The 60,948-nt window shown below is 42.9% G+C and overlaps 1 protein-coding gene across 1 annotated transcript; it reads right to left on the reverse strand.

The window, feature by feature from the left end:
* Positions 1 to 33,344: 33,344 nt before the first annotated feature.
* Positions 33,345 to 60,702, reverse strand: LOC132782723 (carboxypeptidase inhibitor SmCI-like). Its single transcript, XM_060787618.2, has 8 exons — positions 60,652 to 60,702; positions 58,803 to 58,917; positions 55,055 to 55,234; positions 50,870 to 50,920; positions 42,287 to 42,463; positions 40,186 to 40,224; positions 35,390 to 35,569; positions 33,345 to 33,455 (listed from the first exon to the last, which is right to left on the reverse strand). Exons 1-8 carry the CDS (start codon positions 60,700 to 60,702, stop codon positions 33,451 to 33,453), a joined length of 798 nt encoding a protein of 265 aa, XP_060643601.2. The 3' UTR covers positions 33,345 to 33,450.
* Between the last annotated feature and the right edge of the window lie 246 nt (positions 60,703 to 60,948).

The raw sequence follows: 60,948 nt of genomic DNA on the forward strand, positions 1-60,948 counted from the left end.
AACTAGGACATCTAGAAAAGGCAGTCTTCCTTCATTTTCTTTTTCCATGGTGAATTGGATTTTTGGGTGGATGCTGTTCAGATGGTCCAGGAACCTGTTGAGTTCTTCTTCTCCATGGCTCCAAATGGTGAAGGTGTCATCCACATATCTGAACCATATCGTGGGCTTTTTGGTTGCTGTCTCCAGGGCTTGTTTTTCAAAGTGTTCCATGTAGAAGTTAGCTATGACCGGGCTGAGAGGGCTCACCATAGCTACTCCATCTTTCTGTTCGTAGAATTCATTGTCCCACTGAAAGTAACTGGTTTTTATTGATATTACATCAATAAAAAAGAAAACAGGGATGGGAGCAGGCAACAAAGTACTCTCTTATGACTAGAGCTTTCTGACTATTTTACATACACAGGCATGGACAACTGCAAAGACCCAATTTGCGTAAATTGAAAGATGTCCAAAACCATAATCAAATGTTTCATTAGCATTATGCCAACATATACAACTTTTCCAGGAATCACTTTTTTCTATTGTATAGCATTCCAGCTTGTCCACATAGTATTACATATTTCTTTTTAATTCTTTTTTTTAATTCTTTTCCTTCTCTTTTCTTTTTTCCCCTTTTCTCACTTCCTTTTCTTTTCTTGAGAACCAGGTACTCCTGGTCAGTCGCAAGGCCAAACAGGGCATAGGGTTACAGCCTGTGCTGGATGGGGTCGCACTCCCCTTGAAGGCGCAGGTTCACAGCTTGGGTGTGATCCTGGACTCATCGCTGAGCCTGGAGCCCCAGGTCTCGGCGGTGACCAGGGGAGCATTTGCACAGCTTAGGCTCGTGCGCCAGCTGCGCCCGTATCTCGGGAAGTCTGACTTGGCCACGGTAGTCCACGCTCTGGTTACATCCCGCTTAGACTACTGCAACGCTCTCTACGTGGGGTTGCCCTTAAAGACGGCCCGGAAGCTTCAACTGGTCCAGCGTACGGCAGCCATGTTACTAACAGGAGCGGGACGCAGGGAGCATACAACGTCCTTGTTGTACAGCTCCATTGGCTGCCAATTTGCTACCGGGCTCAATTCAAGGTGCTGGCGTTGGCCTATAAAGCCCTAAACGGTTCCGGCCCAAGATACCTATCTGACCGCATCTCGGCCTATGAGCCCACGAGGACTTTGAGATCGTCCGGGGAGGCCCTGCTCTCGATCCCGCCTGCCTCACAGGCACGCCTGGCGGGGACGAGAGATAGGGCCTTCTCGGTGGTGGTGCCTCAGCTGTGGAACACCCTTCCCGTGGATATCAGATTGGCCCCTTCCCTGATGACATTCCGCAGGAAATTAAAGACATGGCTGTTCAAGAAGGCGTTCGAACAATGAAATGCAATAATTGGTAATGACGACAGGAATGGAACCGGATTGTGGTTTAACAATGAGACGATGCAAATGGCTTTTTGTATTATTGATATTGATATTATTGATGTTGTTGATGACGATGTTTTTGTTATTGCCGGATTGATTTTAGATTGTGTCTTGTAATTTGCACCCTGTCCTCTCTATGTTGTACACTGCGAGTCGCCCCCGGGCTGAGAACAGCGGTATATAAGCGCAGTAAATAAATAAATAAATAAATAATACATAAACATCCACATAATATTCACATCTCAGGAGTTCCACCATAACACATATACCATCAGGGGCGGCTTGTCCATTACGCGAAGTAAGCGGTCGCAGAACGCTTTTATTTGCCAGGGGCGCAGAGGCGCCTCTGTAAATGCCCCTCGACTGCCACTTGAGGAGCGCCCCCTCAGCTCACAACAGCCCTAGCAGTCCGGGGGGAGCCTCGGCTTTCTTGCCTCGCTGCCGGGCGAGCCTCTTCCCAAAGGGGCCGGGCCCTTGAGCCTCGCCTAGCCCCTCTCGTTCCTGCTCCACCTGGCCACTGGGTGCGCGAGCAGAGCCGGCGCTCAATCGTTCTCCATGTTCAATCCCTTTACCATGACCGGCTCCCTTTCCCGATCCCCCAGCACTCCACCCACCTCCTCTCCTCTCCCCAATCTGCGGGTGGGCCAAGGGGTGGAGCTGCTGCGCCTGGCCCGCTTCGGGTCCGGAGGTGTGTCTGAAGACCCCAGCGTGCGCACAAAAGTTGCCTCTTCTTCTGACTTTCTCTTCAGCCATTGGGACCGAGAGAGAGAGAGAGAGAGAGAGAGACCCTCCGGCTGGAAGTATCTCCCACCTCCACTCCCTCCTTTGTTTTTGCACTTACCTTCAGGAAAGGTGGCCATCTCCACCTCTCTCTCTCTCTCTCTCTCTCTCTCTCTCTCTCTCTCTCTCTCTCTCTTGGTCCCAATGGCTGAGGAGAAAGTCAGGAGAAGAGATGACTTTTGGTGCACATGCCGGGGTCTTCAGGCACGCCTCCGGACCCAAAGCAGGCCAGGCAAGGGAGCAAGTGCGGCAAGTGTAGTTACTGGGATGTATAGTTTACCTACAATCAAAGAGCATTCTGAACTCCACCAATGATGGAATTGAACCAAATATGGCACACAGAACTCCCACGACAAACAGAAAATATATATCAATGATTGGTTGGGGGGGGGGGCAAAATATTGTTTGCTTACCGTTGAAAATTACCTAGGGCCACCTCTGTATACCATGGAAAAGAAAGTCACACCAAAAGAGGAACAAAGGATTCCTCATCATTTCTTTCTTCAGAAGGAAGTCAAACTATTTGATGAAAATCAGGATTTTGTATTAGTCAATTTTGGAATCCCCATGCTAAAATAGCCTTTCCTTCTAGAAACCTTTTGAAGGGTTCCCAGTCTTTCCTAAATTCTGAAGGGTCTTTTGACTGGAGATATCCCGTCAGAATGTCCATCTCTGCCACTTCTGCCACTTTCACGATCCATTCCTCCATTTCCGGTGTTTCTTCCAATTTAGAGACTGGAAGATTATTTATTTATTTGTTTGTTTGTTTATTTATTTATTTCGGGCACTTCTACCCTGCCCTTCTCAACCCCCTGGGGGGGGGGACTCAGGGCGGTTACAACCGGCACAATTAGATGCCACAATTCAACAATAAAATACATAACAACAATACATAACAATTATGGCATTTGAGGGTGCTATTCTGAGACTTACAGCATTTAAATACCTTGATGGCACCAGAACTCATTTGCTGTTGAAGACTGCCAGGGAATACCAAGTGCAGCAGCTTATATTCAGGAAGAGGGTGATGCCAACTTCCCTCCAAGTACTTCTTGCCACAGAAAACCTTATGGAATTCATAGGGTTGGCATAAATTAGAAGATAAATTGAAGGATAAATTGTCAGGGGTGCTTTGAATGCAATTTTCCTGCTTCTTGGCAGGGGATTGGACTGGATGGCCCATGAGGTCTCTTCCAACTCTATGATTCTAATATACATTTTAATATTATTTTATGATTTCAATCAATGGGTGTACTACAGTGTACAATTAATGCAATTTGACACTATTGCAACTGCCATTGCTCAATGCTATCGAGTGTGGAGAGTTTTACAGCTGTTTAACCTCAGCAGACTGAAAGCCAAAACCAAAGTTACAACAACATCTGTTATAGAACTCCAGTATGCTGATGATAATGTCGTCTGTGCGTATACAGAAGAAGATCTACAAGCCACTCTCAACACCTTTGCAGAAGCATACACGAAGCTTGGCCTGTCACTGAACATCGAGAAAACCAAAGTGCTGTTCCAGCAGTCACCAAACATCCCCTCTCCAATGCCAGAGATACAGCTCAATGGTGTAACATTAGAAAATGTTGACCATTTCCGCTACCTTGGCATCCACCTCTCCACCAAAGTCAACATCGACGCTGAAATACAACACCGCCTGAGCTCTGCAAGTGCAGCAGTTTCCCGAATGAAGCAGAGAGGCCGAACAGGGTATAGGGTTACAGCCTGTGCTGGATGGGGTTACACTCCCCCTGAAGACGCAGGTTCGCAGCTTGGGAGTGATCCTTGACTCATCGGTGAGCCTGGAACCCCAGGTCTCAGCGGTGGCCGGGAGAGCTTATGCACAATTAAAACTTGTGCACCAGTTGCGCCCGTACCTCGGGAAGTCTGATCTGGCCACGGTGGTCCACGCTCTTGTTACATCCCGAATAGACTACTGCAACGCGCTCTACGTGGGGTTGCCCTTGAAGACTGCTCGGAAACTTCAACTAGTCCAGCGAGCGGCAGCCAGACTGCTCACCAGAGCGACATACAGGGAGCATACCACCCCCCTGCTGTGCCAGCTCCACCATCCCTCCTCAGGGCATCACCATCCCTCCTCGCCTTCAGGAGGAGGGTGAAGACGTGGTTATGGGACCAGGCCTTTGGGCACTCTGGCGATTAAATCAGACAACCAGACGAGTATGTCCAACAGGATTGAAGAAGTGGAAAGTAAAACTAGATCTATGAGTTAGCGAACGCTGACCATGTAAGAGGAGAAAATGGGTTTGTATTGGTTTTATTGATTTTATTGATTTGATGGTTATAATGCATGAATTGTTGTTAACTGTGAATTGATGTAATTTTGTATATGATTGTTTTATGATGCAGGCATCGAATTGTGCCTTTACCTTTGTAAGCCGCCCTGAGTCCCCTTCGGGGTGAGAAGGGCGGGGTAAAAGAACCCCAAATAAATAAATAAATAAATAAATAAATAAATAAATAAATAAATGATAGAGACCTTTAGCCATTAACAATGAAACCTGTGGATGATTTATTTTTGCCTTACCTCCACACTTTGAAAGGCATTCATCCAGTGATAAAAAGTTATTTGCATTGCCTCCGCAGCCACCGTAAATGAAATGCTCACATTGGCCACTTTCGAAGTTAAAGTAAAAACGACGAAGGGCTGCTTGACAAAATCCAACTTTTTCTGGAAGTGTGCAGATGAAAGACTTGTCTAGAAAGGAGAGAAAGGAAAGCAACAACTTGTACAAGTTCAACTGTGGATTACAGCACTATAAAAGTACATCTCATGAGAAGAGGGAAGGGAAAGGAATAGGTCGGCACCTTCAAGTCTAAATAATTCTTTTCCATATAAATTACCATGCACTTCTGCTCATTGGAGGGAAGGATATTAGAAGCAAAGATGAAGTACTTTGGCCACATCATGAGAAGACAAGAAAGCTTAGAGAAGACAATGATGCTGGGGAAAATGGAAGGAAAAAGGAAGAGGGGCCGACCAAGGGAAAGATGGATGGATGGCATCCTTGAAGTGACTGGATTGACCCTGAAGGAGCTGGGGGTGGTGACGGCTGACAGGGAGCTCTGGCGTGGGTTGGTCCATTCGTTCAGCTGGAAGCGACTGAACGAATGAACAACAATGACCTTCTTCAGAGACTTGAAGATTATTTATTTATTTATTTATTTATTTATTTCGGGCACTTCTACCCTGCTCTTCTCAACCCCCTAGCGGGGGGACTCAGGGCAGCTTACAACCGGCACAATTCGATGCCACAATTCAACAATAAAATACATAACAACAATACATAACAATTATGGCATTTGAGGGTGCTATTCTGAGACTTACAGCATTTAAATACCTTGATGGCACCAGAACTCATTTGCTGTTGAAGACTGCCAGGGAATACCAAGTGCAGCAGCTTATATTCAGGAAGAGGGTGATGCCAAATTCCCTCCAAGTACTTCTTGCCACAGAAAACCCTATGGAATTCATAGGGTTGGCATAAATTAGAAGATAAATTGAGGGATAAATTGTCAGGGGTGCTTGATGCAATTTTCCTGCTTCTTGGCAGGGGGTTGGACTGGATGGCCCATGAGGTCTCTTCCAACTCTATGATTCTATGATTCTAATATACATTTTAATATTATTTTATGATTTCAATCAATGGGTGTACCACAGTGTACAATTAATGCAATTTGACACTATTGCAACTGCCATTGCTCAATGCTATTGAATGTGGAGAGTTTTCGCTTGACAAGGTCTTTACTCTGCCAAAGAGCCCTGGTCAGGCATGTAGCCGGGGTGGGGGCTTGAGGGGTGTGACGATGTGTATTTTTATTCCTATGGTTATGTGTTGTTTAAACAGTAGTTAATAAATGGTAAGTATGTAGGATTATATTTTCTTAGAGATGGTGGCTGGTTTGGCTTGAGCTGAGTTGCCATAGCAACGGGGATGGAGCCAACTGTCACCTAGCTGCACAGCTGTTTGAAATAGGTAGTCTGTGACCATTAGAGTTGCAGAAAGGACTGATTTCTCTAGTGGGAGAAACAGGGAAGAGTCTGTGACCGTTAGAGTTACAGGGAAGACTGAAATCTCTGGTGGGAGATTCAGGGAACTAGTCTGTGACCAAAGAGTTACAGGAGAGGTAGTTGATCCTGTGGTGTGTGGAAAACCAGCAGGAATCCTATAGTTAGAGAACTATAGGAAAGACTGATTCTTTAATATTAAGAATCAGGGTTTGGCTGTGAGCCAATATAGTTAGATAAGTCAGGTGGCTTATTTGTAGTAAAAGAATGCTTGTTGAAGAAAGATATATCTACTCAAATAAACCTTTTAAAGTCTGTACCTAAAGTTACTCATGAAACCTTACTATTGTAACCAACTAAGTTTGTGCTTCTAGTGAAGTAACAATTGAATCTGTTATACTCCTGTTAAATAAACTTGTTACTGTTCTTTTTACAAGCCTTGCCTCTGTTACTTTTACTTCTAATTCAAACAGCCTGCATAAGAAGTAAAACCAAACCAGGGACATTAAACGTTACGCTATCAAATAAATAAATCCTTCTGTAATTAATTTGTTGTTCATTCGTTCAGTCGTCTCTGACTCTTCGTGACCTCATGGACCAGTCCACGCCAGAGCTCCCTGTCGGCCGTCACCACCCCCAGCTCCTTCAAGGTCAGTCCAGTCGCTTCAAGGATGCCATCCATCCATCTTGCCCTTGGTCGGCCCCTCTTCCTTTTGCCTTCCACTTTCCCCAGCATAATTGTCTTCTCTAGGCTTTCCTGTCTCCTCATTATGTCGCCAAAGTACTTCAACTTTGTCTCTAATATCCTTCCCTCCAATGAGCAGTCGGGCTTTATTTCCTGGAGGATGGACTGGTTGGATCTTCTCGCAGTCCAAGGCACTCTCAGCACTTTCCTCCAACACCACAGCTCAAAAGCATCTATCTTCCTTCGCTCAGCCTTCCCTAAGGTCCGGCTCTCACATCCGTAGGTGACTACATGGAATACCATGGCTTTGACTAGGCGGATCTTTGTTGCCAGTCTGATGTCTCTACTCTTTACGATTTTATCGAGACTGGACATTGCTCTCCTCCCAAGAAGTAATTAATAGTCCCTTTATAAACCATACTGATACTGATCATTGCCTGGCTTTCCTCACAAATTTGGTGGCAGCAGTTTTATGCTCCTTCACAAGGGGCTTCAGCCCCCCCCCCCCCAAATTCTCAGGGTGGTCCGTGAGAAGGCCTTACTGGTACATTATTTAAACTGGTACATTATTTAAACTATGCTTATTCATATCATGATCTCATGATAATATATCCCATATGCATGGGGGTATTGGGATAACAATACAAAAGGTTTGCTAGGGTAGATCCTCTCTAACTCAGACTCACCCCCCCCTCCCCAAATCAAACTCAGCCCCCCCCCCCCCCCCGAATCAAAATCCTGGCTACGGGCCTGGCCCTGGTGCTCACCAAACTACAAATCCCAGGACTTCTGAGTACTGAGCAATGACAATCAAAGTGGCATCTATGCCATTGGTTCTCAACCTGTGAGTCCCTAGGTGTTTTTGCCTACAACTCCCAGAAATCCCAGCCAGTTTACCAGATGTTACGAATTCTGGAAGTTGAAGGCCAAAACATCTGGGGGCCCACAGGTTGAGAACCACTGGTCTATGCATTAATTCTACAGTGTAGGTGAATCTTTGAAGATGGTGTTTTCCATTTGTGCAATTCTAGCATCTGTACACTATAAACCAAATATTCCACCTAGGTTAATGATGCTCCTGCCATGGGCTTAATCTTAATATAACAACTGTCTAATATATGGGGAAAGTGGATTTGGTTTTGCAGGTCAGAGCTGAATGACAACCCGTTTTTGCCACCAACCAAGCACAATTTTCAGTTTTCCCCTTTCTATTCCATTCTCAGCTATTTTGCAAAGGGGACAAATGGCAACCACAGGCAGGGTCGGGTTGTCCATTACGCGAAGTAAGTGGTCGCAGAACACTTTTTTTGCCAGGGGCGCAGAGGCGCCTCTGTAAATGCCCCTCGACTGCCACTTGAGGAGCGCCCCCTCAGCTCACAACAGACCTCTCCTCTCCCCAATCCGCAAGTGGGCCAAGGGGCAGAGCTGCCGCGCCTGGCCCGTTTCGGGTCCGGAGGCGTGTCTGAAGACCCCAGCGTGTGCACCAAAAGTCGCCTCTTCTCCTGACTTTCTCTTCAGCCATTGGGACCGAGAGAGAGAGAGAGAGAGAGAGCCCCTCCGGCTGGAGGTATCTCCCACCTCCGCTCCCTCCTTTGTTTTTGCGCCTACCTTCAGGAAAGGTGGGCATCTCCACCTCTCTCTCTCTCTCTCTCTCTCTCTCTCTCTCTCTTGGTCCCAATGGCTGAGGAGAAAGTCAGGAGAAGAGGTGACTTTTGATGCACACACCGGGGTCTTCAGGCATGCCTCCGGACCAAAGCGAGCCAGGCAAGGGAGCAAGTACGGCAAGTGTAGTTACTGGGATGTATAGTTCACCTACAATCAAAGAGCATTCTGTACTCCACCAATGATGGAATTGAACCAAATATGGCACACAGAACTCTCACGACGAACAGAAAATATATATCAACGATAGGTTGGGGGGGAGGGCGCCAAAATACTGTTTGCTTACCGTTGAAAATTACCTAGGGCCGCCTCTGATCACAGGCATTCAAAACTAAGAAAGATGATGCTCTTACCTAAATTGTAGCCATCGACATACAGTGGTCCAAACCAGGAGAACAGAAATCCCATAGGTAGGAGGATGGAGAGGACAATATGATTATACAACATGCTGCCTGTTTGATGTGAATGCCCAGTGTTGAATAAAGCTACTTTTTAAAGGCTTACACAGGGAAATGTAGGTAGAACAATTAGTCAACAAGTAAGGACATTGTGGAGTTGGTCTGTTTACTTCAGAATAACTCACTGTTCTGCGATAAGTGCTATTCCATTCAAACTAGGGCTAAACTGGAGTCATAAAGCCAATGAGCATCATCTGGACAGAACCGGGAAGAGATTAATTCCTATGATATGGCATTGATACAAGCATTATAGTTTGTCATGCATATAGGTATCATCAGGCCTGTAGGGGTTCAAACCCCTCCCAACTTTTTCAGGTTAACATACTTGGATTACTCATGAATTTTAACTTGTTTACCAAATCCCCATGCTAAGTCTATGAGAAGCAAAAATTAAGAATCCCTCCAGAATGGCAAACACTATCTCAACCAATTTTTGACAATTTATTCACAAAGTCATTTCCTACCGTTCCACCAGTTTACATTGACAGGGTCTTTGAGTGAAATTAGCAATAGCTAAGCAAGGGGCTTTGAATGAAATTAGCAACAAAGGAGAAAAGTACCCCTTCTCTGTAGAAAAGGAGCAGCATGGAGGAAAATGTTTTAAAAACAAGAGGTGACATGTAGAGGTCATACAAAGTTCAAGCTTACATAGGAAGTTGGTTTGTGGTTAAGCGCAAAGTCTGCAGGTGCAAGAAGGTACTTTCCATCAAGAGGTCAAAGTACTTTCAATTGATGAAGGCTTGATGAAAATACATAATACACATATTGGAAAATATATTTGATGTAACCATATTAGAAATAGGAGTTAGAAAATATATATTTCACAAAGAGAAATGTAGGCATTTCCTTCAATTCACGTGGCTTCTTAAAAGCTGCAAAATTAGAAACGCCAGTATCTAGGAAAGGAATGTCTTGAGGCCTGGCATATTTCAAAAGGCTGATAAGATACCAGGCACCTTATCGTAGGACTAATGAAGTGCCCATTAAGAAGTTTCAGGAAGACCTTATCTTAGGATGGATGGAGACACTTGCTATCAGGTTCGGAAGACATTCTGGCGCTGGTGTTCATTAATAGCCACTCTTAAGATAGGAACACTAATGAAGATTGACAAGGTGTTGAGTTTGAAAATATGCTATTGAAGTCAATGTAAAAGTAGAATTTTGTGACGCACATTGTGATGTCTATATGATGCATGCATAATTATTTCAAAAGGTATATAAACCAAGCCTTTCCTTTGTTCTGTACCCTTCTTTCCTGGCTTACCAGGAGGGTCCATATCCGGTTGGCACCAACCGAGAATAAAGGCCGTGCTTTTCAGTTCTCAGGATCTCTCTTTTGTCTCTTTTCCTCAAACCTTCTCCCTGCCATTTCACAATGACAAAAATATTCTTGTTTACCTGAGGGTATATAAAAGTTTGCAAAAACAGAGGAGGGTGTGGCAGTCTGTGGGAACACTTACAAAAGTGCTGTCTGTCTGCCTCATGCTGATCAGCTTGAATAAACAGCGTCTTACCTGAACCTATTGGACTCTGTGGATTTCTTCAAAAAGGGATCCCTTACAACATTGCAATAGCAACAATAGCAGCAATAGCCAATATATGAGGGGCTGCTGATAACTCTTTGGCTTTGTGTTCTTGTTTTGTTTCTATGGTAACAAATGTTACATCACATGAAAGACTTATGTTTCTAATATATGTTTTCAATTTTTTGGGTTTGTAGCTTATGGCAACAGTGATCTAGGCACGCGAGAAAACAAAATGGTAGAGTCTAAGGCAATATTCCCAGCAAATGAGAGCACAGGAGTGAAAAAAAATCTTGTTTCTGCAAGACTGCACAATCTCTGAGGATGCTTGCAAGCTAAACGTCAGGAGAGAATGCTTCTAGAACATGGCCATATAGCCCGAAAAGCCTACAGCAACCCAAGGTTATATATTCCTGCTCAGGTTTACATGTGTTAGCCAAACTGGACTTTAAAAAATATCTCCCAGATTTGACTCCTTTCTGCAGAAAGTAAGAATAAAGGCTATGGTTGATTTCCTATGTTCGGAGGGGTTTTTTCCTCTTAGAACTAGTGATATCAGTAACATTTGTTATAATTCTATTGTGTCCACATGTGACTAGATCAGTGGTTCCCAACCTTTTTTTGACCAAGAACCACTCTCCAACATTAGTACCAAAAGGGTGACACTGTCAACTTTAGATTCAGTTTGGTTATGTGAGGTGCTGATTCAGAAAATTACATTGGATAGATTATGTGACGGCACAAGTGGCGCCACCTATGTATAGAACTGTTAGTTGTTAGACTTAAACTGTTGTATCATGCTTAATCCTGCCCCTTTTTACACTGCTTATGTATAATTGTAGGGATTGGTTGCTTGTAGCTGTCAATCGGTACTGTTTGCTCCACCTCTACCTGAAAGAGGGGAGAGCTTCCTTTTTCTCTTCATTCTGCCATCAGAGGTCCTGCCATATGGACGTGAGTAAGAGACTTGTTTCTTAAAGACCCTGATTTAAGTTACCTCTTAACACCAGTTCTGAGGTTTTTTACCCCTGGGACTCATGCTTTATGTCCAGATCGTCCTGGACAATTATTGAGGAGACCCAGGCGCCTTCAAGCTGGTTCTTTTGGCACCAGAGGAAGATTCTCAATCTTCAAGACATAGGCCATCTGAACTGGGGTTGTGGTTTGCTCCAGCATTCACAGCCATTGAGGAAGGAGGAAACTTGGTGAGGCTTCTCAGCTTCAAACCCCTTGGACCCAGGACTGATTGAGACTGTAATGTATGTTTTCCTTCACCCCTCTGAAGTCTTCCAGCTCATTGCTTTGAAGAAATGACTTTGTGATAAATAAAACTTATTTTGAGCTATTTACAGCATTTTGGGTTTTTGGGAGTTCCAGTTTCCTATAGGAGGGCAAGAAGCAATCCCCTGGGGGAAAGATGCCACGTCCATCCCTCCTTTATTGAGCATAATAGCCCCCAGGCGCGACGGCACAGATGACATGCTCTATGTTCTGATACAGAACATATGCTATCCAGTAGTTGCCATCTGCTGGTCCACAGAAAACCATATTTAATATCTAGAGCTGATGTGGTCTATCCAAGGGGTCGGGGCGGGTCAATGACAGGGAAGGAGTGGCAGGCAATACGAAAGGAGTGGAAATAAAATAAAATAAAGAGGAAGGAGGTTCCAGATTTCCGTCCTCGCGGCCCACAGGTTAAGAACCACTGAGTTGGATGAAGGCTTCTTTGCAACAATGCACCCTATGCATGGTCTGCCGCTTACTTATCAACTTTAGAGATGTTAAGGACCAGTTATACTCAGGAAGAAGACTCCACAGATGCTTCATAACAGACATGTTTATTGGAGAATATATTTCTGAATTCGAAGCGAGAAGCATGAAGGACACTCCAGCTCAATCTACTAAAGTTCCCAAAGGCCTCTTTATGCGCTGGACGTGGAAGTGGCTCAGAACTTTTTATAATCTGAAAAAAGAATGAGAGAATTGATCACAATGACATGAGAAGATGGAGCAAAGACTCAGTCTAGCAGTAACCAGATACAAGTCATTAATAATCATTTCTTATTTTTACATAATGAAGGAATAATATTTGAGGGGTATTACTTTTTTCATGTCAGAAGTACCTTGAGAAACTGCAAATCACTTCTGGTGTGAGATAATTGGCCATCTGTAAGGATGTTGCCAAGAATTGCTTGGATGTTTTACCATCTTATGGGAGGCTTCTCTCATGTCCCCACATGGGAAGCTGGAGCTGACAGATGGGAGCTCACCCCATCTTGTGGATTCAAACCGGCAACCTTCAGGTCAGCAGTGCAGCCGGCATAAGGGTTTAACCCAGGGGTCCTCAAACTAAGGCCCGGGGGCCGGATGCGGCCCTCCAAGGTCATTTACCTGGCCCTCGCTCAGGGTCAACCTAAGTCTGAAATGACTTGAAAGCACACAAAAACAACAACAATCCTATCTCACACTTCCCATTGAAATACTAATAAGTTTACATTTGTTAAAATTGTTCTTCATTTTAATTATTGTATTGTTTTTAAGTGTTTTTTCCCACTACAGATAAGATATGTGCAGTGTGCATAGGAATTCATTCATTTTTTTTCAAATTATAATCCGGCCCTCCAACAATTTGAGGGACTGTGACCTGGCCCTCTCTTTAAAAAGTTTGAGGACCCTTGGTTTAACCCATTGCACCACTGTGGCTCCTAGAGGTATTACTGAAAAGAGCATAGAATATATTCCTCAAAATATTCCTCAGGTTCTTACCTACAAAGCCCTGAACAGTTTGGGACCCGTCTACCTGCGTGACCGCATTTCTGTGTATGAACCTACATAATCTCCTTGATCATCTGGAGAGGCCCTGCTCGCACTCCCGCCTCCTTCGCAGGTGCAATTGGTGGGGACGAGGGAGAGGGCCTTCTCGGTGGTGGCCCCCCGATTTGGAACTCACTTCCCAAGGACATCAGGCATGCCCCAACATTGGCAGTCTTTAGGAGGAGCCTGAAAACGTGGTTGTTCCAGCGTGCCTTCCCAGAAGAACGAAAATTCCCAGCAATATGTCCTCAGAATGCACTTTACTATTGGTTTAGGATGGACTGTGCTCCCTCATTTCTTTTAAAACCCTATACCAGATATATCCTACCTTCCTCATGCCCAGCGTTTATTTTTTAAATTTTAAATTACTACATTTGGCCTGGCCATAGGTTTTCAAATCCTTGTGTGTTATTGTTTATTGGTTATTGTTTATATGTGATTTATATTAATTGTATTGTATTTATTGTTTTTGTTTATTGCTTTTTGTTTTTATTGATGTGTTGTTGGGCTTGGCCTCATGTAAGCTGCTCCGAGTCCCTTGGGGAGATGGTGACGGGTATAAATAAAGTTTTATTGTTATTATTATTAATAATAACTAGCTGTCCCCTGCCATGCGTTGCTGTGGCCAAGTCTGTTGATCTGGAAAATAAAGTAATGAGAAAGTGTTGGTTTCTAATATATGTAATTTCTTTCTGCTTGTGGGTAAACGTTATTTCTTTCTGTTTCTTTGTCAGTGTTGATGTGGAGAGTGTCTGGTTTGCCCATCCTGGAACATGCAACATATCATTGTCCTTCTTTAGGGGTCCCTTTCAAATCTATGATACTATATCTCTCTCTGTGTGAATCATATCTATCTATGGCTGGATGGCTCTTTGTCAGGAGGACTTTGATTATGTTTTCTTGTCCTGATGAAAGGAGTTGGACTCGATGGCCTTAAGTATTTTCTGTAGGTCATGGGGTTCTATGTGGGAAGTTTGCCCTTATTCTGTCATTTGTGGGCTTCAGAATGCTCTTTGATTGTAGGTGAACTGTGAATCCCAGTGACTACAACTCCCAAATGTCAAGGTCTATTTCCCCCAAACTCCATCTGTGTTCATATTTTTGCATATTGAGTGCTTGTGTCAAATTTGGTCCAGATCCATCATTGTTTGAGTCCACAGTGCTCTCTGGATGTAGGTGAACTACAACTCCCAAACTCAAGATCAATACCCACCAAACCCTTCCAGTATTTTCTGTTGGTCATGGGAGTTCTGTGTGCCAAGTTTGGTTCAATTCCATCATTGATGGAGTTCAGAATGCTCTTTGATTGTAGGTGAACTATAAATCCCAGCAACTACAACTCCCAAATGACAAAATCATATTTTTTTGAGTGATGGTCATTCCTTGTGTTGTGAGACATTTTGTTGTCAAATTTGATTTGATTTCGTTCATTGGTTCTTTTGTTTTTAAGGTACTCATTATGCACAGAGCATTTATATATATATATATATATTTGACATATTAGAAATGTATTTCAGAAGACACACACAGGAGATCAGTACTGGAGAAACTGACTATGTTTTGTTTCCAAAAGAAATAAAAAGTCCAGATCAATGGAATTGGATGTTAGAAGTTTTACCTTTGTAAATACAGGGATTGCATTGTGGAATTGGGCATAGAAACCAAAAATGGAAACATTGACAAATTCCTGTGCCATGCTATCATACTGAGTCCCGCTTTGCTTGTTTTGTTTTGATTTAATTTAATTTAATTCCTGAGTGTTGATTGAGCCGATTGCTTGGACTGTTGACATGAAATCTTTGGAAATCTTGTAAAATGCAAGAAAAAGCTACTCTCCCTGGAACAGCATACCTTCCAGCTTTCCCGGGTTGATCAACAACAGTTCCAGTTAGTTTAGTACTGTTCCACTTTCTTAGCTGCATTTAAAATCATAGAATCATAGAATCATAGAATCAAAGAGTTGGAAGAGACCTCCTGGGCCATCCAGTCCAACCCCATTCTGCCAAGAAGCAGGAATATTGCATTCAAATCACCCCTGATAGATGACCATCCAGCCTCTGTTTAAAAGCTTCCAAAGAAGGAGCCTCCACCACACTCCGGGGCAGAGAGTTCCACTGCTGAACGGCTCTCACAGTCAGGAAGTTCTTCCTCGTGTTCAGATGGAATCTCCTCTCTTGAAGTTTGAAGCCATTGTTCCGCGTCCGAGTCTCCAAGGAAGCAGAAAACAAGCTTGCTCCTCCTCCCAGTGGCTTCCTCTCACATATTTATACATGGCTATCATATCTCCTCTCAGCCTTCTCTTCTTCAGGCTAAACATGCCCAGCTCCATAAGCCGCTCCTCATAGGGCTTGTTCTCCAGACCCTTGATCATTTTAGTTGCCCTCCTCTGGACACATTCCAGCTTGTCAATATCTCTCTTGAATTGTGGTGCCCAGAAATGGACACAATATTCCAGGTGTGGTCTAACCAAAGCAGAATAGAGGAGTAGCATTACTTCCCTAGATCTAGACACTATGCTCCTATTGATGCAGGCCAAAATCCCATTGGCTTTTTTTGCCGCCACATCACATTGTTGGCTCATGTTTAACTTGTTGTCCATGAGGACTCCAAGATCTTTTTCACAAAATGTCCCAGTTTCTCTCTCTTCTCCCACTTTCCTCTGAGTCTTTGGCTTCTTTCAATTGCCTAGTTCAAGCTGTACAAGTAGTTTACTCAAGGAACATAATAGGAGGCAGAGGAGAGGGGAGAAATGGTGTTGGAGAAATGGATGAGAGAGTTGTCGAAATGTAGGTTATCAAAAAGAGAAAGACATCTGTATTTTAATGTTTGGGGAAGGACCTAAAGAAGAGTTTTACCTCTGCACATTTGATTGCAATCTTCCACACTTCCAAAGAGGTTACTGTTGCCCTGACAGCCGCTATACATGAGTGGCAGGCACCTCTTGCTGTTAAAGTCGAAGTAAAAATGAGGAATGGACGCAGTGCACGGGCCTGGGTCTTTCTTCAGTGTACACATTTCAGGCCAAGTTCCTTGGGTAGGTGGTATTTGAAGACAGAGGAAAAACAAATGAAAATATTTCTATAGGATATGATAACACATAACAGGGACAGGCTCAATTACCTGTATCACTATAATGTATATTTACATGCAATTAGCAGAGAGCATGCATTTGAACATTGATGGTGGAATGAGTGTATAGAACAGTGTTTCTCAACCTGGGGGTCGGGACCCCTGAGGGGGTCACAAAGGGGTGTCAGAGGGGTCACCAAAGACCATCAGAAAACACAGTTATGGGGATTCCATGTGGGAAGTTTGAGCCAATTATATCATTGGTGGAATTCAGAATGTTCTTTGATTGTAGTGAACTATAAATTCCAGCAACTACAACTCCCAAAAGTCAAGGTCTATTTTCCCCAGACTCCACCAGTGTTCACATTTGCACATATTGAGTATTTGTGCCAAGTTTGGTGCAGATCCACCATTGCCTGAGTCCATGGTGCTCTCTGGATATAGGTGAACTACAACTCCCAAACTCAAGGTCAATGCCCACCCAACCCTTCCAGTGTTTTCTGTTGGTCATGGGAGTTCTGTGTGGCAAATTAGGTTCAAATCCATCGCTGGTGGAGTTCAGAATGCTCTTTGATTATAGGTGAACTATAAATCCCAGCAACTTCAACTCCCAAATTACAAAATCAATCCTCCCCCAACTCCACTAGCATTTACATGTGGGTGCATTGGGTATTTGTGCCCAGTTTGGTCCAGTGAATGAAAATACATCTTGCATATCTGATATTTATATTATGATTCATAACAGTAGTAAAATGACTGTTATAAAGTAGCAACAAAAACAATGTTATGGTTGGGGGTCACCACAACATGAGGGACTGTATTAAGGGGTCACGGCATTAGGAAGGTTGAGAAACACTGGTATAGAATATTGTAAACACTAGAATGCAGCATTCTTCACATACTGAAATATGTGTACAATCAAAAAGGAATTATTAAGACCAGATGTAGTGAACTACTACATCTGAACTATTGTAGTGAACTATAAATTCCAGCAACTACAACTCCCAAAAGTCAAGGTCTATTTTCCCCAGACTCCACCAGTGTTCACATTTGCACATATTGAGTATTTGTGCCAAGTTTGGTGCAGATCCACCATTGCATGAGTCCATGGTGCTCTCTGGATATAGGTGAACTACAACTCCCAAACTCAAGGTCAATGCCCACCCAACCCTTCCAGTGTTTTCTGTTGGTCATGGGAGTTCTGTGTGGCAAATTAGGTTCAAATCCATCGCTGGTGGAGTTCAGAATGCTCTTTGATAGGTGAACTATAAATCCCAGCAACTTCAACTCCCAAATTACAAAATCAATCCTCCCCCAGCTCCACTAGCATTTACATGTGGGTGCATTGGGTATTTGTGCCCAGTTTGGTCCAGTGAATGAAAATACATCTTGCATATCTGATATTTATATTATGATTCATAACAGTAGTAAAATGACTGTTATAAAGTAGCAACAAAAACAATGTTATGGTTGGGGGTCACCACAACATGAGGGACTGTATTAAGGGGTCACGGCATTAGGAAGGTTGAGAAACACTGGTATAGAATATTGTAAACACTAGAATGCAGCATTCTTCACATACTGAAATATGTGTACAATCAAAAAGGAATTATTAAGACCCGATGTACCCCTGACACCAACTGCTGCTCTGGGCCAGAGTGAAGAGAGAGGCCTGATGTTTATTATTTATACATTCCCTATACTTTTCATTCTTCTTCTTTTTCTTTTTTTTTTTACATGGTTTAGAAGTGCTTCCCAGCCCTCGATAAAGATTTGTTGTTTTTTCTTTAGGTTCTTGTGGGGTTTTTCGGGCTATAGGCATTTCTCCTGACATTTCGCCTGCATCTATGGCAAGTATGCTCAGAGGTAGTGAGGTCTGCTGGAATTAGGACAATGGGTTTATATATCTGTGGAATGGCTGGGGTGGGGCAAAGAGGTTTTCTCTGCTGGAACTAGGTGTGAATGTTTCAACTGACCACCTTAATTAGCATTTGAAGGCCTGGCTGAGCCTGGGAAATCTCTTGCTGGGAGGTGTTAATATGTGCCTGGTTGTTTCCTCTCTGCTGTTTTGCTGTTGTAATTTTAGAGTTTTTTAATACTGGTAGCCAGATTTTGTTTTGCTACCAGTATTAAAAAAAACTCTAAAATTACAACAGCAAAACAACAGAGAGGAAACAACCAGGCACATCTTAACACCTCTCAGCAAGAGACTTTCCCAGGCTCAGCCAGGCCTTCAAATGCTAATGAAGGTGGTCAGCTGCAACATTCACACTTAGCTCCAGTAGAGAAAACCTCTTTGCCCCACCCCAGCCATTCCACAGATATATAAACCCATTGTCCTAATTCCAACAGACCTCACTACGTCTGAGGATGCTTGCCATAGATGCAGGCGAAACGTCAGGAGAAATGCCTCTAGAACATGGCCCTATAGCCCGAAAAAACCCACAAGAACCTAGTGATTCCAGTCATGAAAGCCTTTGACAATACATTGTTTTTTCTTTGTTCGTCATTGCTAATTTTAAAGACTTTAACCATCCATTCTTCTTCCTGAACTGTGCATATACTTTTCTTGCTGCTATTATCGTGTAGTGCAATACTTTGTAGTTTAATTATTTTGTTTGATTATTTGACATTCCCAATAAAATGGGGTCCAATTGTATCTTTGTATGAAAAGTTTCCTGCAGTGTTTTTTTAACCTTGTCCCAGAAGTCTCTTGCTTTTTGGCAGGACCACCACATGTGGAAGGAAGTCCTTCTTGTTCTTTACATTTCCAGCATTGGTTGTTCCTTCCCTTATACATTTTAGCTCGTTTTGCTGGGGTCAGTTACCACCTGTTCATCATTTTAATTTTTAAAAAGTATCTAAGGTCATTGCACCAAATCTTCTTTAAGCCAATACGAGGGTTGAATGAAAATTAATGCCTCCACCTTTCTTTCTTGGGTTTGGATGGGGATATTTTAATAAATAAAACGCAGAAATAATCCTTAGAATGTGCTCTTTAACTACCATTATTGGATACATTTCTACAATTGGATACATTTCTGCCAACAATGAACAAGTTTTCTGAAGCTGTCACAGAAGAAGTCAACACTCTGTTTCCACAACCCATCGTGCACAGATCTACCGATAGCCAAGCAAAGCAATACTGTGACCCACACATTCTTGTGAAATGCCAATTATGCTTGAAATTTCCCTCTGAGTGATACGATTGTCCTAAATCAATCTATCAACTCAGTGGTTGCTGTCACAGGACATCCAACTCTTTGTTTGTCATGCAAGTCAAATGTTCCCACCTCAACATCTTTAAACTTACTCCCCCAATGACACACAATACTCACATCAACACAATAACCATAAACAACTTGCATTCTCTGATTAATCTCCTTTGGGGTGACACATTCTGCTGTCAAGAATTCAATGACTGCTTAAGTCTCATTGACCGACCATCTGCACAGGGTTCCATACTTCGCACTTTAACAACACAACCATTAAATGCTAAGGCTTCCCGCCAAAATGGAACTGTAGAAGAGAGTTTGTTGAACAAGTCAGTACTTCCATCTGTTGAGGAGTTACAAAGGTGAAGGCATTACTTTTCATTCATCCCTCATTTATAACCTCACTTGCCTCATTTCCAACAGACCCCTCAACCCCTGAGGATGCCTGCCATAAATATAGGTGAAACGCAGGGGCGGCTGAAGCATTAGGCAAATTACGCATTTGTGTAGAGCGCCAATCCCCTCAGGGCACTCTGTGGCACCCCCAAGGCCCACCCGCCCTCTCCCTGCCAGGAAAAGTATAGGCCACTTGCCAGGCCTTGGCTTCCCTTGCCTGGGCCATCCTGGTCTCTCCCTTGCCGGCATTCCATAAAGAGGCAAACAACGGAAGCGCACCGGGAAGGCACGGAAAAGAGGAAAAGCAGCTGTGCCGCCCAGAAGCAAAAGGGTTAAGTGCCACCATATCCAAATGAAGCCTGGGCTGGCAGCCACGTGTGTCACTTGCGCAGGGCAGGCAAGCCAGGTGTGCGCTCACTCGCTTGCTGGCCAAGCCCTGGGTTCCTGCGCCCTCCCACGATGCAGATTCTATGGTATCCTGGGAATTGCACTTTTTGGCAGAAAGAGGAAAACCTTGTAAAACTGCAAAATCTCATGCCTTATCATTCAGCCATGATAGTTAGAACAGTGTCAGAGTGAGTCAGTTCTACAGGATAGATGCACCCTGAGGAGTTTTTTCTTCTTCTTCTTCTCCATGGCATGTCTCGGCAGGTAGAATTGAATGCACTCAATACTTAAACTGCTAGGCTCAATGTTATGGGATCATAGGAGCTGTGGCATAAAAATTATCTAGCCGTCTCTACCAGAGTGCTAGTGATTTAGGCCCCATCTACACTGGCAGTGTTGATTCAGATAATCCAGTTCAAAGCAGAACAACAAGAAGCTCCTCCTACAACAACCCAATAATAATAATAATAATAATAATAATAATAATAATAATAATAATAAGGTTCTTGTAGGTTTTTTCGGGCTATAGGGCCATGTTCTAGAGGCATTTCTCCTGACGTTTCGCCTGCATCTATGGCAAGCATCCTCAGAGGTAGTGAGGTCTGTTGGAAATAGGAAAATGGGTTTATATATCTATGGAATGACTGGGGTGGGGCAAAGAGCTCTTCCTTGCTGAAGCTAGGTGTGAATGTTTCAGCTGACCACCTTCATTAGCATTTGAAGGCCTGGCTGAGCCTGGGAAAATGTTCTGTTGAGAGGTGTTAAGATGTGCCTGGTTGTTACCTCTCTGCTGTTTTGCTGTAGTAATTTTAGAGTTTTTTAAATACTGGTAGCCAGATTTTGTTCATTTTCATGGTCTCCTCCTTTCTGTTGAAATTGTCCACATGCTTGTGGATTTCAATGGCTTCTCTGTGTAGTCTGACATGGTGGTTGTTGGAGTGGTCCAGCATTTCTGTGTTCTCAAATAATATGCTGTGTCCAGGCTGGTGAGAGGGATCCTCTCACCTCTGCAGGAGTCTACCGTATACCATGCAGCTGTGGACAAGTCTACATAGGGACCACCAAACGCAGCATTGCCCAAACACGAATCCAGGAACATGAAAGGCACTGCAGACTACTTCAACCAGAGAAGTCAGCCATAGCAGAGCACCTGATGAACCAGCCTGGACACAGCATATTATTTGAGAACACAGAAATGCTGGACCACACCAACAACCACCATGTCAGACTACACAGAGAAGCCACTGAAATCCACAAGCATGTGGACAATTTCAACAGAAAGGAGGAAACCATGAAAATGAACAAAATCTGGCTACCAGTATTAAAAAAAACTCTAAAATTACTACAGCAAAACAGCAGAGAGGAAACAACCAGGCACATCTTAACACCTCTCAACAGAACATTTTCCCAGGCTCAGCAAAAAGCCACCATTTCCAAAACCACCCCCAAGATCATGAGCAGAAGCTAAGACTGTTCATACAAAGCCATTTAAACCAAAGTCAGGATGGGGTTTGATTAAAGAGAATTGATTTCGTTTGATACACCTTCACAGACACCCCATAAACCAGCTGAGGGCTGGAGCAGTGATCATAGAGATGTGCTTAGTGTGGAAGTGTTGATCAATCCGAATACTGGATTTCCCCCCTCCTTCCCTCATTTGGCAATATGCGCTGATGGGAAGCATTCAGTCCAATAGGAATCAGAGCTAAAGCAAGACCCCAACAAAGGGGCAGAAAGTAGATGTTCTCATGGGAACTCTGTAGTTTTCTCTTCGGGAGGGAGGTGTTTGTTTATCTTCCAACTAGGCTTGTTTGATCGTGTTCGTTAGTTTCTAAAGTCGTTATTAATTCGCATTTAAATTAGCTTACGATCCAATATTGAGCCATGCAGGAATAGTGTGAAGAGTAATTAAGAATCGAAACAATTTTTCCAAATTTTCATAATTATTTCGTAATTATTTCGTAATTATTTTGTAATTATTTCATAATTATTTCGTAATTATTAAGACGGGAAGGAAGGAGAGAAAAGGTGCCAGCGTTGCCTTTCCTCCCCATCCTCCTCCTCCTCCTCCTCCTGGAGATATTTTATTATCTCATTACTTATTTTATTATTTTATTATTTATTTTATTATTTATTTTATTATTTATTTTATTATTTATTTTATTATTTTATTATTTTATTAATTTATTAATTTATTAATTTATTAATTTATTAATTTATTAATTTTAAGTGATTTTAATTTGTATTTTTACTAACTTAATGTATTTCAATTTCATCCTGAATTTATTTTAATTTGGTTTCTGTTAGTTGTAAGTTTTATCACCAACAGTCAGCAACAGAGGGAGAGGGATGCTTCAGAAGTTCCCCCTGTCCCGTTTGGAGGTGTTTCTAGCGCATTGCGCAATCGCGTCCGCCATTAACGAATCGTTTCGTAATTAACGAAATTTCGTAAATTTCGAAATTTTGAAATCTTAAATTTCGGAAGTCCTCAGAAATTCGAAACGCTGGCGCCCCCTGGAAACGAAGCGAGTTTAGAACCAAATTTTTTCTTGATCAAACAAGCCTACTTCCAACAATCAGTTTCTACTCACAAATACATCAGTGCTGACCCTGTCCTCACAAGCGCTCCAGATTTTGATCTTGGGTACCGCCTCTGCATCGACTATACACTGATCACCCGCAGTGGATTTTATGGCTTATTTAAGAATTTCTGGTGAGTTTTTCTGGTTGTGTGTATGTTGCAGTGCACGTTGGGGATTACATTTTGTAGATATCCCAACTTCAAGATGGTTTCAAACTTAGTTTCATTGTCTGTGTGGAACCACCCCAACTCAGGAAGGGAGACTGTTGAGCAGCAGTAGGTGTAGTACACTAACGGAATCCCTCATCCTCCCTGGCCACCCAATTCCAAATAAACATACTCAAAATATACTCATACCCTACAGACTGAGGGATAGGGTACCCTCCCCTCATCTCTAGTTCCAGTATGCCTTGAAATTAAAAGAAAGAAAGAAAATAACTGGATAAGAGAAATACAACATTGCAGAAGGAATTATCATACCAGAAAACAGTCCAAGACAAAAGAATGTTGTTTACGTTTTTCAAATCCTACTACAACAGTGTTTCTCAACCTGGAGGTCGAGACCCCTGAGGGGGTCATGAAGGGGTATCAGAGGGATCACCAAAGACCATCAGAAAACACAGTATTTTCTGTTGGTCATGGGGGTTCTGTGTGGGAAGTTTGGCCCTATTCCATCATTGGTGGGAATCAGAACGCTCCTTGATTGTAGGTGAACTATAAATCCCAGTATCTACAATTCCCAAATGTCAAAGTCTATTTTCCCCAAACCCCATCAGTGTTCACATTTGGGCATATTGAGTATCCGTGCCAAGTTTGGTCCAGATCCATCATTGTTTGAGCCCACAGTGCTCTCTGGATGTAGGCAAACCACAACTCCAAAACTCAAGGTCAATGCCCACCAAACCTTTCCAGTATTTTCTGTTGATCATGGGAGTTCTCTGTGCCAACTTTGGTTCAGTTCCATCATTGATGGAGTTCAGAATGTTCTTTGATTGTAGGTGAACTATAAATCCCAGCAACTACAACTTCCTAATGACAAAATCAATCCCCTGCCAACCCCACCAGTATTCAAATTTGGGCATACCAGATATTTGTGTCAAATTTGCTCCAGTGAATGAAAGTACATCCTGCAGATCATTATTTACATGGCGATTCATAATGTTAGGGTTATGGTTGGGGGTCACCACAACATGAGGAACTGTATTCAGGGGTCGCGGCATTAGGAAGGTTGAGAACCACTGTACTACAAACTCATAAAGCATTTGCCTTCCCTTTTTTTAAGAGAAGAGGAAGAGTTAGGTTCTTGTGGGTTTTTTCGGGCTATAGAGCCATGTTCTAGAGGCATTTCTCCTGACGTTTCACCTGCATCTATGGCAAGCATCCTCAGAGGTTGAGAAGGTCTGTTGGAAGTAGGGAAAATGGGTTTATATATCTGTGGAATGGCTGGGGTGGGGCAAGGAGCTCTTCCCTGCTGGAGCTAGGTGTGAATGTTTCAACTGACCACCTTCATTAGCATTTGAAGGCCTGGCTGAGCCTGGGAAAATCTGTTGCTAGGAGGTGTTAATCTGTGCCTGGATTTTTCCTCTCTGTTGTTTAGCTGTTATAATTTTAGAGTTTTTTTAATACTGGTAGCCAGATTTTGTTCATTTTCATGGTTTCTTCCTTTCTGTTTAAATTGTCCACATGCTTGTGGATTTCAATGGCTTCTCTGTGTAGTCTGACATGGTGGTTGTTGGTGTGGTCCAGCATTTCTGTGTTCTCAAATAATATGCTGTGTCCAGGCTGGTTCATCAGGTGCTCTGCTATGGCTGACTTCTCTGGTTGAAGTAGTCTGCAGTGCCTTTCATGTTCCTTGAAAATTATAAATTTAAACTCTAAAATTATAACAGCTAAACAACAGAGAGGAAAAAACTAGGCACAGATTAACACCTCCCAGCAACAGATTTTCCCAGGCTCAGGCAGGCCTTTCAAATGCTAATGAAGGTGATCAGCTAAACATTCACACCTAACTGCAGCAGGGAAGAGCTCCTTGCCCCACCCCAGCCATTCCACAGATATATAAACCCATTTTTCCTACTTCCAACAGACCTTCTCAACCTCTGAGGATGCTTGCCATAGATGCAGGCGAAACGTCAGGAGAAATGCCTCTAGAACATGGCTCTATAGCCCGAAAAAACCCACAAGAACCTAGTGATTCCAGCCATGAAAGCCTTCGACAATACAGAGGAAGAGTTATTTTGTTGTTCTGAAAAGAATATGGAAATTTAGGTACCGCCTATGCAGGGAGGCTAATTTAACTAATTTACGATGCCATAAAAATCTCCAGCAAGCCTGCAAAGAATGAGGAAGTACTTCATTAGTGTCACAAATGGAGGGTGAAGCGACAGCTCCCCTAGTGGCCAGAATACCCTCATGGAAAAAGTTAAATTGCCTCTGTGTCTGTCTATATATGTTGTCTATCTATGGCATTGAATGTTTGCCATGTATATGTACATTGTAATCCGCCCTGAGTCCCCTGCGGGGTGAGAAGGGCGGAATATAAATACTGTAAATAAATAAATAAATAAAAATATGGAAAAGCACTTAACTCTTACCATATTGCTGGCATTCCTGCCTGCACTCTTTCATAGTCTCAAAGTTATTATTATTGCCTAGGCAACCTCCATAAATAAATGGCGCACACATCCTTCTTTCAGTGTCATAGTAAAAACGGCGAACAGATGAAGAGCACCATCCTACGGATTTATGCAACGAACATCTTGTTGGCAAACGGTCTGGAGGAGTGCAAGGGCATGAAAAAGGAAAAAGAAAAGTCAAGATTGATATAAAATATGAACATCACATGGATAAAGACAGTCACAGGGAGCATGTGCCATTTTAAACTAGCCGTCTGTGTTCTCAAATAATATGCTGTGTCCAGGTTGGTTCATCAGGTGCTCTGCTATGGCTGACTTCTCTGGTTGAAGTAGTCTGCAGTGCCTTTCATGTTCCTGGATTCGTGTTCGGGCAATGCTGCTGCGTTTGGTGGTCCCTATGTAGACTTGTCCACAGCTGCATGGTATACGGTAGACTCCTGCAGAGGTGAGAGGATCCCTCTCACCAGCCTGGACACAGCATATTATTTGAGAACACAGAAATGCTGGACCACACCAACAACCACCATGTCAAACTACACAGAGAAGCCATTGAAATCCACAAGCATGTGGACAATTTCAACAGAAAGGAAGAGACCATGAAAATGAACAAAATCTGGCTACCAGTATTAAAAAACTCTAAAATTACTACAGTAAAACAGCAGAGAGGAAACAACCAGGCACATCTTAACACCTCTCAACAAAACATTTTCCCAGGCTCAGCCAGGCCTTCAAATGCTAATGAAGGTGGTCAGCTGAAACATTCACACCTAGCTCCAGCAGAGAAGAGCTCTTTGCCCCACCCCAGTCATTCCACAGATATATAAACCCATTTTCCTATTTCCAACAGACCTCACTACCTCTGAGGATGCTTGCCATAGATGCAAGTGAAACGTCAGGAGAAATGCCTCTAGAACATGGCCCTATAGCCCGAAAAAACCTACAAGAACCTTATTATTATTATTATTATTATTATTATTATTATTATTGGGTTGTTGTAGATTTTTCCGGCCATAATGTCATGTTCTAGAGGCATTCTCTCCTGACGTTTTGCCTGCATCTATGGCAAGCATCCTCAGAGGTTGTGAGGTCTCACAACCTCTGAGGATGCTTGCCATAGATGCAGGCAAAACGTCAGGAGAGAATGCCTCTAGAACATGGCCATATAGCCCAAAAAAAACCTACAACAACCCAGTGATTCCGGCTATGAAAAACTATCTATTGTTTTAAACTGTTATTATATTGTTGTTTGTATGTATGTGAGCCATCCTGAGTCCCCCTTCCAGGGTTGAGAAGGATGGGGTAGAAATACTTGAAATAATAAATCAATAAATAAATAAACAGCAGGAACATGAACAGCTCTGGCCTCAAGCATGGGAGTAAAGACAACAACCCTTATTTTAGGTTCTTGTGGGTTTTTTCGGGCTATAGGGCCATGTTCTAGAGGCATTTCTCCTGACGTTTCGCCTGCATCTATGGCAAGCATCCTCAGAGGTAGTGAGGTGTGTTGGAAATAGGACAATGGGTTTATATATCCGTGGAATGGCTGGGGTGGGGCAAGGAGCTCTTCCCTGCTGGGGCTAGGTGTGAATGTTTCAACTGATCACCTTCATTAGCATTTGAAGGCCAGCCTGAGCCTGGGAAAACCTTTTTTTTGAGAGGTGTTAAGATGTGCCTGGTTGTTTCCTCTCTGCTGTTTTGCTGTTGTAATTTTAGAGTTTTTTAATACTGGTAGCCAGATTTTGTTCATTTTCATGGTTTCCTCCTTTCTGTTGAAATTGTCCACATGCTTGTGGATTTCAATGGCTTCTCTGTGTAGTCTGACATGGTGGTTGTGAGAGTGGTCCAGCATTTCTGTGTTCTCAAATAATATGCTGTGTCCAGGCTGATTCATCAGGTGCTTTCCGGCCTTATTTTTCTTAAAAGTAGTGTGGGGGGTGGGGGCTTATCTCAGTTTCCTTCCTTGGCAAAAAGACTGCCCACCCCAATACAAACCCATGCCTTTTTCTATCATGTAGATGGGGTATTGCATTATTAGAGCATTATTAGAGCTAGAATAGAATATAAATAATGTAAAAAGGGATAGACAATATAAAATTGGTCACCCAGGTTGCAGAAAAGTCAGTTATTTTTCCTACCCATGTTTTCACAGCTGAGAAGACAGTCCAGCAGCGTTACGAACCTATTCTTATTGCCTCCACAGCCAAAAAAAGTGAAAGGCTTACATCGCTTACTTCTTATGTCAAAGTAATACTGTTCAAACCTTCCATTGCAACGTCCCTGGTGTTTTCTCAGTTGGCACTTTGGAGGGTAAGAAACTAGGGGGAGGAAAGAGAAAGGAAATGTATATCAATATTGTCTCAGAAAAAGTCCCAGAATATTATGATATAATATAATATTATTATTATACTATGATTATTTATTTATTTATTTATTTATTTATTTACCTTACTTATATACCGCTGTTCTCAGCCCGAAGGCAACTCACAGCGGTTCACAACATTAAAATATCATTAGAGATGGTGCTAGTCTAATGTCCGTAGGAAGGGCATTCCACAGCCGAGGAGCCACCACCAAGAAGGCTCTATCTCTCGTCCCCGCCAGCCGTGCTTGAGAAGCAGGCGGGATCGAGAGCAGGGCCTCCCCGGAAGATCTCAAAGTCCTGGTGGGTTCATAGGCAGAGATGTGGTCGGATAGGTAGCTTGGGCCGGAACCGTTTAGGGCTTTAAAGGCCAACGCCAGCACTTTGAATTGAGCCCGGTAGCAGATTGGTAGCCAGTGGAGTTGGTGCATCATATGATATGATATAATGATAATATTATGATATCATATAATATTAAAGTATAATATAATATTATTAGGAACCTCCGGTGGCGCAGTGGGTTAAACCACTGAGCTGCTGAACTTCTTGACCGAAAGGTTGCAAGTTCGAATCCAGGGAGCAGCGTAAGCTCTCGCTGTCAGCCCCAGCTTCTGCCAACCTAGCAGTTCAAAAACATGCAAATGAGAGTAGATCAATAGTTGCTCTGGCGGGAAGGAAACAGCGCTCCGTGCAGTCATGCCGGCCACATGACCTTGGAGGTGTCTATGGACAATGCTGGTTCTTCGACTGAGAAATGGAGATGAGCACCACACCCCTGAGTCGGACACGACTGGACTTAATGTCAGGGGGAAACCTTTACCTTATTATGACAAATAGGAAGCAAAAAAGCAGTGCTGTAGGATATGATTGGGCTCAGAACAATGGTCTTTCTTTTTTGCACCACAACTGAGATATGTGCAGTGTTCATAGGAAATTTTTCATGTTTTTTTTTCTCCAAACATTCTATATCTGTCTGCCACTAGTCCAGTCTGTTTGTCAAATTTTAAACTCCTGTTTCCAAAAGTTTGCCCTTGCCTGACATATATACATTATATATAATATGATATGATATAATCTATATAAATAGGAGCCCCCGGTGGCACAGTGGGTTAAACCCCTGTGCCGGCAGGACTGAAGACCAACAGGTCGCAGGTTCGAATCCGGGGAGAGGCGGATGAGCTCCCTCTATCAGCTCCAGCTCCTCATGCAGGGACATGAGAGAAGCCTCCCACAAGGATGATAAAAACATCAAATCATCCAGGCGTCCCCTGGGCAACATCCTTGCAGACGGCCAATTCTCTCACACCAGAAGTGACTTGCAGTTTCTCAAGTTGCTCCTGACATGACAAAAAAAAATCTATATAAATAAAAATGTAATGTTCATTTGTGGGATTAACATAACTCAAAAAACCATGAATGAATTGACACCAAATTTGGACACAAGACACCTCTCAGGTCAACGAGTGTCCATCACCCCTAAAAACACACAAATAAACAGCGGGATGGACTTTAAAAAACCCCCAAAATAAACCATGTATACATATACACATACGTTCATACACATATACACAAGCACACATACATACAGACATACACATATATACGCACGCACACATATATACACAATATACATATACACATATAAACACAGAATTATACATATACACATGCACACATAGAGACACACACACACATATATATGCAAGCACACACAAATATACACATATACATATACACACATATCTGCATATACACAAGCACACTTATATACACAATATACATATACACATATAAATAAAAGGTAAAGGTAGTCCCCTGACATTAAGTCCAGTCATGTCTGACTCTGGGGTGTGGTGCTCATCTCCATTTCTAAGCCGAAGAGCCAGCGTTGTCCGTAGACACCTCCAAGGTCATGTGGCCGGCATGACTGCAGGGAGCGCCCTTACCTTCCCGCTGGAGCGGTGCCTATTGATCTACTCACATTTGCATGTTTTCGAACTGCTAGGTTGGCAGAAGCTAGGGCTGACAGCGGAAGCTCACGCCGCTCCCGGGAATCGAACCTGCGACCTTTCGATCAACAAGCTCAGCAGCTCAGTGCTTTAACCCACTGCGCCACCGGGGGCTCCTACACATATAAATAGAAATACGCAAATATATACACACATATATACACACAAATGGAGCCCCCGGTGGCGCCACCGGGGGCTCCTACACATATAAATACGCAAATATATACACACAAACGGAGCCCCCGGTGGCGCAGTGGGTTAAAGCACTGAGCTGCTGAGCTTGTTGATCAAAAGGTCGCAGGTTCGATTCCGAGGAGCAGCGTGAGCTTCCGCTGTCAGCCCTAGCTTCTGCCAACCTAGCAGTTCGAAAACATGCAAATGTGAGTAGATCAATAGGTACCGCTCCGGCGGGAAGGTAAGGGCGTTCCCTGCAGTCATGCCGGCCACATGACCTTGGAGGTGTCTACGGACAACGCTGGCTCTTCGGCTTAGAAATGGAGATGAGCACCACACCCCAGAGTCAGACATGACTGCACTTAATGTCAGGGGACTACCTTTACCTTTACCTATACACACAAACACACATATATACACATATATACAATTATATACACACAACATTACAACGCATGTGCAAAATCACATATAAGGAAGAAGGAGACTGAAGGTTCGAATCTGCGAACCTGTCAGTCTTCAGTCCTGGCGGCACAGGGGTTTAACCCACTGAAGCAGGCAGTATAAGAGGGAAAGACAGGTTTGATTGCAGTAGTAATAGAGTCTCTTCCATGTCTTTTAAACCGATCACATATTGTATGCATTTGTTCTGTTTCATTGCCTGTGTCTGATATAGTCTGCCAACTTGTTCAGTAAACATTTTACATTTGGATACATGTCAACAAGAAACATGGGGAAAATATAGGGTAAGAGGATTTGGTCAGACCTGAATGACACATGCCAACAAATGTTTGCCACAAACCAGGCACAATATCCAGTTTCCCCCTTTCCCTTCCATTCCCACCTATTTTGCAATGGGGCAAATGGGAGATGGTCTTTCAAGCTAGCAAAGATGGTGCTCTTACCTGGACTGTGGTGATCGGCATACAGTGGTCCAAACCAGGGGACGAGCAATCCCATAAGAAGGAGGATGGGGGAAACAATATGATTGTACAGCATGCTAGCTGTTTTATGAAAATGTCCAGCGTGGAACAAAATGACTTTAATATAGACAAAGAGAAAGGCAGAAGGGCATTCAACCAGGCAGAACAATTAGTCCATAAGTAAGGACATTCTGGAATTGGTGGGTTTACTTCAGAATAACTCCTTGTTCTAAAATAAGTTCTATTCCACTCAAACTAGGGCTAAAATGGAGCCATGAAGCTAACCAGCACCACCTGGTTAGCTTCATGGCTCCATGCTGATTTGCAGCCACCTTCTGGCTGGAAGCAAATATGAGGGTTGAATGAAAAGTAATGCCTCCACCTTCGTTACTTGGGTTTGGATGGGAATATTTTAATAAATCAGATGCAGAACTGATCCTTAGAATGTGTTCTTTAACTACCAGTATTCACCTTTCCACATAATCACCAGACAATTGGATACATTTCTGCCAACGATGAACAAGTTTTCTGAAGCTGTCACGGAAGAAGTCGACACTCTGTTTCTGCAACCAGCATCTCACAGTTCTCTCAACGTCTTCATCAGAAGCATAATGATGTCCACACAGATCTTCTTTCATTATCGAGAACAAATAGAAGTCAGACGGTGCTAAATCTGGACTGTATGGAGGATGTCGTACGGTGGTGAGATCCAGTCTCTGAAGTTTCAAGTCTGTGCTCTTTCATTTCAGGCATCAGCATCCTGGGTACTCATCATGCACAGATCTTCTGATAGCCAAGCAAAGCAATAATGTGACCCACACGTTCTTGTGAAATGCTGATTATGCTTGAAATTTCTCTCTGAGTGATACAATGATCATCCTGAATCAATCTGTCAACCTTTTGCTTATGAAACTCAGTAGTTGCTGTCACAGGACGTCCAACTCTTTGTCACGCAAGTCAGATGTTCCCACCTCAACATCTTTAAACTTACTCGCCCAATGACGCACAGTACTCACGTCAACACAATCACCATAAACAGCTTGCATTAGCTGATGAATCTCCTTTGCAGTGACTATGCCGTCACGCCTGGGGCTTTACTTCTTAGTGAAAGAAACATGGACGTGGCATCTTTTCCCCAGGGGATTGTTTCTTGCCCTCCTTTAGAGAACTGGAACTCTCAAGGATCAAGACACTATAGATAACTCGAAATAGTATTTATTGTTCACAATGAGTTATCTTTCTTAGGCATAAACTTGATGTTTCAACAGGGGCAAAGAAAGCATACATTACAGTCTCTGGAGTCTTGGGTCCATGGAGTTTTCCAGCTGAGAAGCTTTCCAAGTTCCCTCTTTCTCAATGGCTGTGAAAGTCGGAACATTCACAACCCCAGTCCAATGACCTATATTGAAGGCGCAAAGTCTTCCTCTTGATGCCAAAGGACTGGTTTGAAGGTGCTTAAGATTCCGCAATGTCGTCCAGGGTGAACAGGGTGAATCTTAAGAGTACAAACTTAAGAATTGGTGATAAGAGATGACTTGACTGAGGGCTTTAGAGCCAAGCCTTTCTCATGTCCATCTGCTGAGTTGTTTGATGGTGGAATGAAAAGAAAGCACTGCCCTCTTCCCTGGGAAGGGGTGGAGTCAAACAATTGAGCTGGGGGAGCAATTCAACCGGTGCAAAATAACATCGATTGACAGCTATAGATAACCAAACAATTTCGCTATACATTCACATATAAGTGGGGCCAGATGCGCCGTCACAGTGACAACTTTTGCTGTCAAGAATTCAAAGACTGCACGTTGCTTAAGCAGGGTTCCATACTTTGCACTTTGACAACACAACCATTCAATGCTAAGGCTTCCCACCAAGATAGAACTGTAGAGGAGAGACTACTGAACAAGCCAGTACCTGCCACATACCAGTACTACCATCCGTTGAGGAGTTATGAAGGTAGAGGCATTCCTTTTCATTCAACCCTCATAGTCTAGATGAAATACTCCTTATCCTGTCTCCCTAAGCAATTGCATTTGGTAAACATTGTATTATACTTTTGTACCAAAGCCATCTCCAATAAGGATCTTTAATGGAGGGTCCTCAAACTTAGAAGTCCCCAAAACCAATTTTCCCAAGCAATGCATTTATTTGCATCAGCACAAGAGTGTATAATACCATAACACATATTCAAGAAATAGAACCCACAAAAGGCAGGTGAGAAAGTGACTTTATTATTAATCCCCGGTCAAGGCCTGGTACATCAGGATGAAAGTCTTCGTGGTTACTCCTAATTCCTTTATTCTGTGCAGTCCATTTGCATATAGGCCTAGGATTATACTGTAGATCTCGAGTTAACCTAAGGACAGAATGAAAACACATCATATTGGTAGAAGAATAAATTTTGATGTGAAGGTGAATACTACTTTCCCCGGGATTGTGGCGCAGCTGGCTGAGTGTCACCTGCATTAAGATCACTCTGACCAAAAAGGTCATGAGTTCGAAGCCAGCCCGGGTTGGTGTGGGTTTCCAACCAATTGTGTGTAGCCTGTTGTCGACCTTTGCAACCCGAAAGACAGTTGCATCTGTCAAGTAGGAAAATAAGTACCACCTTAAAGTGTGGGGAGGCTAAATTAACTGATTTATGAGGCCATAAAGAAGACCCCAGCAAAGCATTCCAGCAGGGAAGCATGTGGGGAATGCGGAAGTGCTTCATCAGCGTCGCAGATGGACGATGAAAGCGACAGCTCCCTGGCGGCCAGAAAAAGTTAAATAGCCTCTGTGTATGTCAGTATATGTTTGTATGTCAAAAATTGGCATTGAATGTTTGCCATATATGTGTACACTGTAATCCGCCCTGAGTCCCCTGCGGGGTGTAAATAAATAAATAATAAATAATTCCCCTTAATGAAAGTTTATTATTTGGGATAGTTTTGTTTAGAAAAAAATGAGATGCGATACACAATAGAAGCAAAACATAAAGGTAAAGAAGGGATAAAATAGATAGCAGTTTTTCTCTCTCATAACAGAACCCACATTCAGGGTAAAATCATAGACTCGTAGAATCCTAGAGTTGGAAGAGACCTCATGGGCCATCCAGTCCAACCCCATTCTGCCAAGAAGCAGGAAATCGCATTCAAAGCACCCCCAACAGATGGCCATCCATCCTCTGCTTAAAAGCCTCCAAAGAAGGAGCCTCCGCCACACTCTGGGGCAGAGAGTTCCACTGCTGAACAGCTCTCACAGTCAGGAAGGTCTTCTTCATGTTCAGGCGGAATCTCCTTTCCTCTACTTTGAAGTCATTGTTCTAGTCTCCAGGGCAGCAGAAAACAAGCTTGTCTGTTGGAGGTAGGTATGAATGTTTCAATTGGCCACCTTGATTGCCATTTCATAGCCTGACAGTTTTTAGGGAGAATCCTTTGTTGAGAGGTGATTAGCTGGCCCTGATTGTTTCTTGTCTGGAGTTCCCCTGTGTTTGAGTGTTGTTCTTTATTTACAGTTATAATTTTAGAGGTTTTTTAAATACTGGTAGCCAGATTTTGTTCAGATTAGAAATAGGAAGATTTCCCATTCTCTGCTCCTGGAATTACTAACTAAAGAGGGCTAGAAAGAACCCCCTCTATGGGCCCTTCCACACAGCAAAATAAGATATGTGCAATGTGCATAGGAATTTTTTTATTGATTTAAAAAAAAAACCTATAGTCCAGCCCTCCATCGGTCTGAGGGACAGTAAACTGGCCCCCGGTTTAAAAAGTTTGAGGACCCCTGTTTTAGACTGTATCTGGCATTGAATTTTTGCTGTTAGCCAGTCTGAGTCCCTCTACGGAGGTGGAGAAGATTGGGATATAAAAGTTTAAAATAAATAAATAAATAATATTTCTCAAACTTATGAGCCACCGGTAGCACAGTGGGTTAAACCACTGAGCTGCTGAACTTGCTGACCGAAAGATCGGCAGTTCAAATCCAGGGATCGGGGTGAGCTCCCACTGTTAGATTCAGCTTCTGCCAACCTAGTAGTTCAAAAACATGCAAATGCGAGTAGATCAATAGGTACTGCTTCGGCAAGAAGGTAATGGCACACAATGCAGTCATGTTGGCCACATGACCTTGGAGGCGTCTATGGACAACACCGGCTCTTCGGCTTAGAAATGGAGATGAGCACCTCCAGAAAGGGATACAACTGCATTACCTGTAAGTAGTTACTTCTAAGCTCTGATATTATCTTTCCACAAATCATGTTAAGAGTTCTTTTGTGTTGTCTGGGGAAAATCTTGTAAACTTCATTGGCCTTACCTCGATTTCCACATTTCCGCATACAGTCTTCGATAGTGCCAAAGTTATTGCCATTGCCATTACAGCCACCAAAATTGAATGGCTTGCAACTCTTCGTTTTGGCATCATAATAAAAACGAGGAAAGCTTGCGGTGCAAAGTCCCACATCTACTGGCAGGTGGCAAGTGTCAGGCCTGGTTTCTGGGCAGAGAAAAGGAAAAAGAAGAAATGCAAAGTGAGTCACCACCGAACTCCTTCAGACAGGATTACTGTGCTGGAAGGTCGTGATACTGGTTGCTGGGGTTCTCATTTTATCTTTCTTTTAAAAAATAGCCAATGTTTCTGTTTCTATTTTGGGCAATCCCTGGCACCAGCTTCAGCTTTTTATTCTCATCCTTGTGTGAGTTTCTTTTCAATTCTGAAATATATGGAAATGTGAGTAGATCAATAGGTACCGCTTCAATGGGAAGGCAATGGTGCTCCATGAGCTTTATTATTTCTATATCAAAATAATAAAAAAATACTTATTATTCTTTTTTCTTTCTTTTTGAAAACATGCTTAGAATTCTAGAGCTACAACACATCAGTGAAATGGTAATTAGTGGGCTTGGTTGATCAAAAATGGTTCAAAACTCATTTCGGATGAAGGGGGCACTGGTGGTTTGATTCCAAAGTCAGTTCCGATTTTCACAGAAAAAAATGTTCAAAACTTTTTGAAACTTCCGAGACCTCCGAATCCTTTCGTTAATGGGTTGCAAGTGTTATTTCCTGTTTCATGGGGTGGTCTTTATTTTGAAAGTAGTTGTTTTACTCCAGAAGCGGGGAAAAGCAAGCGGAGGAAATTCCTCCCTTCTCTGGTTTAAAACTGGCTTCTCTGGCTTGAGCAGAGACCAGGAAATTTCTTCCTTCTCTGGTTCAAAACTGGCTTCTCTGGCTTTAAAACTGGCTTCTTTGCCTTGAGCCGAAGCCAGGCAATTCCTTCCTTCTCTGGTTTAAAACTGGCTTCACTGGTTTGAGCCGAGGCCAGGAAATTCCTTCCTTCTCTGGTTTAAAACTAGCTTCTCTGGCTTGAGCCGAGACCAAAGACCAGAAGTGGGGAAAAGCAAACAGAAGAAATTACTTCCTTCTCTGGTTCAAAACTGGCTTCTCTGGCTTTAAAACTGGCTTCTCTGGCTTGAGCTGAGGCCAGGAAATTCCTTCCTTCTCTGGTTTAAAACTGGCTTCTCTGGCTTGAGCCGAGACCAGGAAATGTCTTCCTTCTCTGGTTCAAAACTGGCTTCTCTGGCTTTAAAACTGGCTTCTCTGGCTTGAGCCGAAGCCAGGAAATTCCTTCCTTCTCTGGTTTTAAACTGGCTTCTCTAACTTGAGCCGAGGCCAGGCAATTCCATCCTTCTCTGGTTTAAAACTGGCTTCACTGGTTTGAGCCGAAGCCAGGAAATTCCTTCCTTCTCTGGTTTAAAACTAGCTTCTCTGGCTTGAGCCGAGACCAGAGACCAGAAGTGGGGAAAAGCAAACGGAGGAAATTACTTCCTTCTCTGGTTCAAAACTGGCTTCTCTGGCTTGAACTGAGGCCAGGAAATTCCTTCCTTCTCTGGTTTAAAACTGGCTTCTTGAGCCGAGACCAGGAAATGTCTTCCTTCTCTGGTTCAAAACTGGCTTCTCTGGCTTTAAAACTGGCTTCTCTGGCTTGAGCCGAGGCCAGGAAATTCCTTCCTTCTCTGGTTTAAAACTGGCTTCTCTAGCTTGAGCCAAGGCCAGGAAATTCCTCCCATCTCTGGTTTAAAACTGGCTTCTCTGGCTTGAGCCGAGGCCAGGCAATTCCTTCCTTCTCTGGTTTAAAACTGGCTTCTCTGGCTTGAGCCGAGGCCAGGAAATTCCTTCCTTCTCTGGTTTAAAACTAGCTTCTCTGGCTTGAGCCGAGACCAGAGACCAGAAGTGGGGAAAAGCAAGTAGAGGAAATTCCTTCCTTCTCTGGTTTAAAACTGGCTTCTCTAACTTGAGCCGAGGCCAGGAAATTCCTTCCTTCTCTGGTTTAAAACTAGATTCTTTAGCTTGAGCCGAGACCAGAGACCAGAAGTGGGGGGAAAGCAAGTAGAGGAAATTCCTTCCTTCTCTGGTTTAAAATTGGCTTCTCTGGCTTTAAAACTGGCTTCTCTGGTTTGAGCCGAGACCAGCGACCAGAAGCGGGGGAAAGCGGAATAATTTCGACTCACAAAAATGGTTTAAAACTGGCTTCACTGGTTTGAGCCGAGGCCAGGAAATTCCTTCCTTCTCTGGTTTAAAACTAGCTTCTCTGGCTTGAGCTGAGGCCAGAGACCAGAAGCGGGGGAAAGCAAGAAGAGGAAATTCCTTCCTTCTCTGGTTTAAAATTGGCTTCTCTGGCTTTAAAACTGGCTTCTCTGGTTTGAGCTGAGGCCAGGAAATTCCTTCCTTCTCTGGTTCAAAACTAGCTTCTCTGGCTTGAGCTGAGACTAAAGACCAGAAGCGGGGAAAAGCAAGTAGAGGAAATTCCTTCCTTCTCTGGTTTAAAATTGGCTTCTCTGACTTTAAAACTGGCTTCTCTGGTTTGAGCCGAGGCCAGCGACCAGAAGCGGGGGAAAGCTGAATAATTTCCGACTCACAAAAATGACGGAAAAAGCAAAAATGGCAGAAGGGCAAAGGGACTTCTGTTTCTCTTAAAAACTTCAAAATCGCTTCAAAAAGGTAATTTTTCCAACTTTATTCCGAATTACGAAGATTCCGACGGTATCTAACCATGCCTAGTAATTAGGCCACTTTCTCCACATTATTCATTCCCCCAGCCTATATTGCTACCATATGAACCCTGACCAGCCCTTTCAAACTGTCCAACCCCACATACAAGTGCGGCCACCGGTAACGTATTTTGCACATTGGATTAGTATGGAATCAGTTTGTTTTAATGCATAGCATAGTGTTAACAGGTTATGTTTATATTTTAATGGCTACTCTATATGTTTTATGTTTGGTTGTGGAAACTGCCTGAGTCCCTTGGGGAGATAGAGTATATAAATAAAGCATTATTATTGTTATTAATATTATTATTATTATATTGGCACTAGAATACTGTGCCTCCAAGAAAAACATTAAAAGTGAAGCCAATTTGTCCTTCAGACTGTTTCAGCAAATTGCCCTTATTTTCAAGAGTTTGTGTGTCTTCAAGCAAATCTAGAAAAGCTCATCTCACTTTGTGAAAGGCGGGAAACAGTGTTTTTAAAGTACAACGTTTGTGATTTCTGTAGGTAGAACTTCCAGCTTGTGATAAAACATTTGAATTACCGATAGCTAAAAATCACAAACTAAAAAGACTTGTTGGGCTAGGCTGCTACTGTGGTATTAGTTATCTCTCACAATGGATTTAGGCAATTTGCCATTAATTCTCACATAATGAGAGGTTGGGTTCCGTCCCCTCCAACATTTCAAAGACAAAAATGAGGATTATAAATGTCCTCTCCTAAAGCACAAATCTCAGGATCCCATGGAATGTTGTCATGTTAATTAAAGTGGAATAATACTACTATACTGTGTTGTGTGAAAGGGACCCTTTGATCGACAGTAAAGAAACAGACAAATATGTTTTGTGTGAGTCAGAACTTGAATTGTGCTGGAGATCAGCCTGAGACTCCTGAGGCTGATGGGTTCACTGGTTATCTAGAGAGGATTGTGGGATTGCCTGTGGGATTTCCTGGGACTCGAAGTGGTGAAGATGCAAGTCAGGGGAATGATGCTTCTCTCTCTGAGTAATCTGAGTGCAGGGCTTCAAGGTCAGTCAGAGGAGCCAGGAACTGCAACATTAGATAAGGAGTCAGGCAAAGAGATAAATGATACAGAAGGCTATCAGGAGAAAATACCTAGAATTACGGAGATCAACAGAAGTATTAGTTTACCGATCAGAGCAGACAATAAGCATAGTAGGCCAGAGCCATTACGTGGAAAAGTTGGGGAGAGATTTCGTGGGGAAAAAAACATGACTTCATGAGTGCCTATTAATTGACAAGTTGTTAACCTAAGAGTTAGTTCAGGCAACACAGCGTTCAAGTATGAAGCTAGGCCTGAGTTCTCTGGTTCTTGTCTCAAATCAAGCCTTGGTTTTGTATTTAAGTTTCCTGGAAGTTTTCTATGTTCCTGTCTTTATATTCTTGTTCAAGTTTTCATAGAATCATAGAATCAAAGAGTTGGAAGAGACCTCATGGGCCATCCAGTCCAACCCCCTGCCAAGAAGCAGGAATATTGCGTTCAAATCACCCCTGACAGATGGCCATCCAGCCTCTGTTTAAAAGCTTCCAAAGAAGGAGCCTCCACCACACTCCGGGGCAGAGAGTTCCACTGCTGAACGGCTCTCACAGTCAGGAAGTCCTTCCTCGTGTTCAGATGGGATCTCCTCTCTTGTAGTTTGAAGCCATTGTTCCGCGTCCTAGTCTCCAAGGAAGCAGAAAACAAACTTGCTCCCTCCTCCCTGTGGCTTCCTCTCACATATTTTTACTAAGTATATCTTTTGTTTGTGGACTTATACTGTACTTATGACTCTTTGACTATTTCTGGTCTGTGTTATCTTGGGATCTACATAAAACATTTGGATTACTGTTTAGTTATCACCTAATGCTAACCATTTTTTGAATTATACATCTTTCTTTATTCCTAATTTTTCCTATATTTTATGTGTTTCTACAATAAACTGCTTATACTCTGGACTCTTGTGTGGTGCTGTGGTCATAGGTGTTTCCAGGCCTCGGGTGCAACAAATTGCAAGTATGAATTAACATATAGACAACAGAAAAAGACTACGGCAGAGAATTTACCTGGATTCCATTCAGGGTATTTCGAAAAGTCAGGATTTCCTATGGTAAAGTTAAGAAAATCAGCCACTGAGTGGGACGATTGTGGTTTGACTGGAGATGCTTAATTCTAAACGCAAGAAAAACTAAATAGAAGACACTGCAGTATTTTTGCAAATTGAAATTCCCATCCCGAACTGCAGTTGAATAAATGTTGCAATGTATTGTCGAAGGCTTTCATGGCTGGAATCACTGGGTTGTTGTAGGTTTTTTGGGCTATATGGCCATGTTCTAGAACAATGTTTCTCAACCTGGGGGTCAGGACCCCTGGGGGGTCGCCAGGGGGTGTCAGAGGGGTCGCCAGAGACCATCAGAAAACATTGTATTTTCTGTTGGTCATGGGGGTTCTGTGTGGAAAGTTTGGCCCAATTCTATCATTGGTGGGGTTCAGAATGCTCTTTTACTGTAAGTGAACTATACATCTCAGCAACTACAACTCCCAAATGTCAAGATCTATTTTCCCCCAAACTCCACTCAATGTTAACATTTGGGCATATTGTGTATTTGTGCCAAGTTTGGTCCAGATCCATCATTGTTTGAGTCCACAGTGCTCTCTGGATGTAAGTGAACTACAATTCCAAAACCCAGGGTCAATGCCCACCAAACCCTTCCAGTATTTTCTGCTGGTCCTGGGAGCTCTGTGTGCCAAGTTTGCTTCAATTCCATCATTGGTGGACTTCAGAATGCTCTTTGATTGTAGGTGAACTATACATCTGAGAGTTAAAAGAGACCCCAGAAGCCATCCCAGGTGACAATATCAACTACAACTCCTAGTTGACAAAATCAATCCCTCTCCACCCCATCGGTATCCAAATTTGCGTATATTGGATATTTGTGCTGAATTTGTTCCAGTGAATGAAACTACATCCTGCATATCAGATATTTATATTATTATTCTTAATTGGAGTAAGATTACAATTATGAAGTAAGAACGCAAATAATTTTATGATTGGGGGTCACCACAACATAAGGAACTGTATTAAGGGGTCGCAGCATTAGGAAGGTTGAGAACCACTGTTCTAGAAGCATTCTCTCCTGACGTTTTACCTGCATCTATGGCAAGCATCCTTGCCATAGATGTAGGCGAAACGTCAGGAGAGAATGCTTCTAAAAAACCCGAAAAACCTACAACAACCCAATGTTACCATATTTTGGAAAACATAACCTAAGACTAGAGTTCAGAAAGTTACTTTTTTAAAAATCAGAGTTGCCTTTATAGTGTTCTCTTCTAAAATAGTTGCTTACCGCCAAGGCCAGATTAAGGCATGCTCATGATGACCTAAGTCAAGTCATGTCAAATCCACAGATTGGGAAAATTACCGTATATACTCGAGTATAAGCCGGCCCGAATATAAGCCAAGGCACCTAATTTTACCACAAAAAATTGGGAAAATTGATTGACTTGAGTATAAGCCGAGGGTAGGAAATGCAGCAGCTAGTGATACATTTCAAAATAAAATTACATTAATTGAGGCATCAAGAGGTTAAATGTTTTTTGAATATTTAAGATAAGACTGCCCAACTCTGTTTCAATAATTCTGACCTTCTTCAATGTAAATGTGCTTGTGTATCCTTCCAATAAAAATAAATACATTAAAATAATAAAGGTAATAATAATAATAATAATAATAGAGTAATATAATGGAAATGTAATATTAACAATAATAATAAATAGAATAAAATAATAAATGCAATAATAATAATAAAGTAAAATAATAAATTTTAATAATAATAATAATAATAATAGAGTAATATAATGGAAATGTAATATTAGCAATAATAATAAATAGAGTAAAATAATAAATGCAATAATAATAATAATAAAGTAAAATAATAAATTTTAGTAATAATAATAATAATAATGCATTTATTATCTATATAAATAAAAAAGTAATGTTTGTTTGTGGGATTAACAGAACTCAAAAACCACTGGAAGAATTGACACCAAATCTGGACACAAGGCACCTAATAACCCAGTGTATGTCCTTCACTCATAAAAACATGGAAAAACACAGCAGAAGAGATTTTAAAAGCCAAAAAGAGACAGAGCATTGCTTTTCCTTACCAAATGGTTCACATTGCTGAGCACACTGCCTGTGGGTCACAAAATTGTTGTCGTTGCCCGCGCAACCACTATACATGAAGGGCCTACATCGTTTGTTTTTGAAATCATAATAATAGCGAGGTAATTTATTTCTGCACCATCCTATCTTCCGTCTGAGTTTGCATAATGGAGATGTATCTGGAGGGGAAAATGAAGAGGAGGGGACACAATGTTGAAATGCAGCATCTATCCTTCTTACATATATAGATGTCACTGCTGTGTAAAAGTGTTGGATCTCTGAGCAGGGACAGATTGGTATTGCGGTGCATGGTTCACACATAAATGGGAGAGAGAAAGAGGGAAAACAATACATTACCAGGACTGTGGCGCAGCTGTCTGAGTGTCAGCTGCATTAAGATCACTTCTGACCAAAAGGTCATGAATTCAAAGCCAGCCCAGGTTGGAGTGAGCTTCCGACCAATTGTGTAGCTTGTTGTCGACCTTTGCCACCAGAAAGACAGTTGCATCTGTCAAGTAGGAAAATTAGGTACCCCCTATGTGTGGGGAGGCTAATTTAACTACTTTACGAGGCCATAAAAAAGACTCCAGCAAAGCATTCCAGCAAAAGCATGCGGGGAATGCAGAAGTACTTCATCAGTATCGCAGATGGACGATGAAAGCGACAGCTCCCCTGGCGGCCAGAAAAAGTTAAATAGCCTCTGACTGTCTGTCTATATCTGTTGTGTGTCTTTGGCATTGAATGTTTGCCATATATATGTACATGGTAATCCGCCCTGAGTCCCCTGCGGGCTGAGAAGGGCGGAATATAAATACTGTAAATAAATAAATAAAATTATGACAAACATAAGGTACAGGTAAAGGTTTTCCCCTGACATTAAGTCCAGTCGTGTCCAACTCTGGGGGGTATTGCTCTTCTCCATTTCTAACCTGAAGAGCCGGCGTTGTCCGTAGACACCTCCAAGGTCACGTGGCTAGCATGACTACATGGAGCACCATTATCTTCCCGCCAGGGTGGTACCTATTGATCTACTCACATTTGCATGTTTTCGAACTACTAGCTTTGCAGAAGCTGGGGCTAACATTGGGAGCTCACTCCACTTCCCAGATTTGAACCTGCAACCTTTCGGTCAGGAAGTTCAGCAGCTCAGGACTGCACCACTGGGTCCTCCAAACATATCACAGCACTAAAGTCAGATTAATGATAAACTTGCTAGGGCTCGGTAACTTCCAAATATTTTTTTGCATATATCAAAGGAATAGATTGGGTTGTTGTAGGTTTTTCAGGCTGTATGGCCATTTTCTAGAAGCATTCTCTCCTGACATTTCACCTGCATCTATGGCAAGCATCCTCAGAGGTTGTGAGGTCTCATAACCTCTGGGGATGCTTGCCAAAGATGCAGGTGAAAAGTCAGGAGAGAATGCTTTTAGAACATGGCCATATAGCCCAAAAAACCTACAACAGCCCAGTGATTCCAGCTACGAAAGCCTTCGACAATACAAGGAATAGATTTTTTTTATAGAAGCATAGAATTATTGAGTTGGAAGAGACCTCATGGGACATCCAGTCCAATTCCCTGCCAAGAAGCAGTAAAATCACATTCAAAGCACCCCTGACAGATGGCCAAACAGCCTCTGTTTAAAAGCCTCCAAAGAAGGAAACTCCACCATACTCTGGGGCAGAGAGTTCCACTGCTGAACAACTCTCCCAGTCAGGAAGTTCTTCCTAATGTTCAGATGGAATCTCCTTTCTTGTAGTTTGAAGCCATTGTTCCATTGCGTACCAGTCTCCAGGGCAGCAGAAAACAAGCTTGCTCCCTCCTCCCTGTGACTTCCTCTCACATACTTATACATGGCTATCATGTCTCCTCTCAGCCTTCTCTTCTTCAGGCCAAACATGCCCAGCTCTTTAAGCAGCTCCTCATAGGGCTTATTCTCCAGACCATTTTAGTCGCCCTCCTCTAGACACATTCCAGCTTGTCAACATCTCCCTTCAATTGTGGTGCCCAGAACTGGACACAGTATTCCAGATGTGGTCTAACCAAGGCAGAATAGAGGGAAAGCATGATTTTTTTTTATCTCACTCCATGTACAGAAACCAACTAGACCAGTAATGAAACTGGAATAAAATTCTCTAGTAAAAAGGCAGCATGCTCTCCTTCACCCGAGGGCAACAGAATTAAAGAAGTCACCTGGCCTGGGCAGCCTTGCCTGTTTTGTCTCTCTTATCGTCCCCTTTCATCTCATGCTTGAGCCAGTTCTGTGTACAAAGGGCTTGCTGAAGATATTTACATACTTATGTGTGGAGTCATAAATGGATAACCTGAAATTCTGTTTTGGTCTTTGGCGTAGGAAGAGGAGGAGAAAGCTGCCATGCCTTGTGCTTCATTCCTTTATAGTAGCTATAGGTGGCCTGGTACCTTCCAAATGATATGAGCCACAGTTCCCATCAAACGGTATGGCAGCAATAGCTCCAAACATTCAAAGCCTGGTATCCTTACTTAGCTAGGTAATCCCTTGTTGTCCGAGTAGGATTGTCTTCCAAGATCGGTATACTCTGTCGCCAGTCTGACAACGGTGGATCCGCGCTACTGGTACTTCTCGACCTTACCACAGCATTTGACACCGTCAACTACGATCTAATGATTCACCGTCTTGCCATGTCCGGAGTTTGTGGTCAGGCCCTCAATTGGTTCAACTCATTTCTCCGGAACCGGAGTCAACACGTGGAGTACATGGATCAAGTCTCCGATAGATTCCCCCTCCTATGTGGGGTCCCCAAGGTGCAATTCTTTCCTTTTCTCTTCAACATCTACGTTAGACCCCTTGCTAGTTTGGCTCGGAGTTTCGGCCTGGACTGCAACCAATATGCGGATGATACCCAACTTCTTCTGCGCCTGGAGCCTGGAACAACGTCAATTCCAGACAATTTCTTCCTATGTCTGGAAGCTCTGTCAAACTGGCTACGTGCCAGCAGACTGAAGGTGAATCCAGCGAAGACTGAGATTCTCTGGCATGGCCGCCCGGCAGGTCTGACTCCTCCAATACCCACCTTCGATGGTGCCGCCCTATCTCCATCGACCACTGTTAAGACCTTAGGTGTCATCCTGGATTCACAGCTGACAATGGAAGCTCAGGTCGCTGCTGCCAGAAAACAGGCCTTTTTCCATCTACGACAAGCGAGGCAACTGGCACCCACCCTACCTACCTCTGGCAACTGTCATCCATGCCACGGTCACGTCTAGGCTGGACTATTGCAACGCCCTGTATGTGGGCCTTCTGATGTCTATGACCCGAAAGCTCCGTATTGTTCAGAACGCGGCAGCCAGGTTACTCACAAGAACGCCCATGAAATGCCATATAACACAGTGCTGCAACATTTACATTGGCTTCCAACTGAGTACCATGGCCTGTATAAGATGTTAGTTCTGACCTTTAAAACTCTTTATGGCCAGGGTCCATCCTACCTTAGGGACCGCTTCTCCTTCTCCCATCATCGGAGGTCGCAACGACCAGCCCAACGTGACTTACTCCATATACCGGGTCCTAGAGAAGTGCACTTGGAAAGGACCAGGCGCAGGTGGGCTTTTTCGATTTCTGCCCCTGCCTTGTGGAATTCCTTGCCGCCCTACATGAGAGCCATGCGTGACTTAGGGCCTTTTACTCTCGCACTTAAGACGTGGCTTTTTACTAGAGCATTCGATCTCTGTTAATTTTTAATTTTTGTATGTATGTATTTTATCTTTTATAATTTAACTGTAAATCGCCTGGAGCATTCTCGGATGGAGGACGATTAATAAGTTATTAAATGATGATGATGATGATGATGATGATGATACTGACGGTGGGTCCGTAGGTGACTGTGGAGCCCTATTCTTGATCTGCATGTTCTCCCGCAGTGAAGGCATTGGTTTCCAGCTGGAAGGTAGACCCAGCCAGGTTTGGCTTGACGCGCCTTCCTCTTGGCATGTTTCTCTCTTTCGCCCTCCATTCGTGCCTCTTCAGATTCTACAGCACTGCTGGTCACAGCCGACCCCCAGCTGGAGCGCTCAAGGGCCAGGGCTTCCCAGTTCTCAGTGTCTATGCCAGAGTTTTTAAGGTTGGCTTTGAGCTCATCCTTATGCCATCCTTATGGAGCCCAGCTTGCTAAAGAGAGCAGAAGAAGGGAGACTCAGCAAACCCCACTGCCTCAGGGGATATCTCTGGGCAGACCCTTGTAACCTGCTTCTATCACCATATACATTGCCCTCATAATGTAAATTGAATTCGATTGTAGGCAATCCCCCAGTTATCAACATCCAACTTACAAATGACTCCTAATTAAGAACTGGGCTGAGATGACAGGAAGTGAGAGAAAGGAAGGGATATTATCTTCTGAAAGAGTTGTTTTCATGGGAGAAAGGGGTCTCCACTGAAGATTAATTGTTTCCACAAGAAGCCTTTTTTTTCAGAATCTAAAGGAAACTGTATCAGGATGTCAACCCATCCATATGCTATCCAAAGATAGATAGATAGATAGATAGATAGATAGAGATAGAGAAAGAGACAGACAGACAGACAGACAGACAGATAGATAGATATAGATAGAAAGAGAAAGAGAGAGAAAGAGAGAGAGGGAGGAAGATAGATAGATAGATAGATAGATAGAGACAGAAAGAAAGAAAGAAAGAAAGAAAGAAAAAGACAGATAGAAAGATGATAGAGAGAGAGACAGAGATAGAAAGAGAGAGATAGAAAGTGAGAGAGATAGAAAGATAGATAAATAAATAGAGAGAGGCGGGGGAGGGAGAGAGAGAGAGAGAAAGAGAGATAGATAGAAAGAGAGAGAGAGATAGAAAGATAGATAAATAGAGAGAGAGAGAGGGAGGGAGGGAGAAAGAGAGAAAGAGAGAGAAAGAGAGGGAGAGCGAGAGAGAGAGAGAGAGATGGCTGGAGTTATGTTTTTAAAATGTACCTATTCCAACTTACATACAAATTAAACTTAAGAACAAATCTACTGAATCACTGTGGTGGCACAGTGAGTTAAAAGTGCTGAGCTAAACCACTGAGCTGGTGAACTTGTTGATCAAAAAGCTGCAGGTTGGAATCCGGGGAGCGGCGTGAGCTCCCACTGTTAGCCCCAGCTTCTGCCAACCTAGCAGTTCGAAAACATGCAATAGGTACTGCTCCGGTAGGAAGGTAATGGCGCTCTATGCAGTCATGTTGGCCACATGACCTTAGAGGTGTCTACAGACAACGCCGGCTATTTGGCTTAGAAATGGAGATGAGCACCACACCCCAGAGTCGGACACAACTAGACTTAATGTCAGGGGAAAACCTGTCTCATATGAGTCTACACCAGGGGTTCTCAACTTTTCAGCTGTTGAGCCCTTTTTGAAGGAAAGGTTTCTTGTGGAGCCCCAAGACATTATTATTTCTTATATATAATGTATCTATATCAGACATGGGCAAACATTTTGACCAACATAATCTTGACAGTATTTCAGTGGAAGACCCCAGGGCCATCCAGTCCAACCCTCTTCTACCATGTAGGAAAAGTACAATCAAAGCACCCCCAGCAGATTGCCACCCAGCCTTTGTAATAATAATAATAATAATAATAATAATAATAATAACTGGTATGTTTTCAACCCACAGAGTTCAGGATCAAGGAGTGGTCCTTGGGATTTGTAGTCTTACATGGGTGCCTAGGTACCCATTGTATTCTACCTTTTGCTTGTTTTCCAGATTATAATAGCAGAAACACCAGGGACCATCCAGTCCAACCCCTTCTGCCATGCAACATTAGCACAATCAAAGCATCCCCAACAGATGACCACCCAGCCTTTGTAATAATAATAATAATAATAATAATAGCAGAAACCTCAGGGACCATCCAGTCCAACCCCTTCTGCCATGCAACATAAGCACAATCAAAGCACCCCAAAAAGATAGCCACCCAGCCTTTGTAATAATAATAATAATAATAATAATAGTTGTTGGGTTTTTGTTTTTTGTTTTTTTTGTCGTGTCAGGAGCGACTTGAGAAACTCCAAGTTGCTTCTGGTGTGAGAGAATTGGCCGTCTGCAAGGACATTGCCCAGGGGATGTCCGGATGATTGGATGTTTTATCATCCTTGTGGGAGGCTTCTCTCATGTCCCCACATGAGGAGCTGGAGCTGATAGAGGGAGCTCATCCGCCTCTCCCTGGATTTGAACCTGCGACCTGTCAGTCTTCAGTCCTGCCGGCACAAGCGTTTAACCCACTGCACCACCATAATAATAATAATAATAATAATAATAATAATAATAATAATAACAGAAATGGGAGCATCCAGTCCAACCTCTTCTGCCGTGCAACATAAGCACAATCAAAGCACCCCCTGAGCAATGGGAGGAAAACAGGGTTTTGGAAGTAAGGAAGGCAAGGGGGAAAGACTTTTGAGGGTGAGGGAAGTGAGGAAAAAAACTTCTTGGGATGAGGGAGGCAGGGGAAGAGCAGGAAAGAGGAGGGAAAGTTGGGAGGGGAGTTGGGGGACAGGGAGGGAAGCACAGAGCCCCTCATTATGCTTCGTGAAACCCCGAGGGCTCCATGGAGCACACTGTGAGAACTGCTGATCTACACTGACCATGTAACACAGTTCAAACTGCATTGTAAGGCAGTGTAGATGGGGCCTGGAATTACCAGATTAACCTGAATTTGAGCCCCAAGCAATCTAAGATACTGGAGATGATGTGAAAATAGGGTTCAACACCTTGGATAGTTTCTTTAAGATTACTCACCGGAGCGGCGTACAGGGAGCATACCACCCCTCTGTTACGCCAGCTCCACTGGCTGCCGATCCAATTCCGAGCACAATTCAAAGTGCTGGTTTTGACCTACAAAACCCTATACGGTTCCGGCCCAGTGTATTTGTCCGAACGGATCTCCCTCTACATCCCATCTCGAAATTTAAGATCGTCTGGGGAGGCCCTGCTCTCGACCCCGCCACTATCACAAGTGAGGTTGGCGGGGACGAGGAGCAGGGCCTTCTCAGTGGTGGCCCCTCACCTGTGGAACTCACTCCCCGGGGAAATTAGAACAGCGACTTCCCTTTTGGCGTTCAGAAAAAAAATTGAAGACCTGGATATGGGACCAAGCTTTTGGATATTCTGGCAGCTAAGGAAAGATCTGACGATAAACAAGGGCGAACGGAATGGAATGGATAAACGGACTCTGAACACTGAGCATGGGATTGTTTTGCTATTTTACTATGTATTAATGTTTTTAACTTGTTAATCGTTTAAATTGCTTTTATGTATTGTTTGTTTATTGATTTAGGCATCGACTTGTGCCTTCGTTTGTAAGCCGCCCTGAGTCCCCCCTCGGGGGTGAGAAGGGCGGGGTAGAAGTAATTGAAATAAATAAATAAATAAGCTAAAATCTAGAGTGGATTTGATGTACTGCTGAGATGGAAACCAGTAGCTAGCACTGGTATATTTTCAACCTACAGAGTTCAGGATTGAGGAGTGGTCCTTGGGATTTGTAGTCTTGCATGACTGCCCTAGGGAGCCTACACTTATCATCTGGGTGCTTAGGTACCCATTGTATTCTACCTTTTGCTTGCTTTATTTATTTTATTTATTTATTTCGGTGGCTTCTACCCCGCCCTTCTCACCCCGGAGGGGACTCAGGGCGGCTTACAAAAGCAAGGCACAATTCGATGCCCACATCACATAACAACAATAAGACAAAATAACATCAATTAACAGAAAACAGCAGTTCTAGCAATAACATCAATTAACAGAACAACAATTCTTGCAAAGCGAAAACAACCATAAAACCAGTAAAAGCAATAAAACCAATACAAACCATTTCTCCTCATTGACGGTCAGCGTTTCGCAATCTCATAGTTCAAATTCCAATTCCACAACTGTCAGTCCTATCCATCTGGTTGTCCATATCTAGTTGTCAGATTGCCCGAAGGCCTGGTCCCACAACCACGTCTTTACCTTCCTCCCGAAGGAGAGGAGGGATGTTGATGCCCTAATTTCCCCCGGGAGTGAGTTCCACAGGTGAGGGGCCACCACTGAGAAGGCCCTGCTCCTCATCCCCACCAACCTCACTTGTGATAGCGGTGGGGTCAAGAGCAGGGCCTCCCCAGATGATCTCAAATTCCGGGGTGGGACGTAGAGAGAGATACGTTCGGACAGATACACTGGACCGGAACCGTAAAGGGTTTTGTAGGTCAAAACCAGCACCCTGAATTGTGCTCGGAACTGAATCGGCAGCCAGTGGAGCTGACACAGCAGGGGGGTGATGTGCTCCCTGTATGTCGCTCCTGTGAGCAATCTGGCTGCCGCTCGCTGGACCAGTTGAAGTTTCCGAACAATCTTCAAGGGCAACCCCACATAGAGTGCGTTGCAGTAGTCTATTCGGGATGCTTTCCATATTAAGATCTGTCATTTGGCTTCTCCATGGTCAATAGTCATTATTATTATTATTATTATTTGACTAGTCATATGACTATTTCAAAATAGAACACAAATAAAATACAAGGCAAAAAGTCCTCTTTCTAATCACCCGCCCCAAGACTAATTCCCTTAAAGAGGCAATAGAGAACATACCTCGATGCCACTTAATATCGCCTGCCAGATCTTTCCAGGGTGCGTGGAGTCCTTTAAGAAAAGGAAAGAGAACACAAATTACAGAGTTTCAGGGTGACTATTCCATACGAGCATCCAGCGATGAGCTAAGCCATTTGATAAAATGTTTTCATGGAGAAATGGAGACCATCACTGGCCACTTTCTCCTCATTCCATGTACAGAAGGAACAGGAAGGTGAGCTGAACCTTATTTTAGCAAAGGTAATGGAGAGGCACCCTGGTCTACTACATTTCAAGTAGGAAGACTTGGGGACTGCAAATCAGAACCCATGGTAGACTCCATTCTGGCCCTCAAAAACTGTCTGCCAATCTCTGCTCTTTCTCTCTAATTTTGGGGCACATCGGCCTTGCAAAGTGGTTTACAAGAATGTAAAAACAAAGACACAGACTAACAATAATAATAATAATAATAATAATAATAGGATTTAAAGATTGAACTGCAAAGACTCTGGCACAAGCCAGGCAAGGTAGTCCCAGTGGTGATCGGCACACTGGGTGAAGTGCCTAAAGACCTTGGCCTGCACTTAAACACAATCGGCGCTGAACAAATTACCATCTACCAGCTGCAAAAGGCCACCTTACTGGAATCTGCACGCATCATTCGCCAATATATCACACAGTCCTAGACACTTGGGAAGTCTCCGACATGTAATCCAATACAACAGCCAGCAGAGTGTCTGCTGTGGACTCATCTTGTTGTGTTTCTAATAACAACAACAACAACAACAACAACAACAACAACAATAATAATATAATACATCACACAGTCCTAGACACTTGGGAAGTGTCTGACATGAGATCCAATACAACAACCAGCAGAGTGTCTGCTGTGGATTCATCTTGTTGTGTTTCTAATAATAATAATAATAATAATAATAATAATAATAATAATAATACATCACACAGTCCTAGACACTTGGGAAGTGTCTGACATGAGATCCAATACAACCAACAGAGTGTCTGCTGTGGACTCATCTTGTTGTGTTTCTAATAATAATAATAATAATATAATACATCACACAGTCCTAGACACTTGGGAAGTGTCTGACATGAGATCCAATACAACAACCAGCAGAGTGTCTGCTGTGGACTCATCTTGTTGTGTTTCTAATAATAACAATAATAATAATAATAATAATAATAATAATAATAATAATACATCACAGTCCTAGACACTTGGGAAGTGTCTGACGTATGATCCAAATCAACAGCCAGCGGAGTGTCCACTATGGACTCATCTTGTTGTGTTTCAAATAATAATAATAAGAATAATAATAATATAATACATCACACAGTCCTAGACACTTGGGAAGTGTCTGACATGAGATCCAATACAACCAACAGAGTGTCTGCTGTGGACTCATCTTGTTGTGTTTCTAATAATAATAATAATAATATAATACATCACACAGTCCTAGACACTTGGGAAGTGTCTGACATGAGATCCAATACAACAACCAGCAGAGTGTCTGCTGTGGACTCATCTTGTTGTGTTTCTAATAATAACAATAATAATAATAATAATAATAATAATAATAATAATACATCACAGTCCTAGACACTTGGGAAGTGTCTGACGTATGATCCAAATCAACAGCCAGCGGAGTGTCCACTATGGACTCATCTTGTTGTGTTTCAAATAATAATAATAAGAATAATAATAATATAATACATCACACAGTCCTAGACACTTGGGAAGTGTCTGACATGAGATCCAATACAACCAACAGAGTGTCTGCTGTGGACTCATCTTGTTGTGTTTCTAATAATAATAATAATAATAATAATAATAATAATAATAATAATACATCACACAGTCCTAGACACTTGGGAAGTGTCTGACATGAGATCCAATACAACAACCAGCAGAGTGTCTGCTGTGGACTCATCTTGTTGTGTTTCTAATAATAACAATAATAATAATAATAATAATAATAATAATAATACATCACAGTCCTAGACACTTGGGAAGTGTCTGACGTATGATCCAAATCAACAGCCAGCGGAGTGTCCACTATGGACTCATCTTGTTGTGTTTCAAATAATAATAATAAGAATAATAATAATATAATACATCACACAGTCCTAGACACTTGGGAAGTGTCTGACATGAGATCCAATACAACCAACAGAGTGTCTGCTGTGGACTCATCTTGTTGTGTTTCTAATAATAATAATAATAATATAATACATCACACAGTCCTAGACACTTGGGAAGTGTCTGACATGAGATCCAATACAACAACCAGCAGAGTGTCTGCTGTGGACTCATCTTGTTGTGTTTCTAATAATAACAATAATAATAATAATAATAATAATAATAATAATAATACATCACAGTCCTAGACACTTGGGAAGTGTCTGACGTATGATCCAAATCAACAGCCAGCGGAGTGTCCACTATGGACTCATCTTGTTGTGTTTCAAATAATAATAATAAGAATAATAATAATATAATACATCACACAGTCCTAGACACTTGGGAAGTGTCTGACATGAGATCCAATACAACCAACAGAGTGTCTGCTGTGGACTCATCTTGTTGTGTTTCTAATAATAATAATAATAATAATAATAATAATAATAATAATAATACATCACACAGTCCTAGACACTTGGGAAGTGTCTGACATGAGATCCAATACAACAACCAGCAGAGTGTCTGCTGTGGACTCATCTTGTTGTGTTTCTAATAATAACAATAATAATAATAATAATAATAATAATAATAATACATCACAGTCCTAGACACTTGGGAAGTGTCTGACGTATGATCCAAATCAACAGCCAGCGGAGTGTCCACTATGGACTCATCTTGTTGTGTTTCAAATAATAATAATAAGAATAATAATAATATAATACATCACACAGTCCTAGACACTTGGGAAGTGTCTGACATGAGATCCAATACAACAACCAGCAGAGTGTCTGCCGTGGATTCATCTTGTTGTGTTTCTAATAATAATAATAATAATAATAATAATAATAATAATAATAATAATAATAAATCACATAGTCCTAGACACTTGGGAAGTGTCTGACATGAGATCCAATACAACAACCAGCAGAGAGAGTGTCTGCTGTGGATTCATCTTGTTGTGTTTCTAATAATAATAATAATAATAATAATAATAATAATAAATGACAAGAGATTGTCCTGCTGTATTAAAACCTCACCCGTTTATTATTTAAAAGAAAGGTTATTTTGAATATTCATAGAATCATAGAATCATAGAGTTGGAAGAGACCTCAAGGGCCATCCAGTCCAACCCTGCCAAGAAGCAGGAATATTGCATTCAAAGCACCCCTGACAGATGGCCACCCAGCCTCTGTTTAAAAGCTTCCAAAGGAGGCTCCACCACACTCCAGGGCAGAGAGTTCCACTGCTGAACAGCTCTCACAGTCAGGAAGTTCTTCCTAATGTTCAGATGGAATCTCCTCTCTTGTAGTTTGGGGCCATTGTTCCACATCCTAGTCTCCAGGGAAGCAGAAAACAAGCTTGCTCCCTCCTCCCTGTGACTTCTTCTCACATATTTATTTATTTATTTACTTTACTTTACTTGTATACCGCAGTTTCTCAGCGCTAACAGGCGACTCAACACGGTTTACAACAAGGATAAGATCAATCAACAATATACAATTTAAAACCATTAGAGCACAATATACAATATTGACACAACAATAACAACACAATGCATCTCATAACTAGAGTCGTGATCCAAATTCGTCGTCCATATTTCCATTCCTGTATTTATACATGGCTATCATATCTCCTCTCAGCCTTTTCTTCATCAGGCTAAACATGCCCAGCTCTTTAAGCCGCTCCTCATAGGACTTGTTCTCCAGACCCTTGATCATTTTAGTTGCCCTCCTCTGGACACATTCCAGCTTGTCAATATCTCTCTTGAATTGTGGCCCAGAATTGGACACAATATTCCAGGTGTGGTCTTCAATCTAAACATGCCCAGCTCTTTAGGCCGCTCCTCAAAGGTCTTGTTCTCCAGACCCTTGATCATTTTAGTTGCCCTTCTCTGGACACATTCCAACTTGTCAATATCTCTTGTCAATATATTTTAAACCCTTTGTGCCTTCAGAAATCAATGCATCTAGAAAGCTTACGAAAATGGAAATGGTATTAGCCCTTACCAAACTTTTCACATTCATAAAGGCAGTCAAAGAGAGTTGCAAAGTTATTTTTGTTTCCGCCGCATCCGCTGTAAGTGAAGGTCCGGCACATGCTTTTCTTGTGATCATAGTAGAAGTTTTGAAATGATTCTTTGCACCTTCCATATCTTGGGGGGCGTTTACACCATCTAGGCATCGTTTCTGGGAGACAGAGGAGGAGAAAGAAAGAAACAAAGCTGTGGCTCATACACTCTCATCTCATCTTTTTGGCAATGAAGACACTAGAGCATTAGATTAATAGTACAAACAATACATGGGGAACAATTGGAAATTCTCAAATGGAGTGCAAAGTTGAATTGATTGCAATTACTTGGAAATGCACCAAGGGCAAATCTAGACTGACCAAGTAATGTGGAAGTAAATCAGGAGAGGTGGGTGCCAAGCGAATGTGCACCTGATCACAAGTGAAGCACAGGAACCTGATGAGCGCCTGGGAGGTGCTTACATGAACTAGAGAGACCAGCTCCATCCACGTTCCAGGATTCACAATATCTGCAGTTAAGTAGCTGTTGTATCCCAAAGAGAAACACCTCTTAAACATCACCACAGTCCAGTATAAATCAACAAGAAGATCACTGAAGATTATATAAAAAAGAAAGCAGTATAAATGCAAGAAGCAACTTAGTCCAAAACCATGAAATAGTCCATAAAATCCAAGATACAAAGGTATAATGCACAAACCAGGAAGGCAAGGAGTCAGGATACAAAGACAGCTTAAAATCCAATACCCAGAACTTATAGAATCATAGAATCAAAGAGTTGGAAGAGACCTCATGGGCCATCCAGTCCAACCCCCTGCCAAGAAGCAGGAATATTGCATTCAAATCACCCCTGACAGATGGCCATCCAGCCTCTGTTTAAAAGCTTCCAAGGAAGGAGCCTCCACCACACTCCGGGGCAGAGAGTTCCACTGCTGAACGGCTCTCACAGTCAGGAAGTTCTTCCTCATGTTCAGATGGAATCTCCTTTCTTGTAGTTTGAAGCCATTGTTCCGTGTCCTAGTCTTCAAGGAAGCAGAAAACAAGCTTGCTCCCTCCTCCCTTGCTCCCTCACATATTTATACATGACTATCATATCCCCTCTCAGCCTTCTCTTCTTCAGACTAAACATGCCCAGCTCCTTAAGCCGTTCCTCATAGGGCTTGTTCTCCAGACCCTTGATCGTTTTAGTTGCCCTCCCCTGGACACATTCCAGCTTGTCAATATCTCTCTTGAATTGTGGTGCCCAGAATTGGACACAATATTCCAGGTGTGGTCTAACCAAAACAGAATAGAGGGGTAGCATTACTTCCCTAGATCTAGACACTATGCTCCTATTGATGCAGGCCAAAACTTGAACCACTTGACACATGAAATGAGAAATGTCCCTTGACTAAGGCTCTATTCACATCCTGAATAGTTTACTGCAATGTGCTCTATGTGGGGTTGCCTTTGAAGACTGTTCGGAAATTGCAATTCGTCCAATGGGCGGCAGCTAGATTACTCACCAGAGCATCCCCCCTGTTATGTCTATGTCCCACTTCGGAGGACTCGGGGTAGCTTCCAATTGGCAACAATTTGATGCCACATAATAAATACAAAACACCAATAATTATAATAGTTAAAACATTAAAACAATATACAGTACTACTGAGCTATTACCAGTCTGGTGGCAATTACCTAGCCGAATTCTGTGACTGAGTACTCCATTTAGCTTATCTATAATCCATTTCCAAGCCATTGTCAACACTGTCATTGTCGTTTCCGCCTAATTACCTGAAGGCCTGGTCCCACATCCATGTTTTTACCTTATTTCTAAAGGTGAGGAGGGATGACGATGACCTAATTTCCCCAGGGAGTGAATTCCACAGGCGGGGGGCCACCACTGAGAAGGCCCTGTCTCTCATCCCCGCCAACCGTGCTTGAGACAGAGGTAGGGCCGAGAGCAGGACCTCCCCAGAAGATCTTAAACTCCGAGGTGGAACATAGGAGGTACTTTCGGACATTAGGTATCAGTAGTGGCTGATAAGGTATTGTGACCTGCATCACAACACTAGCAATGGAGGCCTCGGGGTTCTCCTTACCACCCAACACACACATAATGCAAATGCATGGATCTCCAGAACAACTGTCCTTTAATTGGTTTCACCATATGATGTGGTTTACAATCATCTATGCTTGCTGATAAGCATTACAGAGCCTATTTTATTTATTTACTTATTTATTTACGGTATTTATATTCCGCCCTTCTCACCCCGCAGGGAACTCAGGGCGGATTACAATGTACACATACATGGCAAACATTCAATGCCATAGACACACAACACATATAGATAGACAGTCTGAGGCTATTTAACATTCCAATTTCTGGCCACCAGGGGAGCTGTTGCTTCACCGTCCATCTGTGACACTGATGAAGTACTTTCCGCATTCCCCGCATGCTTTTGCTGGTGATTTTTATGGCCTCATAAATTTTTGTTTAATTAGCCTCCCCACACATAGGTAGTACCTAAATTTCCTACTTGACGCAACTCTCTTTCGGGTTGTAAAGGTCAACAACAAGCATCACAATTGGCCGGAAGCTCACTCCGACCTGGGCTGGCTTCAAACTCACGACCTTTCAATCAGTAGTGATATTTAATGCAGCTGACACCCAGCCAGCTGCGCCACAGTCCCGGTGCAGTATTTTGGAGTATTTTGGGATTTTGCTTCTCCTGGTTTAAGTGGGAAGTCTGATCTGGCCACAGCGGTCCACACTCTTGTTACATCCCGAATAGACTACTGCAATGCACTCTACGTGGGGTTGCCCTTGAAGACTTCAATTGGTCCAGCGAGCGGCAGCCAGACTACTCACCGGAGCGTCATACAGGAAGCACACCACCCCCCTGCTGTGTCAGCTCCACTGGCTGCCGGTTCAGTTCCGAGCGAAATTCAAGGTGCTAGTTTTGACCTACAAAACCCTGTACGGTTCCGGTCCAGTGTATCTGTCCGAACGTATCTCCCTCTACGTCCCACCCCGGAGTCTGAGATCATCTGGGGAGGCCCTGCTCTCGACCCCACCGCTATCTCAAGTGAAGTTGGTGGGGACGGGGAGCAGGGCCTTCTCGGTGGTGGCCCCTCACCTGTGGAACTCACTCCCGGGAGAAATTAGGGCATCAACATCCATTCTCTCCTTCAGGAGGAAAGTAAAGACGTGGTTGTGGGACCAGGTCTTTGGGCAATCTGACAACTAGATAAGGACAATCAAACGACTAGGACTGACAGGACTGACAATGTGGAATTGGAATTTGGACTATGAGATAGCGAACGCTGACCGTCTATGAGGAGTAATTAGGTTTGTATTGTTTTATTGGTTTTAGGGTTGTAATGCAGGAATTGTTGTTTAACAGTTCAACTGCTTAACTGTTTAATTGATGTTATTTTGTTTTACTACTGTTACGTGATGCTGGCATCGAATTGTGCCTTTGTAAGCCACCCTGAGTCCCCTTCGGGGTGAGAAGGGCAGGGTAGAAGAAATCGAAATAAATAAATAATTAAATAAAATAAGGCCTCAAAGGTGCATTTCTGCTCACATTTACACCGTGTTTACAATTCACATTAAGTGGTCAGTGAAGATGTGCCCAGAGGCAGGAAGCTGTAATGCATAAATGTGTTGAGAAGAAGGGGAGAGAACCAATATAGCACAATAGTATCAAGTTTCCAGTATTTCTTAAAATCAGTCATAACCTTACCTATTTTGGCAACAACACCAGGCAGCATAGACCAAGATATGATGGAACCTATAGTGAAGACAAAGATGAAGATGTCCCCGCAATGCATGATGTCTGTTTGATGGTGGTGCTCGTACTTTAGACAGTGTGCAACAGGAAAGGAAAGAGAGGCAAAAAGATGAAGAATGTGTTGTTAGAACATTAAAAACAAAGTGTGAATGAGTAGGAACATGCTGAAACAGTTCTGTTCTGTTCAAGGTTTCTTTTTGATTGGAATAGATACTATTCTCTTTCATCTAAGGACACCGAGAAACTATAAAGTCAATTAGCGTAATCCTGAGATAGCCAGAAAATGGTGTTTACAAAAAGGCTGTTTCTTTCATGCATATAACCACCAGGGACAGAGAGTTTCATCTATGCTGATGATCGTGCCATCACTACTCAAGCAGGAAGCTTTGAGACGGCAGAACAGCTTTCCAAAGCTCTAGGTCAGTGGTTCTCAACCTGGGGTCCCCAGATGTTTTTGACCTTCATCTCCCAGAAATCCTAATAGCTGGTAAACTGGCTGGGATTTCTGGGAGTTGTAGGCCAAAAACATCTGGGGACCCCAGGTTGAGAACCACTGCCTAGGTGCTCTTACTGCCTATTACAGGGAAAACCAGCTGATCCCCAACCCATCCAAAACACAGACATGTGCCTTTCATCTCAAGAACAGACAAGCATCCCGAGCTCTGAAGATCACCTGGGAAGGAATCCCACTGGAGCATTGCAGCGCACCCAAATACCTGGGAGTCACTCTGGACCGTGCTCTTACGTACAAGAAGCATTGCCTGAACTTCAAGCAAAAAGTGGGTGCTAGAAACAATATCATACGAAAGCTGACTGGCACAACCTGGGGATCACAACCAGATACAGTGAAGACATCGGCCTTTGCGCTATGCTACTCTGCTGCTGAGTACGCATGCCCAGTGTGGAACACATCTCACCACACTAAAACAGTGGATGTGGCTCTTAATGAGACATGCCTCATTATCACGGGGTGTCTGCGCCCTACACCACTGGAGAAATTACACTGTCTAGCCGGTATCGCACCACCTGACATCCGCCAGGAGGTGGCAGCCAATAGTGAAAGGACCAAGGCAGAGACATCTCCAGCTCATCCCGTTTGGGTATCAGTCAGCACGTCAATGACTTAAATCCAGACATAGTTTTCTAAGATCTAAAGAGACACTTGCTGGAACACCTCAGCAAGCGAGAGTCCAAAAGTGGCAGGCTCAAACCCAGAACCTCAACCAATGGCTGATACCAAATGAGAGACTCCCCCCTGGGCACACAGAGGACTGGGCGACTTGGAAGGTGCTGAACAAGATTGCGCTCTGGCACCACAAGATGCAGAGCCAACCTTCAGAAATGGGGCTACAAAGTGGAATCCTCGACATACGAGTGTGGAGAAGAGGAAACCACTGACCACCTGCTGCAATGCAACCTGAGTCCTGCCTCATGCACAATGGAGGACCTTCTTGTAGCAACACCAGAAGCACTCCAAGTGGCCAGATACTGGTCAAAAGACATTTAATCAACTACCAAACTCACACATTTTGTATTTTCTCTGTTTGTTTGCTTTGTTCTGTTAGAAATGTAATATAAACTGACTGGCTGTCTTGACACGAGAAATAAAATAAACCACCTACCCTTTCCTTTGGGTATTTTTATTGATTGCAATTTGTTATTGTGTGTCCTACCTTGCCAGCAAAAAGTAAAAGAAATGGCACTCAAGGCAAGTAATAATTAAACCGGTAAATCCAGAACAAACCATTACTTTGGCCCCATGTAAATAGCTGGGTCAGTTCCAAGACGGGGTGGTGCTCACTGTCCATCCCCTCATTGTTCTCCTTTTCGTAGTAGCCAACAGCTGCAACATGATTCATGCCAGTGTCTTGTCGCCTGGAGTGATGCTGGTCGGAACAACAAAGTGATCAGAGGAGGGAGAGAAGGAGAGAGAAGGGGCGATCCCTCCTCTCCCTTCCCCACGGCATCACCCTGGTGCCACAACTGATGTTACACCAGATAACGAGTAACAGACATGAGCTATGTTACATCCAGTGGTTGCTGTAAAGAAGAAAAGTGAGCAGGGACAGTAAGGGTTGTCTACTGGTAGCACCAATCC

Source organism: Anolis sagrei, chromosome 7 (genome assembly GCF_037176765.1).
Source record: "Anolis sagrei isolate rAnoSag1 chromosome 7, rAnoSag1.mat, whole genome shotgun sequence".
NCBI lineage: Eukaryota > Metazoa > Chordata > Lepidosauria > Squamata > Dactyloidae > Anolis > Anolis sagrei.

Bases quoted from the DNA above. Each gene is read 5' to 3' on its own strand.
- LOC132782723 (XM_060787618.2), bottom strand. From the start codon at position 60,702: ATGTTGCAGCTGTTGGCTACTACGAAAAGGAGAACAATGAGGGGATGG. The intron at 58,918-60,651 runs GTGAGCACCACC...CACTGTCTAAAG, and splicing joins GAACAATGAGGGGATGGACA to TACGAGCACCACCATCAAAC. The intron at 42,464-50,869 runs GTATGTTCTCTA...TTTCCCCTCCAG, and splicing joins CGATATTAAGTGGCATCGAG to ATACATCTCCATTATGCAAA.